At 32.5% G+C, this 62,592-nt stretch overlaps 6 protein-coding genes and 1 long non-coding RNA gene across 8 annotated transcripts; 6 read left to right on the top strand and 1 right to left on the bottom strand.

Annotated features, from left to right (window-relative positions):
- The first annotated feature begins 18,742 nt into the window (after positions 1-18,742).
- On the top strand, positions 18,743-19,303 carry LOC106384582 (secreted RxLR effector protein 161-like). Its single transcript, XM_013824524.2, has one exon. The coding sequence runs from the start codon at positions 18,743-18,745 to the stop codon at positions 19,301-19,303; it is 561 nt and encodes a 186-aa protein (XP_013679978.2).
- A 648-nt stretch (positions 19,304-19,951) lies between these two features.
- On the top strand, positions 19,952-20,792 carry LOC111202625. 2 transcript variants are annotated; one of them, XR_002655520.2, is made up of 3 exons: positions 19,952-20,011; positions 20,084-20,448; positions 20,608-20,792. It is a non-coding gene; the product is annotated as an uncharacterized LOC111202625 (long non-coding RNA). The 2 variants fall into 2 exon arrangements; XR_007319974.1 differs by having other exon boundaries at positions 19,956-20,448.
- Positions 20,793-23,857: 3,065 nt separating this feature from the next.
- Positions 23,858-25,753, top strand: LOC106378314 (ABC transporter G family member 31-like). Its single transcript, XM_048747232.1, has 3 exons — positions 23,858-24,702; positions 24,851-25,120; positions 25,419-25,753. The coding sequence occupies exons 1-2, from the start codon at positions 24,365-24,367 to the stop codon at positions 24,858-24,860; spliced, it is 348 nt and encodes a 115-aa protein (XP_048603189.1). The 5' UTR covers positions 23,858-24,364; the 3' UTR covers positions 24,861-25,120; positions 25,419-25,753.
- Positions 23,861-24,353, top strand: LOC106384583. The gene has a single exon (XM_048747233.1). The coding sequence runs from the start codon at positions 23,861-23,863 to the stop codon at positions 24,170-24,172; it is 312 nt and encodes a 103-aa protein (XP_048603190.1). The 3' UTR covers positions 24,173-24,353.
- A 4,479-nt stretch (positions 25,754-30,232) lies between the features above and the next one.
- On the top strand, positions 30,233-32,185 carry LOC106378312 (the record flags this gene model as incomplete). The annotated part of the gene is made up of 2 exons (XM_048749000.1): positions 30,233-31,221; positions 31,939-32,185. A coding segment is annotated over one exon (459 nt), but the record flags the coding sequence as incomplete, so codon positions are not given.
- A 1,879-nt stretch (positions 32,186-34,064) lies between these two features.
- On the top strand, positions 34,065-36,416 carry LOC106379590 (probable polyamine oxidase 4). The gene is made up of 6 exons (XM_048748999.1): positions 34,065-34,104; positions 34,280-34,466; positions 34,565-34,678; positions 34,916-35,003; positions 36,191-36,228; positions 36,311-36,416. The coding sequence occupies exons 1-6, from the start codon at positions 34,065-34,067 to the stop codon at positions 36,414-36,416; spliced, it is 573 nt and encodes a 190-aa protein (XP_048604956.1).
- A 17,351-nt stretch (positions 36,417-53,767) lies between these two features.
- LOC106378309 (G-type lectin S-receptor-like serine/threonine-protein kinase SRK) lies at positions 53,768-56,356 on the bottom strand. Its single transcript, XM_048748998.1, has 7 exons — positions 55,588-56,356; positions 55,349-55,501; positions 55,070-55,206; positions 54,759-54,969; positions 54,440-54,668; positions 54,204-54,348; positions 53,768-54,100 (listed from the first exon to the last, which is right to left on the bottom strand). Exons 1-7 carry the CDS (start codon positions 56,354-56,356, stop codon positions 53,768-53,770), a joined length of 1,977 nt encoding a protein of 658 aa, XP_048604955.1.
- Positions 56,357-62,592: the final 6,236 nt, after the last annotated feature.

Genomic DNA, 62,592 nt, shown 5'->3' with positions numbered 1-62,592 from the left:
TTTCTGTGGGTAGGAAATCATCAATTGGAACGTCGTTTTCGATTCTTATTCATCGAAGGTGATTTGTGACTCCGTTTTCCACTCCTCTTTTATCTTCTATTTCGATGTCAAATTCTTGTAGGAGTAGGATCCATCTTAGAACTCTCGGTTTTGCGTCTTTCTTTTGCATCAAATATTTTAATGCAGCATTGTCCGTGTGGACGACTACTTTTGAACCAACTAAATAAGGAAACAAAATTTCGAATGCGAAAACAACTACTAGTTGTTCTTTTTCTGTCGTCGCATAATTCCTTTTCGCATCTTCCAGAGTTCTCTCTCTCTCTCTCTCTCTCTCTCTCTCTCTCTCTCTCTCTCTCTCTCTCTCTCTCTTTCATCTTTTCTTCTCATCTTTGGGGGCTGTATTGAAACAAGAGTTTTAAGAAACTTTGAGATTTTGTTTTAAGAAACAAGAGTTTAAATCTCCGGTTGAACTAGTGATTTTAAAAAGAAAATCCAAATCAACTGTTATTCAACATGGAATTTAGCAAAAGTTATTGAAAGTCACTTGAAATCCCTAGTTATTCAATAAACAATTTGTAAAAACTATATAAAATGCACTGTTACTCAATAGTGTACAATATTTAGGAATAAACTTTTGTTATAGCGATTTTAGGAGAGTTTACATTCAGTTTTAGTTAAAAACAGTTCCCATAAAATAACATCTCTACAGTTGGTATTTGAAGAGACATGAAAAAAAAAAAAATTAAACATATCATGTCGGACAAGAATTGAGATACGTCTTCTTGCTCAGAGGGTAAAACGTCGGTGTAGACGACTTCCATCTCCGAGGAAACCCATCTCTGAGTCGTAGGTAAAGGCTGTCATTGTAAAATTTTATGCATCACTTGGTCGACGATATGTCTCTGTGAGCACTAAGCAGAAGATCAAATGTAAGTTACGTCAGTGCAACACTGCTTGAAGGAGTTTGATGGAGTTCATTCTCCTGATTCTTCCTCTCTGATAAGATCTTTGGTCTGATTCAACTTCAAGACAAGGAAAATCTAAAGCTCGTATGCCACAACGAGATTGCGGTAGAAGGTGAGACTCTCAGTCTTAGGGGTGAGCACTTTACCCGATATCCGAACCCGTATCCCAACCTGATCCGAAAAACCCGAACCGGAGTAGCAAAATACCCAAACAGGTATTGAGTTAGGAGAGATTGGATATCCGAACCCGAAAGGGTAATATCTGAACCCGAATGGATATCTGAAGATAACCGAAAATATGAATACATGACCCAGTATTTCTAGTTTATTTCTCTAATTTTATTCATAATATTTATATTGGTTCTCCACATGGCTCAAAATCAGATAATATACATATAATTATGGATAAAATCATTTGCTACTCATTTAAAATACATATCAAGCTCTTATTTCTTTCGTTAACAAAAGTTGCATCCAATTTTTTTTTAAAACAACTAAATTAGTGTCTTTTAATTTTTAATTTTTTATCTTCAAACTTATTAATAGTTTAATCTATTAAAAATTATAAAACCATTTAAGTTAAAAGTATATATTTGAAATATAAAAAACTTAAACAACGAAGAATTTAATTTTTTTTCTTTAAAATCTAAATATCCGAACCCGACCCGAAATAACCGAACCCGAACTGAAAATATCCGAACCCGACCCGAAATGTAGAAATACCCGAATGGGTTCTATACATCTATACCGAAATACCCGATCTGAACCCGAACGCCCACCCCTACTCAGTCTCATCCCAATTTCAAAAATATATAAAAATAAGATGATCACTGTTTTTAATGAGAGAGGTCAAAGTTATGATCGCTCAGGAAATGTTATGATCGCTCAGGAAATGTTCCATGCATTGCGAACAAAGCCAAGTGGGCGGAATAAAAGGATGGCCATCAAGACAGACATGAGCAAAGCATATGATAGGATGGAGTGGTCCTTTATTGAAGCTGTCCTGCGTAAGATGGGATTCTCAGAGACTTGGATCAGCTGGGTCATGCGATGCATTACATCGGTGAAATATAAAGTTCTCATGAATGGAGAGCCAAGAGGGAATATTACTCCAGGTAGAGGATTACGCCAAGGAGATCCTTTGTCTCCTTTCATTTTTATTCTATGCACGGAAGCGCTCGCTAGCCTTCTTAATCATGCAGAGATACAAGGGAAGATAACAGGGATGCGTGTTACACGCACGTGTCCGTCGGTATCCCACCTTCTCTTTGCTGATGATAGCCTTTTCTTCTGTAAGGCGGAGCCCCGTGAATGTGAAGAAGTAATGAAAGTAGTCAGAAGATATGGCAAAGCATCTGGTCAATGTATCAACTTTGATAAATCGTCCTTACTCTTCGGTAAGCGGATTAATGCAACCACTAGACAAGAGATCAAAGATGCACTTGGGATACAGAATGAAGGTGGAATGGGAACATACTTGGGCATCCCCGAAGACATAAGCGGATCTAAATGCAAACTTTTTGCATTCCTGAAAGATAAGCTGATGCATAGAGTGAATGGATGGACAGGTAGATGGCTCTCAAAAGGTGGAAAGGAAGTGTTGATTAAACTTATCCTGCTTGCTCTCCCGACATACGTCATGTCGACTTTCCTGCTCCCATTGGAGATATGCGAAAATTTAGCCAATGCCATCGCCCAATTCTGGTGGAGCTCGAATCCACCAAAGAGAGGTATATACTGGGCAAAATGGGAAAAAGTGTGTCTACCAAGAGAGGAGGGTGGAATTGGCTTCCGAATGATTCATGAGTTCAATCTGGCGCTTCTGGCTAAACAACTATGGAGACTAGTACAGTTCCCTGATTCTCTTTTCGCTCGAGTTTTACGGGGAAGATATTATAGATTGAGTTCTCCCTTGAGAGCAAACGCTGTGACCAGCCCATCCTATGTGTGGACTAGCATTTCTGCTGCAAGAAAATTGCTATTACTGGGCATTAGACAGAAGATTCATTCAGGCTATGAAGTTAAGGTATGGGAGGATCCATGGATCCCATCGACCCCCGCGAGGCCAGCTGTCCCCATAGCGCCTGTGATGCATCCTAATATGAGAGTAAGCGATCTTATTGATCAGGGAGTAAAGGAATGGGATGTGGGACTATTGGAGAATTATGTTCATCCTGAGGATATACCATTCATAAGGAGCTTGGCAATAAGTTCAACTCATCGTCGTGATACCTTCTGCTGGGACTTTACAAGAAATGGCCAATACACGGTCAAATCTGGATATTGGGTGGCTCAGAATTTATTAAAGGTAGCGGAGGAAAAGGATGTTTTAGAGCCAAGTATTACAAAGCTCCAAGCCTTTGCGTGGAAATTGAAGGCTCCTACGAAGATATGTCATCTTATATGGCAGTTGTTAACTGGTCATGTGGCAGTAACGAGGAACTTAGTTAGACGTAATATGAGGTGCGATAATTATTGCCCAAGATGTGGAGAAGTGGAGGAGACCGTTACACATGCAATTTTTGAATGCCCACCAGCTCTTCAAGTGTGGTCTCTATCATCTACTCCGACAGGCCCAAATATTTTTCCGCTTTCGAGCGTCTACGCAAATATGGATTATCTATTCTGGAGGAAGAATAGTATCATTGGGCCAGAGCAAGATAGGGACTCATATCCCTGGATAATATGGTACATTTGGAAAGCTAGGAATGAAAAGCTCTTCAGGGGAATAGATAGAGATCCATTGGATCTAGTTAGACATGCAGAGAGTGAATGTCACGCTTGGTTTGATGCTAATGAAGTGGTACAACTTGTGGCACACGATAATATAAATGAGGAACCCCAAGTCGTACGCTTGGGAAATATTTGCTTGTTAGATGGATCTTGGACATCTTCTGCTAACTTTAGTGGAAGCGGATGGGCATGGATGGATAGTTCAGGGAACACTCAACTTATGGGAACAAGGAACCTTCCCCGACGCGAATCAGCCTTACACTCGGAATTAGAAGCACTGCGGTGGGCGATGGAGAGTATGCTACAATATTCGAACTGCCAAAGCCTTGGGACAGACTGTAAGGAACTAATTGCAATGGTAAAGGACCCTCAGGCGTGGCCAAACTTTTCGACAGAATTGGAAAGGATAAGGACGTTACAGATATGCTTCCCAACATTCAAAATCTCTCACGTTCCACGGACGCACAATCGGACTGCTGATTTTTTGGCTAAGAATGCTAGATCTTTTCATAGGGAGTTACATTTTGTTGGTTGTTCTATTCCGGTTTGGTTACCCAGACCACCTCAAGTTTGAGTAATAGAATGGTCTTTTGACGTCAAAAAAAAAAAAAAAAATGAGAGAGGTCAAAGATACATATTTCTGTTCGATTCATTCATCAGAATTTATTAAAAATTCAGAGCTTTGATGAATATACAGACTAAAGCACTAGAACCTGCGCATTCACAAAACATCTGAACGAATCAGTCTATACGTCACCTTTGGAGATTTGTATCTATTTGAAAAAAATGATCTGAGATCAATCGATGCAAATGGTTTCTGCGAACTGATGTTTGAGGTAACTTCTTGTTCTTTACAGAAGCTAAAACGTGGCACTACTTTACAGAAGCAGCAAGAAAACCTTGGTAAAAGTAAGATTTGCTCATTTTGTTTGAGCAGAACATTTGCTGCAGCTCGTAACCATCTTTTTGTTTCCTTACCCTTTCGAACAAGTATATTGTTGGGTCTGGCCATCCCAAAAGGCCCACATGATAGTTGTCCTAACACATAACCATATGGGAGAGGCTCGGCTCATCGACTCGCGAGTAACTGATCGGCTCGACTTGAGACTGCTTTTAGCCGACCAAACGAGCGACTGAAAGCAGTCGACTCGACGACTCGAAGCAGCGGCCCGACAGTTCGGCCCAATTGACAAAAAAAAGGTCCATTAGGTCAAGATGAACTAGGTTAACGAGCAACCACCTATAAAAGGAGAGAGAGAGGCAGCGAGAAAGGGATCCGCAAATCACTACACACTTACTTTCGGCTAGAAACTAGGGTTTTACATCTTTACTCTCGCAGACTTCTACCTTCCGGCGAACTAGCTTTCGCCGGCTCGTTTCTACCGTTTCTTTCCTCTTTCGTAACACAATCAAATGATTCCTTGATCTAATAAAACGTCTTTGTCTCGACCCACCGACGAGAACTCGTCCCCTTTCTTTACTAGTTTATCGACAGATCTCGGTTCAAACATATATTATCAAAACTTCAATCCTAACTTGTTTTTTTTGCGTGATCAGGTGAACACAGCATTCTTTGCAGAGTCAGTCCCTGTAGAGCCAGCTCCTTCGATGCTACTTTTAATGGAAGGTAATGCTGTTCTGAAATTGTCTTGCTGTATTCAGGGAGCTTGCTCGGGATTATAATACTGGTGAGAAATACCATATTATCTTTTCAAATCCCCTAAACAATTGTAAAATTTTCAGAAAATATCTTACCAAAGTTTTTGTTTTTAAGGCAAAATTGCTAAAACGGAACAAAAATTCAATATGGTTGTCCTTTTGGAATAATACCATCATTAAGTTGTCTCTTTATCATAGTTTTTTTCGTAATCCCAAAACTAACCCTTGATTAATCAAATGAAGCAAATAAATACATTTTAAAAAGTATTTAAATATTAAAAAACAAATTAAAAACATATTTATATATATATATATATACATATAATTTTAATTAAGGGCTTATTTGTGTAATAACCATATTTGAAAGATAAATAAGGTGAATAACAATGATTCTGACATAATGTAATGTCAGATATTTATACCACAAACTATCCGGTTATATCCCTTTTGCTTAACAGGTTTCCAGTTGCAAGTGAGAAAGTAAGTGACCTCGTTCTTTTTGTGTCGTGTTTATAATCACATATCGAAACATCCACGTCACATGTTCACTAACCACATATATATATATACACCGAATGTATTCTATATCGCTGAAATAGTATAAAATTATAAATCCATTTATAACCCTAAATACTAAACATTATCCCAACCCCTATATACTAAACCCTAAATCTCAATCACTATGCAACACCTAAGTACTAAACATTATCCGACCCCAACATCTAAAAACTAAATCTTAAATCTCAATCGTTAAACAAACTCAAATAAAAATTATAACTACATTCACAACATCTAAATACTAAACATTATCCCAACTCCAAAATACTAAATCCTAAACTCTTATCACTAAAACCTAAACTCAAATATAAACCCAAAACCCAAATAGAATGAACAAAAAAAATAACATAGTACATATTGGTGAAATTATGAAATGTCTATGATTGAATAACAGAAGTTAATGTTGACCCCAACCATACCCCCTCACATTCTAAATACTAAACTCTAAACTCTGATCACTAAACTCTAATAACTAAACTCTTAATAAAATTTAAATTCTAAATCCAAATATAAACCCTAAACCCAAATAGAATATAATGGAACAAAAAAAAACATAGTACATATTGGTAAAATTATGAAATGTATATGATTGCATTGAAGAAGTTAAAACTGACCCTAACCATACCCCTTTACCTTCTAAATACTAAACCCTAAACTCTAATCTCTAAACCATAACCCAAATATAAACTCTAAACCCAAATATCAAAATCTTAGAGTACATAATATTATGTAATATTAAATTTTATTATGTAATATTAAATTATACAATATAGATCATAGTACGATTTTTAGAGGTTCACAAACATGTAACGATAGTGAGAACTTAAGAAAATTACAAACTATATTTATAAAAAAAAATAGAGCACTTTTTAGTAACCGTCAAATGGAATGAAACATAATAAAATAGTACAGTAACAAAATATATCACATAACAAAATATGAAAATACATATTGTTTTACATTTTTACAAAAAAAAAAAAAAAAAAAAAAAAATTCTATCTGCATAAACGAATACATTGGTTTCGATTGTATAGATAGAGGTGATCGCCACTGCACATGTCTTGTCTCTCGCCACAAGAGTCTTCGAAACTCTATTATTCACCACAATTCTTCACCATCAACAGAGACAATTTCATCAACAATCCCACAAATCTGAAAAGAAACATATTCACCGGCCTATTGTAGTTACTCCTCGTCATCAGAGCTACAAAACAACTTGTATTAGATTACGATTATCAATTATGTGGTGATCATAACTCACATTAGCTTTAAACTGAAAACTATTTCCATAACATATAATATACTAACACAACAGTTAATATACTATGCGGACAAACATTTGTACTACATTTATATACAGTACAATTTTCCACCACAATAACATTTATATGCTATGCAGATAGTCATCTATATTACTTTATTTACCTATATATATAGAATATTATATTTACAAATTTACACAAACAAAGAAATAGAGGTTCACATAGTTATTTTCATGGAGTCTATTCCATATATATATACGCAGTCAACTATACCACCTTGCAAATGGAATATAAGTATCATTTTCTTATAAACAGGAACACCTAAATTCCCAATTATTTTACTTTACAATATCAGACTCCAACATACAACAATGGCAGGATGCAAATTCAGAGAATTTAAGAGTAGCAAAGCAACTTACATAATAGGGAATGTGAATTTGTTTTGCCGTTACGGTGTCGTCTTACTCGCATTTTATGTCACCTACTGAGCCTTCGAAGATGGTCTTCTTCTCCATAAAAATTCTCCAAGAATACACTCAGTGGCATCTTAGTCGCTCAAATCTGAAAATGAATCTATTGACCTTTTTGTATTCTACCAATCAAAATTTACTTTGTTAGACATGTGAGAATAATCAATGCCACGTTCTTCTTTTACAGTCACTAACTATTAATTAAGATTACTTTTGTCTTCCAGGTTTAACCGGTGGAATGAAAGGGTATTATGGCAATATTATAGAAAAGACACACGATATACCGGTATATTAAGGAAATTGGCTATAAAATGAATTATAGTTTTTTTGGTGTTATACAATCCAATTTCCATTTAATTAAACATTTAGAATACATTAATAAAAGTAATATATTTAACATTTTTATATTAATATAAAAATTAATATAAACAATTGAATTCAGAATGATTATATAAATAAATATATTAATAAAAAGAAATTAATATATAAATAAAATTTAACTAACATAAAGAGCACAAAAAATTAATATTTATACTTTTTATAAATTCTACATTTAAATTTCCAAAATATTTACTAAGAGTTTTTAGTCGATATTTAACAATTTTTAGTGTAAAATAACTATTTTATAAGTTATTTAAATATCTTAAAATTTTATCAAATATTTTAAATGTTTAATCATATTTGAAAAATAATTTTTTACTTTAAACTGTTATAATAAGCATACTTATATACTAATATTTTTACGATACTTATATACTTAAATTCAACTATTACTTTTAATATATAATTTTAATTAAAAATAAAATATTCTCATGCATAGCATGGACAATAACATTTATATATTACTGTGATATACACAATTGAATTTCAAATAATTCTATAAATAAATATATTAATAAAAATAAAAATAAATATACATATACATATATAATTTTTAGTCGATATATGTTGGTAAATATATCAAAAAACTTTGAATATATATATATATGTGTGTGTGTGTGTGTGTTTGTAAACATATCAAAAAAACAAAAAAATATGTTTGTAACGTTTTAGGCAAGCACAGAGATTAAAAATATTTTTACAATATTTTTGTGACCAAAATTACACGTTTTAGGAAGTTAGAATATTTCAAATATTTTTAAAATATTTTCTTAACTGAAATTTCTTAAATTTTTGCAAAAATCATGTTTTCTTATCCGTAGAAAGCACTTTTTACACAGCGTAGATAAAAAAATCCCATAAGCAGATTATACCTCATGTAGCATCATAGTAATGTCTAGATTTCACATTCCGGGAGTTGTAGAATACATAATAAAAGTAGAATCTGCATTCGACAGAAAAGTAGCTATCTTTACAATTAGTAGAATTCATATTCCCCATATTTAGAATTTTAAGTAATAGTAGATTGTTCGTTCTAAAAAAAAAGTAGACGAATTTGTTTAATCTAGAATTCACTTTCTACAAACTCATTTTTCGTAGAAGATGAATTCTACTTTTAGTATAACGTAATTTTAAAATTTAATTTATCAAGTTTTTAAACCAAAAAAATATCAGTTTGTGTATATAGGTGTTTTATCAATTGTTTCTATTTTTACAATTTTTTCATTCATAAAACTATTTATTTCATTAACCTTTAGAATTGGAAAGGGTAAAAAAGAGAAAAAAAGTGGACAAAATTTTTTTATATCAAAAGAACAACTATAGTGAAATTTTGTTTTTTTTTGGCAATTTTTCCTTTTAATCTCTTATATATTAAAGAATAAGCATTGTAATAAATGCGTTCACACTAAACCGATCACATGTCACGTGTAGAAGCATTGTAATAAATGCGTTTATAATAAAATGAACACATATCACATGTAGAGAGGTTTTCAGTCAAACTCTACATAAATATGTTCACACTATGTACTTTACTTTTTTTAATATAAAACTCACATGCATGGTTCTTCTTTACGCTATTTTTACTGTTTACGAATTGAGCTGGACAAATTATTTATAAATTTTTATTCGATTCGCTATCCGTTTTGATTCGAACCAAAAATCCGGATATTCGTTACTCTACGAAGCAAATCCTGTATATATTAAAAGAGAAACATTGTAATAAATGTATTCACACTATAATAGACACGTGACAGCTTCACAATGATTTGGTAATAAGTATGCTAACGCGTTCACACTATATTCATAAATGTGTTCACACTATGTACATTGCATTTTTGTAAATATAAAACTCACATACATGGTTCCAATAAAACTCTGGATTTTTCGGTTCGAATAAAAATAGATGACGAATCAAAAGCCAAACTATATATATATTATTTTTATTGTTTGCGGATAAAGTTGATCAAAATATTCATAAATTTTGATTCGATTCGTTATCCGTTTTGATTTGAACCAAAAAAATCTGGATATCTGTAACTCAACGAAACAAATCAAATACTAAAATACGAAATCCAAAAAAGAAGCAAATCACAAATACCAATATTTTTAGGAACATATATCTAATTCGATCTGTTATATGTATATATATATATATATATATATACATATATGTAAAGAATTATATATATATATGTTATATATATTATACTTTATATCAGTTTTACAATATTTTTATGAATTAAATTTATTATAGTAGGCACTAGAATTTAAAAGGTTAAATAATGTTTTATTTTTGTAATAAAATGTTATTATTAAAATTTTCAATTATTTTTAAAATTTTATTTTATTTACGGATCAAATCGGATACTCTTTAAAATTCTAAAACATTTCGGATATCCGAGTCACCGAATATCTAGGTGGCTAAAGATCGAATCGACACGAATGCTTCAAAATACTCAGATATTCGATATGTGTTCACCCCTATTTACGGATACAATTTTATCTTCTTTATATGAAAAAATGACTAATGTCGAGGCCTTTTTTTATTTTAAATTAATTTAATTTTATCTTTCATGTATTATTTTGAACAAAAATGTCATTTAATATTAATTAACAATATCTTTATATATTTGTCAACTATTTTTATATAGTTTTTACATACACATACATATGCACTTTGATGTGAACGCTTTGTAACTAAGTATTCACCAAAACAGAATAATCTAATTTTTTTGAAAGTTAAAATAATTTTCTTAATGCTTCTTTCACTACCGACCAAATTGTAGTGAAATGATTTGTTTTAATAATTTTCTTTTATTTTTCTTAAACTATTATCTGTTTAGAAACTATAATATGAAACTATTGGTTCGATATGACGAATATCTAAAATTCATAACATGAAAATAAACAAATAATATTAATTTTTAGTTTTTACCGGAAAAAAAAACAAAAAATCAAATATTTTTAACCGAATAAACAAAAATGAATATTAATTTAAAATAATAGTTATATTTTAGAAGATTAAAAACAAAAAAAAAAACTTAAAACCGAACCAATATCAAGATTAAACAGATTTAATGTCTTTTTATTAAAAATAACGAAACTAATAATCACAAATAACGCAAGGCGCAGATTATTACCTAGTCAAATACTAAAATGCAATATCTGTAAAAAAAAAAAGTTAATCACAAATATCATTATTTATAAGAACGAATATTCAATTTGATCTGTTATATGCATATATATACACATATTTAAAGAATTATATATAAGTTATATATTACAGTTTATATAAATTTTACAATATTTTTGTTTTTAAATAATTTCATTTTAATAATTTTATTTTTCATATATTATTTTGAAAAAAATATCATTTAATATTAATTAAAAATATATTTATATATATTTAGGAAAATTGCCAAAAATACAATTTTCAAAGTACCATTTTTCATGTTTACATTAACCAGTTTTACCCTCATTTTTAATGAAGGGTAAAAGACATTTATAACCTTTTAATTAACTTTGACAAAAAAAACATATGGTTAACTAATCTAAACTTAAAACATAACTCTAAGCCCTAAACCATGAAACATCAATTCTAAACCCTAAACCCTAAACCTTCAAATTTAAACCCTAAAACATCAACTTTAAACCCTAAACGTAAACTCTAAACACTAAATCTAAACTTAAAATATCAACTTTAAACCCTAAATCATCAACTCTAAACCCTAAACCATGAAACATCAACTCTAAACCCTAAACACCGAAACATCAACTCTAAACCCTAAACCTTCAAATCTAAACCCTAAAACATCAACTCTAAACCCTAAATGTAAACCCTAAACCCTAAAACCCTAAAACTTCAAATCTAAACCCTAAAACATCAACTCTAGGGTTTTAGGGTTTAGGGTTTAGGATTTAGGGTTTAGAATTTAGGGTTTAGAGTTTAGGGTTTAGAGTTGAAGATTTAGAGTTTAGGGTTTAGAGTTGATGGTTTAGGATTTAGAGTTTAGGGTTTAGAGTTGATGGTTTGGGGTTTAGGGTTTAGGGTTTTGTGTTGATGGTTTAGGGTTTAGAGTTGATGTTTTAGGGTTTAGAGTTGAATTTTAGGGTTTAGGGTTTAGAGTTGATATTTTAGGGTTTAGAGTTGAAGGTTTAGGGTTTAGACTTGATGTTTCGTGGTTTAGGGTTTAGAGTTGATGTTTCTGGGTTTAGGGTTCGTATTTAAAAAAAAAAGTGTTTAGGATTGATGGTTGAGGGTTTAGGGTTCATATTTCAAAAAAAAAAAGTTTATGATTGATGGTTTAGGGTTTAAGGTTTGAATTTCGAAATAGTATAATTCTAAAAAAAATTTTAAAAAAATATTTTTTATTTTTTTATATTTTTATTTATTTGAATATTTATTTATTATATATATAAAGAACAAGAGACATAAAAGTCTTTTGCCACTTAATGAAGAAGATATTTTTGAAAATGTTCATTTAATGGTAAAAATGAAAAGTAGTAGCATGAAAGTGGTAAACATGTAATTTTCTCATATATTTATCAACCATCTTTATATAGTTTTACATACACATACAGATGCAAATTGACGTGAGCACCTTATAATTGAGTATTTACCACAACTGAAATATCTAATTTTTTGGAAGTTAAAATATTCTTTTTTTTAATGCTTCTTTCACTATCGACCAAATTGTAGTTAAATTATTTGTCTTAATATATAGGGAAATTGCCAAAAATATCATTTTCAAAGTACCACTTTTCATGTTTACACTAATCATTTTTACCTTCAATTTTAATGAAGGATAAAAGACAATTATAACCTTTTTGATTAACTTTGACAAAAAAAACATATGGTTAACTAATCTAAACCATGAAACATCAACTCTAATCTCTAAATCCTAAGCCATGAAATATCAACTCTAAACCCTAAACTCCGAAACATCAATTCTAAACTCTAAACCCTAAATCTTCAAATCTAAACCCTAAAACATCAACTCTAAACCCGTAAACCCTAAACTTAAAACATCAACTTTAAAACCAAAATTATCAACTCTACACCCTAAATCATGAAACATCAACTCTAAACCCTAAACCCCAAAACATCAACTCTAAACCCTAAACTCTAAACCATCAAATCTAAACCCTAAAACATCAACTCTAAGCCCTAAACATAAACCTTAAACATAAACCCTTAACCTTAAACCCGATATTTTTCTGAAATTCAAACCCTAAACCCTAAAACCATAAACCTTCAAATCTAAACCCTAAAACATCAACTCTAATCCCTAAATGTAAACCCTAAACCCTGAAACCCTAAACCTTCAACTCTAAACCCTAAAACATCACCTCTAGGGTTTTAGGGTTTAGGATTTAAGGTTTATGGTTTAGAGTTGAAGGTTTAGGGTTTAGAGTTGATGTTTCAGGGTTTAGGGTTAATTTTTTAGGGTTTAAAGTTTACTTTTTAGGGTTTAGGGTTTAGAGTTGATAGTTTAGGGTTTAGAGTTGAAGTTTAGGGTTTAGGGTTTATAGTTGATGTTTTAAGGTTTATAGTTGAAGGTTTATGGTTTAGAGTTGATGTTTCAGGGTTTAGGGTTAATTTTTAAGGGTTTAGGGTTTAGAGTTTACATTTTAGGGTTTAGGGTTTAGAGTTGATGTTTCGGGGTTTAGGGTTAATTTTTTAGAGTTTAGGGTTTAGAGTTTACTTTTTAAGGTTTAGGGTTTAGTGTTGATATTTTAGAGTGTTGATGGTTTAAGGTTTAGAGTTGAAGGTTAGGGTTTATAGTTGATGTTTTAGGGTTTAGAGTTGAAGGTTTAGGGTTTAGGGTTTAGAGTTGGTTTAGGGTTTGTATTTCAAAAAAATAGAGTTTATGATAGGTGGTTTAGGGTTTAGAGTTGAGTTGTAGGGTTCAGGGTTTGAATTTCGAAATAGTATAATTCGAAAAAAAATTTAAAAATTATTTTTTATTTTTTTGATTTTTATTTATTTAAATTTTTATTTATTATATATATAAAGTATAATGGCATATTTTTGAAAATGTCTCTTTAGTGGTGGTAAAAATGAAAAATAGTAGCATGAAAGTGGTAAACATGTAATTTTTCCTAATATATATTTAGGGAAATTGCAAAAATACTATTTTCAAAGTAACACTTTTCATCTTCAATGAAGGGTAAAAGACATTTATAACTTTTTGATTAACTTTGACAAAAAGAAAACATATTGTTAACTAATTTAACTTAAAACATCAACCCTAAACCCTAAACCCTAAACCCTAAACGTAAACCCTAGACCCTAAATCTAAACTTAAAACATCAACTTTAAACCCTAAATCATCAACTCTAAACTCTAAACCATGAAACATCAACTCTAAACCCTAAATCCCGAAACATCAACTCTAAACTCTATTGTTGATGGTTTACGGTTTAGAGTTGAAGTTTATGGTTTATGGTTTAGAGCTGATGTTTTAGGGTTTATAGTCGAAGGTTTAGGGTTTAGGGTTTAGAATTGATATTTTGGGGTTTAGGGTTTAGAGTTGACGTTTCAGGGTTTAGGGTTCAGTATTTCAAAAAAAGGTTTAGGATTGATGGTTTAGGGTTCGTATTTCAATAAAAAAAGGTTTAGGATTGATTGTTTAAGGTTTAGAGTTGAGTTTTAGGGTTTAGGGTTTGAATTTCGAAATTGTATAATTCGAAAAAAAATATTTTTTATTTTTTTAGATTTTTATTTATTTAAATATTTATTTATTATATATATAAAGAACAAGATTATACGAGTTTTTTGCCACTTAATGAAAAAATTATTAATGAAAATGTCCTTTTAGTAGTGGTAAAAATGAAAATTTGTAGTATGAAAGTAGTAAAAATGTAATTTCCCATATATATATATATTAACTATTGTCCGTTTAGAAATTATAATATGAAAACATTGGTTCGACATCACGACTATCTAAGATTCATAACATAACATGAAAACAACAAATACTAGTAATTTTTTATTATTACAGGGAAAAAAACAAAAAAACATCAAACATTTTAACCGAACAAACCAAATAAATATTTATTTAAAATTATAGTTATATTTTTTGGAGATTAAAAACAAAAAAAACATAAAACCGAACCGATATCCAAATTAAACAGATTAATGTATCTTTATTAAAAATAACGAAACTATTATGCGTGTATTATTACCTAGTCCCTTAGACTATTTTTACGAACTGATTTTGCCATATTTCTTTTCTACGATCAATTTTACAAAACAAATATGACGTGACTACTGAAATTGATGACATATCTTATAGCTTAATATGACATGGACAATTGCATTTAATGTTAATTTATATTTTTGGTAAACTTTTTAAAATAAGGTAATAACTCATATATTACATTTAATGTCAATTTATATTTTTGGAAATTTTTTTAGAATATGGGAATAATTCATAAATCATCATTAAAATAAATATATTCAAATATGGCATTATAAATTTCGAAATATAATTTAATTATATATTTTTAAATTATACAATTTTATTAGTAAAATTTTCAAAAATGTATATAATTTTTTTAAGAAAATTATAAAAATTTAATAGTAAACTCATTATTTTTTTATATATCTACAAATTTTATAAATATTGTTTAATTTTAATTTTTGGTAATTATGCAACTTTTGCATATTTATTTAATATATTTAATTAAAATAAATAGATAGAAAAATCTATCTAAGATTATAATTTCAAATATATACATGAATATTCTTAAATATAATTTTTATGTTTAATTAAATCAAATTTTTATTAAAATATTGATATGAAAAATAAAATTTACAATATTAATAAAATTTTGTTTCAAAATATAATTTATATTTATCTGTTAAAAAAATATTTTAAATTTTTTTAGTGTACATAGTGCCAAGATAGTTTTAAAGTTATACTAGAAGAATCACTCAGACAACTCCAAAACTCATCTAATTCTCACCGAAATTAAAACACTCTAAAATCCAATACCCGCCAGATCTCCTTTCCCGTGCCTCTCTCTCTCTCTCTCTCTCTCTCTCTCTCTCTCTCTCTGACACCGGATCTTTCTATCTCTTGCCAGATCTCTCCCACGCTCCCTCCTCTCTCTTGCTTGCCTTCAGGTCTCCTCTGTTGGATAATTCCAAGCTTGTGGAAACTTAACATATTATTAGATGTTTAATATGTTAAGATAAACACAATAAGGAAACCTAGAAATAGGAAAAGGAAGTTTCTATTTAGGTTAGGTTTGTGTTTTCCATATCCCACATGTTAAAGGGAATTGTCTTTCATATAAATATAGGTCTAATGGAGATGTGTTCCATATGATCTGAGAGAAACATATTGAGAGCTTTAGTTTTGAGTAGTTTCTAAAGCTAATAAGAAAAGTTGTTCTTATAACTCTTTGTGTTTCTAAGAGATCTGAATTGGTATCAGAGCCTTAGGTTGGAGACTCGATCTAAGCTTAAGTTGTAGCTTAAGATCCTGGTGCTTGTGAACAAGAGATCGCGACGGCAAGATGGCTGACATGACTAGGGCTCCACGCACGAAGGACTTTGGATCTACATCCATCCAATGTCCGATGTTGTCACCGACAAACTACACAGTTTGGTCGATGAGGATGAAGGTTCTACTACGTGTTCATGAAGTGTGGGACACAATCGAACCCGGTTCAGATGATCAAAAGAAGAACGATGTTACGATAGCTCTTTTGTTTCAATCTGTTCCAGAGACTTTGATTCTCCAGGTGGGAGAACAAACCGCATCAAAAGAGATCTGGAATGCCATCAAGTCGCGACACCTAGGAGCTGATCGTGTAAGGGAGGCGAGACTTCAGACGTTGATGACGGAGTTTGATAGGTTGAAGATGGATGATGCAGATACGGTCGATGACTTCACGGGGAAGATATCGGGCCTATCATCCAAAGCAACCTCGTTAGGAGAAAACATAGAAGAATCCAAGATGGTCAAGAAGTTCTTGAAGGGTCTTCCAAGACACAAGTATATCCAGATCGTAGCATCACTTGAGCAAGTCCTAGATCTCAACTCGACGGGGTTTGAAGACATAGTTGGAAGGCTTAAGGCGTACGAGGAGCGTGTAGGAGAAGAAACTCAGAAAGAAGACCAAGGGAAACTGATGTTTTCGAACAATGAAGAGCATAGTCAGAGGGGCTATGAGAATTCCCGTGGTAGAGGAAGAGGACGGAACGGTAGAGGCAGAGGTCGAGGTAGGTCACACAACCAAAACCGTGCGTCACACACCGAAGATAACAACTCAAAGAAGAATCGTTCAAAGCTGATATGTTGGAGATGTGACAAGCCTGGTCACTACGCAACTGTCTGTCCCGAAAAGACAGAGAAGAATCAAGAAACCAACCTAAACGAGACAGAAGAGGCTGATGCACTCTATGTACACGAGGTGGTGTTTTTGAACGAAGATAAGGTGATTCCGAAGAATCTTGATATCGACAAAGGCAGTGCAAGTGTCTGGTATTTGGATAATGGAGCGAGCAATCACATGACAGGGAACAAGGAGTTCTTTTCGAGTTTGAATCTCAACACCAAAGGGAAGGTGAAGTTTGGTGATGGATCGTGTGTTGACATTGTAGGAAAGGGTGTGGTTACCTTTGTGTGCAAGACTGGAGAGAAGAAGGCACTCAAGGACATATACTACATACCCGATCTGAAGCACAATATATTGAGTCTTGGGCAAGCAACAGAAAACGGATGTGAGGTTAACATGAAAGATGTCTACTTAACGCTCACAGATTCGCATGGAAGGTTGCTAGTTCGTGTGACAAGATCTCCAAACCGTCTCTACAAGACCCCTATGGAGATAAGCTACCCGGAGTGTTTACATGTCAGGGACGTAGATGCTACATGGAGGTGGCATGCTCGACAAGGACATATATGCTATGGAGTGATGAACAACATGGTAAGGAAGGAGATGGTCGTAGGAATGCAGTGTAACACACGAAGAAGGCGTGTGTGACACATGTCTCGCAGGGAAGCAAACGAGACACTCATTCCCGAGTGTAACACACGAAGAAGACGTGTGTGACACATGTCTCGCAGGGAAGCAAACCAGAGACTCACTCCTGACTAAGGCCATGGTTCGTACATCAAAGCCATTAAGATTATTGCTTGGAGATTTGAGTGAACAAACCGCACCACCAACGACAGCAGATAATCATGAGGCATTCTATCGGTTCAAAAGATCTCACACCGATAGAGGAGGAGAGCTTGCCTCAGCTATGTTCAATCTAGGTTGCACCGATAGAGGAGGAGAGGTTGCCTCAGATGTGTTCAATCTAGGATGCACCGATAGAGGAGGAGAGATTGCCTCAGATGAGTTCAACTTATCTTGTGAAGAAGATTGGGTTGAAGCTATGGAAGACGAGTTGGAGTCTATCACAAGAAACAAGATATGAGAGCTTGTAGATAGACCAACTGGTTCTGAGAAGAAAGGAGAAGAGGATCGAGTTTGTGTGTTACACAAGACGTTGCATGTGTTACGCCAGGCACCCAGAGCATGGAGTGTGAAACTTGATCAGGTTCTCAAGGATATGAGATTTGAGAAGTGCACGAAGGAACCATCAGTGTACTGCAAGACTGAAGGAGAAGACGTCTTGATCATTGCCATCTACGTTGATGATCTATTTGTGACAGGAACTTCACTTAAGGTGATTAGGCAATTCAAGGAGGAGATGTCTAAGAAGTTCGAGATGTCAGATCTAGGTAAGCTAACGTACTACCTTGGCATAGAGGTGATTCAAGGAGCAGACGGAATCAGAATAAAACAAGAGAGGTATGCTCAAGGAATCCTGTGTGACACAAAGATGGAAGCGTGTAACGCAACTCAAATTCCAATGGAGGCGAATTTGAAGATCTCAAAAGCTGAAGATGAGCGAGAGATAGATGCTACCGAGTTCAGAAGAATCATAGGATGTTTGAGGTATCTGCTTCACACAAGACCCGACCTGTGTTACGCAGTAGGTGTTCTTAGCCGATACATGCACAATCCGAGAGACTCTCACGGACAAGCCATCAAACACATATTGCGGTATGTGAAAGGAACAACAAACTACGGTCTGTTCTTCAAGAGAGATGGGTCAAGGAGTGTCGTTGGTTATAGTGACAGTAGTCACAACATTGATCTCGGTGACGGGAGGAGCGCGTCAGGACATGCATTCTACTACGGTTCATCACTGATTACTTGGACGTCGCAGAAGCAGCAGACGGTTGCATTGTCATCATGCGAAGCATAATGCATGGCAGCAACAGAAGCAGCGAAGCAAGCTATATGGATCAAGGAATTGTTGAGTGAGATACTAAGCAAAGAAGGCGAGAGAGTCAAGCTTAGGATCGACAACAAATCAGCCATTGCTCTAACCAAGAATCCAGTTTTCCATGGAAGGAGTAAGCATGTACTCAAGAAGTATCACTTCATTCGTGAGTGTGTGGAGAACGGGCAGATCGAAGTGGAGCATGTGCCGGGTGTTGAGCAGAAGGCCGACATCCTTACCAAGCCATTAGCAAGGATTATGTTCAAGCAAATGAGGAGCTTAATCGGAGTTCAAGAAATTGTTCTCCCTAATTCAAGTTGGAATTAAGGGGGTGAATGTTGGATAATTCCAAGCTTGTGGAAACTTAACATATTATTAGATGTTTAATATGTTAAGATAAACACAATAAGGAAACCTAAAAATAGGAAAAGGAAGTTTCTATTTAGGTTAGGTTTGTGTTTTCCATATCCCACATGTTAAAGGGAATTGTCTTTCATATAAATATAGGTCTAATGGAGAGGTGTTCCATATGATCTGAGAGAAACATATTGAGAGCTTTAGTTTTGAGTAGTTTCTAAAGCTAATAAGAAAAGTTGTTCTTATAACTCTTTGTGTTTCTAAGAGATCTGATCCTCTCCCATACCGGATTCTCTCTCGCGTGCCTCTCTCTCTCGCCCGACCTCTCTCACGGTTACCTCTCTCTTTCTATGTCTGTGTGTGTGTGTGAGTTTTGATTCAGATTTTTTTTTGTGCTTGGTGAAGGAGGATGTAGACGAAGCTTGATGGAGGAGGCTCCTCGCCGTGACTTCTCCGACGACAAGCACGGTCTCACGTCTCCAGATCTATGCTGCCTTTTGCCCGAGCTTGCTCCCCCTAAATTCACCATCCAGAGCGATGACAAGCATGGATGTAGTATTGCTCTCTTCTCATTACCTGATGTTGGTGTTACTTGCTTTTTGATGTTAGGTCTTCTAAAGTGTGCGGTATTGGACTTTTGAACAATAAAGCACAACATGTGTTTCACCCTTTTGAGAGAGATAAATTCAGATGTCGCTATGATTACTATTGGGGTCATGGTTCTTCTTAGACTGGCTCGTTTGCTTTTTGAAGAAATTGAACATGCTAAGGTATATAGCTCATTCGTTGTTGTTTCTGTTTCTGTTCCTTGTTTCATGTGTATTGACTAGGCTTATGATTTACACTTAATCGGAGCTTTAGTTTCATGATCTTAATCATACGATATGAGGTTTTGAGTTGTTGCTGAGACTGAGTCTTTCATGTTGCAGAGTGGTTGAAAGATGGTTCTATATTTGTTATCGAAGCAGTTACTGCCATTTGTGAGGCCAAGATGTAATATAGAATAAGAGTATGGTTCTATGACCAGCAAGTAAGAGTATGGTTCTACGTTTCCCAATGCTAATAATGTAATTTGCACTTTATGAAATAATAAATTTCAATAGTCTTTTTCTCATCTTTGGATCTCCTGTATGCAAAAATATAAGTTTGAAATTGTAAACAATTTCTTCTCATCAACTTACAACATTTATCTAAGGGAGAAAACTTAGTCAAATTTACAAAAGATCAAACACTACATAAGTTCAAACATATAACACTTTTACTAGAAGTCTTTTGAGAAGTTTTCTAGGAAGACTTTTCGGAAGACTTGAATTTCAAGCGGAAAATTAAAATTTAAGCGTAAAACTCAAATTTTAAATGAAAATGAAAATTTTAAATTTCATGAAAAATAAAAAGTGTATATTATGATCTAAGAAGACACATTACACCATATGACCCAAGTTTCAAACTATGAAAACCCTTCACTCAGATCTGAAAGTCAAAACGAAGTCATGGTTCTTCCTTTTTTTTTTTTTGCTGAGGTTTTTAAAGTAAGGATTGTGATAAATAATAGAGTATTTATAGCGCCGTAGTTGGAAAAGGAATATTGTAATATCGTCTTTATAATATATTTCGAAAAAGAAGTTAAATATTATATGATAATAATTTAATGTAAAATTCAGTTAATAAAGCATACAATTATATTAAATTTTTAATTAGAAAATGATCATAAATGTTTGAAAATAATTATAAAATTTCATAACTTTCGTTTATAACAATAAAATTTTGAATTGATTATTTGGAACTTTTGAAATGATGATAAAAAATATTCCGATAATAAATAAATAAGAGTACATGTAGTCAAACTAAAATGGAATAAAACACATAATTGTGGACAATAAAATCTCAAACTGTTTTTTTTTTTGTTTTCTTCGATCCTGTCAAACAATAAAAAATATGTCAACATATATTGTGAAAATCATTATATATATATATATATATATATATATATATTGAATATATTTACCAACATTGTTTTGAACGTTGTAACTGCTTCAATTAATGGATTAAACATTATCTCTGAGCATCCGAGAATGTTTGTAATATGTTTATATCCCCCTATATATTGTATACAAAATGAACTATTGAATCATACTGTTAAAATATATATAATAAATACTGGAATAAAATATGATCTAAATTTATCTAACCGCGAGAATTTCAATCTTCCAGAACCGTAGCATGCAGATGACTATGTCATCCACATAAGATGTCCAGAATGTATTCACATGTTCTGTCATTTTTTCATATGCAACACAACGACTCGATTGAGGCTAAAGTAAAGATTGCAAAAAAAAAAAAATATATAGGAATCATATATTTGAATAAGCGATATAAAAAAATAACAATTAAAATGTACACTTACTTGATATCAGTCAGTGAAAACAATATTAAACTGATATGTTTGAGATATTCAGTTCTAACGGTTTGGTTAAATCCCAATGTAGATTTCCAACAAATTTACGAGCACCTAATATGTCTAAAGTTGAAGAAAAATAACTATACAATTTTATTAATTTGTAACATAATAGACTTAACTAAAAAAATGAAAAGGCTAGAGTTCTAAACGAATGAAATTTCGGGATGAATTAATCCCCTTTTTAACTCATTGTATTTTACGAATGAGAATATTTGGGGTGTCTCTTCTGGAAATATAAATTCAACACAAATAGTAACACCAAAAAGAATATGATTCTTATGACAAGTTACTCTAGTAATGCCAGTATAATGGACTACTTCGAAATTAGATAGTCTAACCCAGGAATGCTTATTAAGCATACAATAGAATTTATGCATTAAAGAAGAGTTGATTGAATCATTTGCGCCTATATGAACAAATGATTACCAAATTAGTATAATATATAATATAAATTATAGGATACTCCCATAAGCTATTTGAAGGATACTCACATTTGCATCCATCAGTATTATTTCACAATCGTAACCGAACATTCCATTCCACACTGTCCATTTTTGTACTAATTAGACTCTTACTGAAACATTTTGAAAGATCGAGAGTCCAACCCTTCGAGGAAAATTATAGGTGCTATGATAACTTTGTAATCAATCGATGGAATAATACCCTAACATTAATACATGAAAAATTAGGGCAAATATCAAATGAAATCTAAATAATGTAAATAATATCTTAACAACTCGATTTCCTATATTTGATCAAAAGTCTCCACAAGAAATTCGGAAATCTTATTAATTATAAATATACAGATACTTGTATTTAGTATAACTTACGATTTAGTATCATTTTCAAATATATAACAACAAAAAAGGGAAATGTAATATACATGAATCAAAATTATGAGGAAATGTCTTTAATATACACATTAGTGTGTTAAACATAATGTAGTGATATAATATGAAAATATATAATAAAATATACACAACATTTATTAATTGGTAATACATTTTTCAAAAGAAAAATGTGACGAAAAGTTTTAAATATCCATTTTATGCGTTGTATTTACCGTAATATATCATGTATTAAAATCAGTCAATTTGAAAAGTTTTCTTCGGAAATATGTTATTGTTTATGAAACAATTAATCTATCTAACTTTCATTGATTTGACAACTTGATGATTTATTGCATACGTCAATAGATATAAAAGAAATTTGGAAAAAAGAGACATCTAGAACTTTGATTTGTCCCAATAGAATTTTTAGAAAATTATTTAGGGAAATATGATTTACATTTCTGTTAATACCCTAATCATCTATATATATACTATACTAAAAAGGAGATATAAGCTCCTCCTAGAGTGTCCACGTAAGCATAAAAAATCAACCAATCATGTTATAACGTTTTGCCACGTCATAACTGATTTTGGATATTGGGCTTCGAATAACTTCTGATCTGTCAAGATAATCTTAGTGACCCAGCAATCCCACCTATGGAAAGCATCCTAGCCTTCACCTCACCGACGCTAGATCCTTCTTCCTCATTTTCTCCAAACCCTAATTTTTTCGTAGATTGTTCGTGAAACCCTTTCCTCTTCCTCTTCTTCGATTCCATTTCACGATCTGATCTACGATCTGAGCACCGGGACGAGGAAGGTCGGAAAGTTGTCGATAAACTCGAGCTAAAGACTCGAAACCCTGACACGATCAATCAAGTCAAGAAGAAGCTGATGGAGAAAGGCGTCCAAAGGATGGAGAGGCACCCTTCCGACGGGACTAAGATCAGGTGTCTGCCGCCGAAGTCAGGTCACGGCGGGAAGTACACGTGGGAGGGGGCAGCTCGGATGGAGGATTACAAGATGCAGCCGGATCCGTCGGTGATGGACGAAGGCGATCTTAATTACGATGAGGAGAATATCGGGGGTGGTGGTGGTGATGACATGGCGGTGGAGGTTGGGAAAGGTGAGGTTGAGGTGGCGAAGGAGGCGCCGGGAGGTGTGGCTAGGGCGGAGGTTGATCCTCGCTTGATCAGTCTTCCTTGAGTTGCTAGGACAAGGGAGAAAGTGTTGGGGCGAATTTGAGAAGGGAGTGAAACTTTGGGGGTTTGATTTTTAATTTGAGTTTGTGACATTTTAACATCATACCCCAAACTAAACAGAAAAATATCTCTCAGAGATCGCAGAAGAAGAAAACAAAATCATGATCGACCTCGGAGAAGAAGAAGAGAATAATCAATGGCGGATGCTTCCAATGGGAGTGAGTATTTCGACCTCGACGTCGAGACGGGAAGAAAATCGTTCGCGCGGCCGTTGAATGCTGAGACAGTGGAGCAGGATGAAGAAGATCTGAGATGGGCTGCGATCGGACGGTTACTGTCGCAGAGACAAGGGAGCCATTTAGCGACTCTGCGTCGGTCGCAAACTTCTGGTTACGCAGACGGGAACGTCGTGCAGACGATTGACGTAAGGAAGCTTGATCGTTCGGATCGTGAGATGGTTGTTCGTCAAGCTCTTGCCACTAGCGATCAGGATAATTACAAGCTTCTCTCCGCTATCAAGAAACGGCTCAATAGGTATCTTTTTGATTCTATGTTTCTATGTTTGGGTTTTCTTTTTTTTCTCTGTATCTTTTCTATGTTCATCTTTTCTCATGAGTATATTTTCCACACGTAACCATTTTACGTGATTGTTTTTTTATTTTGTATCGATTTTGTGTTGCAGCGTGTTTTAAGCAGTTTGAGAATGATGAAGACTAGAAAACACAAGCTAACCATATGAGTCATATAGCTGACTCACACAAGAATGGAAGTTGGAACCATGAAAAATGATGGGTTTGAGGACTGTTTTGCTTTCACTCTAATATTTTTGTCTTTCATCAAACATACTTTTATATGTTCTAGGTTTTCTACCTTATCATGTACAAAGTTGTTTTGACTTTATTTGTTCCAGGTTCACTCATTAAAATGGATTTAGTCCTCCTTCACATCTTGGGTAATTTTTTGTACTAACATATAATTGCTTATGTTTCCTTTTTAGTTTTCCATCCATTTGTGTTGGTTGGTTGACTGAAAGTTGTTAACAAATTTGATAGGAATGTGTTGAGATATATTATCTTATGCATAAGCTATTTTCATTAGATAGCTACAATGATACAGTTCTTTGATGTTGAGATGTACCCATTTGATGTTGCTTGCTTTTTCTTTAGCCAATTTGAACACTGATGTGAAATAGCTGATGTTTTTGCTATTATCCTGTCTGTAATCAGAATCACGTGTTGTTGTTGTTGCAGTTGTTATACTGCTGGATCTGCTCCAAGTGCTCCCGTCGCTGAGAATCAATCCTCTCCTCGAAGACATTATGGCTGATGAAATGCCAGCATTCCCAAGATAACTTTTTTATCTCCAGGTGGCTTTATATAAATGATTGCAAACAAGTAAATAATTTAATTTATAAGCTGTAATAGTTAATTAGAAATAGGTTTGTTACTTCATTGTCACTGGATAAATTTGATAGGCAAAAAGAAGTGTCCACCCCCACAGCCCCACTAACTAAAATTTAAATTCGTATAAATGAAAAAAACAACCATGGAAAATATGTATTCATGGTAAAGTTAATTATTTTCTACCTCTGAGGCGCATTTTTTTTTCGTTTTGTATTTCTTTCCAAAAAAAAATTTATATGGTTTACACCTTGCTTGCGTATATTCAAGGTTTGCTATTTGATCATTGGGTGCTAAACGCAACATAACTTCTCCAAAAATATGTGTTGGAATTTTTTGTACTAACATATAATTGCTTATGTTTCCTTTTTAGTTTTCCATCCATTTGTGTTGGTTGGTTGACTGAAAGCTGTTAACAAATTTGATAGGAATGTGTTGAGATATATTATCTTATGCATAAGCTATTTTCATTAGATAGCTACAATGATACAGTTCTTTGATGTTGCTTGCTTTTTATTTAGCCAATTTGAACACTGATGTGAAATAGCTGATGTTTTTGCTATTATCCTGTCTGTAATCAGAATCACGTGTTGTTGTTGTTGCAGTTGTTATACTGCTGGATCTGCTCCAAGTGCTCCCGTCGCTGAGAATCAATCCTCTCCTCGAAGACATTATGGCTGATGAAATGCCAGCATTCCCAAGATAACTTTTTTTTATCTCCCGGTGGCTTTATATAAATGATTGCAAACAAGTAAATAATTTAATTTATAAGCTGTAATAGTTAATTGGAAATAGGTTTGTTACTTCATTGTCACTGGATAAATTTGATAGGCAAAAAGAAGTGTCCAACCCCACAGCCCCACTAACTAAAATGTAAATTCGTATAAATGAAAAAAACAACCATGGAAAATATGTATTCATGGTAAAGTTAATTATTTTCTACCTCTGAGGCGCATTTTCTTTTCGTTTTGTATTTCTTTCCAAAAAAAAAATTATATGGTTTACGCCTTGCTTGCGTATATTCAAGGTTTTCTATTTGATCATTGGGTGCTAAACGCAACATAACTTCTCCAAAAATATGTGTTGGAATTTTGACAAACATTAAATGGATTCATGAGCAATAGCAGAATAAACACATACTTCTAATAAAAAAAATAAAAGGTTCATCTTCTTACAGAAAAACGTATGATGATGAGCTTTGACATGTAGTACGTGCATTACTATTATAAATAGTGTGGATTGTGTTTTTGTATTTTTAACTGATATTTGAAATACATCATTAATTCAGTTAATCAGAGAACCGAGTTTTACATAGCCATAAACATTTTAAAATTAATTTCAATAGTATTTTTTGAAAATTTTGAACGTCATACAACTTATGTATATTATATCTTTAAAATTTAGAAATAAATTCTTCCACACATATGCTTAAACAAAGGTCCTCTCTTTACAAATCACTAGGATAAGACCCGCGCCTTGCGCGAAATTAAGTTATTATTTTTATTATATTTTGGAGAATGAAACAATAGTTTGGCTTCATTTGGATTAGGGGTGTTCAATCCAGATATCGGGTTGGTTTCGATTCGGTTCGTTTTTTTCGGTATTTTGGTTAGTAAAATATAACTACTATTCTAAATCCATATTTACTTTGACTTTAATCTTTCACATACTTTTGAAAGATTTCAACTGGACAACTAAATTGATCAGCCAATCTTGTTGCTTTAAATCATTAATATATATATATATATATATATTATTTAGTTTGAATATTTATTAAATAAAAATTCATATGCGTTATATTTTATGATCATTTGTAACTTATTATAACAAAAAAATAATCTATTGACCACAAAATTTTCAGAGTGAGAATCTTCAAATTTCTAATAATATATAGACGTTTTGAAAAATTCAAAATACAACATATAAGAAAAAATATAAATGTTTTTATTATATATTTAATGTGATTTTTTAAATATCTTTTAATAATATAAAATTAAAAAAAGAACTAAGATACCAAAATTGTTATCAAATATTTATTATTCATAATAATTAATTTTCATATATACGTTAATCATATTAGGTAATTTCGTAGCTTCTAATTAAGGAAAATGCAAAAACAATATTTGGTAGATTATTTATCAATTCGAATATTCGATAGTTAGTTTAATAAAAAATATAATGTAAGTTAAGATGGACCAACCTATTTTTTTAAGAATAGTATATTTTATATAGTCATTTATTAAATGAGAATTTATAATCATACACTTCTATGATCATTCATATCGTTTTATAACTGAATATTTAAATCATCGATAACAAAATTTTCAATGTGATATCTTTAATAAGTTTATAATTTATAAATGTTTTTGAAAATTCATTGAAAGTTTTAATATTAAAATATTTATGTAATCTTATGGTATATAGTTTAATATATATATATATATGTTTTATTATTAAATGATAGTTTTTACTCATATGGTTTTAAAATCATGTGTATCTTCTTATAATATTAAATAAAAGTTCATATTAATATAATTTTATGATCATTTGTAACTTATTATGACAAAAAAAATAATCTATTGATCACAAAATTTTAAGAGTGGTGATCTTCAAATTTCTAATAATTTATAGACGTTTTGAAAAGTTCAAAATATAACATATAAAAAAATATAAATGTTTTTTATTATATTTTTAATGTGATTTTTAATATCTTTTAATAATATAAAATTTTTTAAAAAGAACTAAGATACAAAAATTGTTATCAAATATTTATTATTCATAATAATTAATTTTCACATATATGTTAATCATATTAGGTAATTTCGTAGCTTTTATTTAAGGAAAGTGCAAAACATTTTTTGGTACGTTATTTATCAATTCGATAGTTAGTTTAATAAAAAGTGTAATATAAGTTAAGATGGACCAACCTATTTTTCTAAGAATAGTATATTTTATATAGTTATTTATTAAATAAGAATTTATAATCATACGGTTCTATGATCATTCATATCATTTTATAACAAAATAATTAAATCATCGATAACAAAATTTTCAATCTGAAATCTTTAATAAGTTTATAATTTATAAATGTTCTTGAAAATTCATTGAAACTTTTAATATTAAAATATTTATGTAATCCTATGGTATATAGTGTTTAATCTATATATATATATTTATTTTATTATTAAATGATATTTTTTACTCATATGGTTTTAAAATCATGTGTATCTTCCTATAATAAAAATGTTAAACCATTGATCATTAATTTTTAACATAATAATTTTAATAGTTTTACTCATTTATTGTCGTTTTTAAAAATTCAAAATATAACATATACGAAAAAATCTAAATTTTACTTTTATAGCTAATTTGATTGTTTAATTTATTTTAATAATATAAAATTAAACAAAAAATGATGGAGGAGATATAAATTGTTATCAAATCTTTATTATTAAAATCATTAATTGTCATATATATATTAGTCATTTATGGTAATTCCGTAGGTTTGATTTAAGGAAAGAAAATAACATATCATATCATTATATCATATAGTTTGACCAACTTATGTATCTAACAACATATAAAAATCGAATGTGGACCTACTTATTTTTCAATTGAATGTAATTGACTACCTAATTGAGTGCCACCTATGCATTGGGGCCTATTTTAATTAATACAAAATTGAGGTTACATCTTTTCAAATGTTCCTCAATTAATATATAGGGGATTTGGTACAACAAATTTAAGAATACAAACTTACTTTCCAGTACATTTAACATATTATACAATATATGAAAACAAAGTATTAAAATTATTTATATGTCTATAATTAATATGATTCTATATGGATTAAAACTATTATATATACATTTTTTACGTTTAGTGGTTGAAGAAGTGTTTATAATGCTTATGTTTTAGACATATAATCTAATTTTCAAACATAGAGAACATAGCCAATTTTATGTTCTTGAAAAACATCGTCAATCTCATGTTCTTGAATAAAGAATTCAATCAAAGAGAACATAGCCAATCTTCACCTACTTCTTCAATTATGTGAAAGTCTTAGGTCAGTAACCAAACTTAATTGTTCTAACCTGTCACTTCGGTAAAATAAAACATATTATTTTTCAAACAGAAACAGTTTATTTTTTGTTTTATAACCTTTGGTAGCTTCCATCAAGATTATTTGAGTATTTCAAATAGGAAAAACTCTGCATGAAGTTTTTAGCAAATGGAGCTGATGTATATATCAATTGTAATGATATTTAATTAGCGACATGTAACTGAAAATAAGCAAAAATATATTTTTTACAATTATACATTATAAAAAAAATTATATGATCATTTAAGTTTAGTTAAAATATATGAAAAAACCCGGGCGTAGCCCGGGAAAAATCTCTAGTCTATACTATACTAAAAGGGAGATATAAGCTCCTCCTATAGTGTCCACGTAAGCATAAAAAATCAACCAATTATGTTATAACGTTTCGCCACGTCATAACTGATTTTGGATATTGGGCTTCGAATAACTTCTGATCTGTCAAGATAATCTTAGTGGCCCAGCAATCCCACCTATGGAAAGCATCCTAACCTTCACCTCACCGACGCTAGATCCTTCTTCCTCATTTTCTCCAAACCCTAATTTTTCCGTAGATTGTTCGTGAAACCCTTTCCTCTTCCTCTTCTTCGATTCCATTTCACGATCTGATCTACGATCTGAGCACCGGGACGAGGAAGGTCGGAAAGCTGTCGATAAACTCGAGCTAAAGACTCGAAACCCTGACACGATCAATCAAGTCAAGAAGAAGCTGATGGAGAAAGGCGTCCAAAGGATGGAGAGGCACCCTTCCGACGGGACTAAGATCAGGTGTCCGCCGCCGAAGTCAGGTCACGGCGGGAAGTACACGTGGGAGGGGGCAGCTCGGATGGAGGATTACGAGATGCAGCCGGATCCGTCGACGATGGACGAAGGCGATCTTAATTACGATGAGGAGAAGATCGGGGGTGGTGGTGGTGATGACATGGCGGTGGAGGTTGGGAAAGGTGAGGTTGAGGTGGCGAAGGAGGCGCCGGGAGGTGTGGCTAGGGCGGAGGTTGATCCTCGCTTGATCAGTCTTCCTTGAGTTGCTAGGACAAGGGAGAAAGTGTTGGGGCGAATTTGAGAAGGGAGTGAAACTTTGGGGGTTTGATTTTTAATTTGAGTTTGTGACATTTTAACATCATACCCCAAAATAAACAGAAAAATATCTCTCATAGATCGCAGAAGAAGAAAACAAAATCATGATCGACCTCGGAGAAGAAGAAGAGAATAATCAATGGCGGATGCTTCCAATGGGAGTGAGTATTTCGACATCGACGTCGAGACGGGAAGAAAATCGTCCGCGCGGCCGTTGAATGCTGAGACAGTGGAGCAGGATGAAGAAGATCTGAGATTGGCTGCGATCGGACGGTTACCGTCGCAGAGACAAGGGAGCCATTTAGCGACTCTGCGTCGGTCGCAAACTTCTGGTTACGCAGACGGGAATGTCGTGCAAACGATTGACGTAAGGAAGCTTGATCGTCCGGATCGTGAGATGGTTGTTCGTTAAGCTCTTGCCACTAGCGATCAGGATAATTACAAGCTTCTCTCCGCTATCAAGAAACGGCTCAATAGGTATCTTTTTGATTCTATGTTTCTATGTTTAAGTTTTCTTTTTTTTTCTCTGTATCTTTTCTATGTTCATCTTTTCTCATGAGTATATTTTCCACACGTAACCATTTTACGTGATTGTTTTTTTATTTTGTATCGATTTTGTGTTGCAGCGTGTTTTAAACAGTTTGAGAATGATGAAGACTAGAAAACACAAGCTAACCATATGAGTCATATAGCTGACTCACACAAGAATGGAAGTTGGAACCATGAAAAATGATGGGTTTGAGGACTGTTTTGCTTTCACTCTAATATTTTTGTCTTTCATCAAACATACTTTTATATGTTCTAGGTGTTCTACTTTATCATGTACAAAGTTGTTTTGACTTTATTTGTTCCAGGTTCACTCATTAAAATGGATTTAGTCTTCCTACACATCTTGGGTAATTTTTTGTACTAACATATAATTGCTTATGTTTCCTTTTTAGTTTTCCATTCATTTGTGTTGGTTGGTTGACTGAAAGCTGTTAACAAATTTGATAGGAATGTGTTGAGATATATTATCTTATGCATAAGCTATTTTCATTAAATAGCTACAATGATACAGTTCTTTGATGTTGAGATGTACTCATTTGATGTTGCTTGCTTTTTGTTTAGCCAATTTGAACACTGATGTGAAATAGCTGATGTTTTTGCTATTATCCTGTCTGTAATCAGAATCACGTGTTGTTGTTGTTGCAGTTGTTATACTGCTGGATCTGCTCAAAGTGCTCCCGTCGCTGAGAATCAATCCTCTCCTCGAAGACATTATGGCTGATGAAATGCCAGCATTCCCAAGATAACTTTTTTTTATCTCCCGGTGGCTTTATATAAATGATTGCAAACAAGTAAATAATTTAATTTATAAGCTGTAATAGTTAATTGGAAATATGTTTGTTACTTCATTGTCACTGGATAAATTTGATAGGCAAAAAGAAGTGTCCACCTCCACAGCCCCACTAACTAAAATGTAAATTCGTATAAATGAAAAAAACAACCATGGAAAATATGTATTCATGGTAAAGTTAATTATTTTCTACCTTTGAGGCGCATTTTCTTTTCGTTTTGTATTTCTTTCCAAAAAAAAAAATTATATGGTTTACACCTTGCTTGCGTATATTCAAGGTTTGCTATTTGATCATTAGGTGCTAAACGCAACATAACTTCTCCAAAAATATGTGTTGGAATTTTGACAAACATTAAATGGATTCATGAGCAATAGCAGAATAAACACATACTTCTAATAAAAAAATAAAAGGTTCATCTTCTTAAAGAAAAACGTATGATGATGAGCTTTGACATGTAGTACAAGCATTACTATTATAAATAGTGTGGATTGTGTTTTTGTATTTTTAACTGATATTTGAAATACATCATTAATTCAGTTAATCAGAGAACCGAGTTTTACAGAGCCATAAACATTTTAAAATTAATTTCAATAGTATTTTTTGAAAATTTTGAAAGTCCTACAACTTATATATATTATATCTTTAAAATTTAGAAATAAATTCTTGCACACATATGCTTAAACAAAGGTCCTCTCTTTACAAATCATTTGGTACAACAAATTTAACAATACAAACTTACTTTCCAATACATTTAACATATTATACAATATATGAAAACAAAGTATTAAAATTATTTATATGTCTATAATTAATATGATTCTATATGGATTAAAACTATTATATATACATTTTTTACGTTTAGTGGTTGAAGAAGTGTTTATAATGCTTATGTTTTAGATATATAATCTAATTTTCAAACATAGAGAACATAGCCAATTTTATGTTCTTGAAAAACATCGTCAATCTCATGTTCTTGAATAAAGAATTCCATCAAAGAGAACATAGCCGATCTTCACCGACTTCTTCAATTATGTGAAAGTCTTAGGTCAGTAACCAAACTTAATTGTTCTAACCTGTCACTTCGGTAAAACAAAACATATTATTTTTCAAACAGAAACAGTTTATTTTTTGTTCTATAACCTTTGGTAGCTTCCATCAAGATTATTTGAGTATTTCAAATAGGAAAAGACTATGCATGAAGTTTTTAGCAAATGGAGCTGGTGTATATATCAATTGTAATGATATTTAATTAGCGACAAGTAACTGAAAATAAGCAAAAATATATTTTTTACAATTATACATTATAAAAACAATTATATGATCATTTAAGTTTAGTTAAAATATATGAAAAAAATCCGGGCGTAGCCCGGGGAAAATATCTAGTATATATAATGAGAGATTTTTCTCTCTTCCGAGAGCATCCACGTATGCAAATAATAAAGATTGTGGGTCCCATTTATTTTCCGGTTTTGTTTGGTCGACTGGGTTATGAGTTTGGTTTGATAGATTAGTGAAACTCGCGTTTTGTGCTTCACCAGGGCTTAACCTTGCCGTGTCCGCTATTCACAATCTCATCTCTTTGTCTTCCCAGTCGTTATCTCTTGACCTTCCATGTGGTTAAATGTATTTTTTTCTAATTCTGCCATATTTGTTATTCACATTGAATCCAGTATTCACGTTAACGCCTCCGTTTCCTTCATCAGAAATCTATAAAAAAAAGGAAAAAAAAAAAATGCAGCGATCACAAAATTGCAAGATCTGTGGGAATGAAGCCATACACTCTTGCCGTCTTTCGACCCCTAGTCTCAAAGTTCTATTCGTTTTTGGGTCGTCGCTATTGAATAATTCGATCTCGCGTTTTTACAATGAGTTGATACGATAAGCTTCGTTCCGATCTCTGCAGATTTTCAAATTTCCTCTTTTATTAGATCCTTTAGTTGATTTTTTTCACGAATTTTGGAAATCTGTTCTGTTACTTCAATGGATAAGAAGATTTCGTTTACCGATGATCTTTCTGATGGTAATTGAGATTATGCATTCCGGTTTTAGATTAAAATCAAATCTGTGTGTTAGGGTTGTATGCGGTGTGTATATGTTTTTGCTTTCCAAGTCTGATGATCTTCCTGATACAAGATTTTTTTTTCTTTAATTTGGAAAGAGATTTGATGAATGATTCATTGTAACATGTCTTGCAGGAACGATCTCAGCGCTTCTCCAGAAGCAGAACAATGTGGTGCAGTCTTCCGGGATCGTGATTGGTAGTGGTATATCAGGTCTCGCTGCTGCTAGGAACCTCTATGAAGCTTCTACTAACGTGACTGTTCTCGAATCACGCGATAGGATTGGTGGTCGATCCACACTGATTACTCCTTTGGTTGTCCTGTTGATATGGGAGCTTCTTGGTGAAGTTTTTTTTAATCTATATGTGATCTATACATTTTGAACAGCCTTGTGTTCTAAAGCCTTTCTCAAACGTCTAGGTTACATGGAGTCTCCAATGACAACCCCTTGGCTCCTATTATACGCCGTCTAGGGGTCACTCTATACCGAACTAGCGGGGAACACTCCATCTTGTTTGATCATGATCTCGAAAGGTACCCTTTTACTGCCTGTACGTCCTATTATAGTACATACACAGGCCCGGATTTAAAATTTCGGGGCTATAAACATTTCTTGAAGAAGTTCAATAATTTTTTTTTTTAATTTGGGGGCCTATCCCTATATAAAAATCCTTCAAATTTTTTGAGGGTCAAGGCCAATATTTTAATGAATTAGTTTTTTGTCATAGAAATCAAATCTTATAAGTATAATCTGGCTTTTTCCTATCTCAGTTATGGACTCTATGACATGCACAGGAATAAAATTCCGCCGCAGTTTGTCACTCAAGTTGGAGATGCATTCAAGAGAATTCTCCAAGAGGTAAAAGCTTTGTATTTTTGCTTGAGTTAAATATTAGAATTAGCATATCCTTTCTATACTGCATGTTTACTTATGTTAGGTGTATCATGTACATAACACGTGAATCCAAACTCTGCTTGCATTTCTTTACAATTTCTTCTATTATTATGCATATCCTATTTCATACTTTCCAGTTTTTCCATGTTTTTTCAAAGCCGTTTACTGCTACGGACCTCATCCGACGAAAACAGTTTATAAGTTTTAATTGTTAAAAGGGTTGACTTAAAATTTAGTATTGTGGTTACAAAATACGATCATGTGTTATGTACATGATACACCTAACATAAGTAAACATGCAGTATAGAAATATACATCCCCTTTGCATGCGCTATCTTCATTAGCATTTCCGTTTAAATAGAATTTCCAACTATGAATTTACACATCTCTACCCTTCTTCTTATACATCTCTTCTGATAATCACTACATGCATACTAACCAAACACTTTTCACATACAGCGACATCTATCTTTTAACATTTCCGCGCTTGCGCGGAGCTCCGCGCCCTAGTACCCTTTAATTAACCAATAAATCTGAATTACAAATAATTGTTTTTGTAATTGATTTAATATTAAAAAGACAAAGTTAATAAACAGAAAAAAAAATCGAGAGAGGTACAACTCCAGTTTTTACCCTAATTTTTTTTTTCACGTTACACGTCTTTCAGCCAAAGCTTCTCAACTCCATCAATGGCGATCTATAGTTTTTGGAGAATCTCCGTTCTTCATCGATGTTTATCCACTTTTTAGACTCTAATCTCGGTTTCTTCATCCTCTTCTTCGTTCTCACACGAATCAACGAAATCGAAGTGTTCTGCCTCTACTGGTATCGTCGGACGGTTCATTTACCTCTATGTATCATCAATTTCATCTAACGTTTATTTACACTCGGTATGCGTTTCTTCATATAGATTCTCCTAATCGTAGATTTTTTTAAACCAATTTGTCATCTCTTTCAAACTAAAATTAGTTGTATGGGTTGTTTAATCAAATTGTTTTTGATTTTTTTTTTTTTATTTGTATTTGTAGAGTATCAATTTAGTATTTCTTTTCAAAGGGGGAAAATTGGGGTAATCAATGCAAGAGATTGATAATACCAAGGAACTAAAACATGTCTGATTCGGGTTATTGGCTATTTTCACGATCTCTTAGGGAAAGATTCCACTGATAGGCTGTGGTGGTGTTAGAAGGTAAACATCTCAACTTGTTTTTAGATTGTGAGGAAAACAAACACACACAGAAAATGATGCAGATGAGTTTTTGTGTTTTCAGTGGTAAGGATGCTTACAAGAAGATAAGAACCGGGGCTACTCTTGTTCAGCTGTACATTGGGTTTGCGTATGGTGGACCTGCTCTCATCCCACAATCAAGAAGATAAGAGCCAGGGACCTACTCTTGTTCAACTGTGATTAAGCTTGGTGATTTCGGGATTGCGAGTACCAAATCCCATACAGACTTCATGACTTGTTACACTTTGGTACAGAGCTCCAGAGTTGCTCCTTAATTGCTCGGAGTAAACATCATCAATTGATATCTGGTCTGTTGGTTGTATTCTCGGTGAAACAATGACAAGAGCTCTTGGTTCTGGTTAAGAACTCTGTTTCTCTTACAGTGAGTCTTGAGGATTTAAGCTTGGGGTTCTTAAGGAGTGACAACGCAAGGAGATACGTTAGACAGCTTCTGCAGTACCCCCTTAGACAAAGTCAAGTTCAATCCTCTAGACTCACAGCAAGAGAGAGAGAGAGAGAGAGAGAGAGATTTCTTAAAAAATAAACTCATCACAATGCTTGTTTTATCTTGCTCTGTTTTCCTTATAGAATCTCTGATAAGTTATGATTATGGGGCTGTTTGTTTCACCATTTGTCATCTCCATCCAAATGATTCATTTGTATGATCTATTCAAATGATCCATTCAGATTTTTGTGATTGTTTGTTTGTCCATCCACATAGTTCATCTAGATGAATCATCTAAATGGATCTCATGTTTGTTTCTTTATTTTCATTTCCATTCAAATGAGTTTAGTAAAGAAATTACCAAAATATCCTTGTGTTGATTTAATCATATGTTTAATATTAATTTTAACTATATTACATTTAATTATTTAGTTTAATATATTTACATTAGAATTATTTCAAAATTAACGAGTTTTCTTTTTGCGGTTTGGGCGGGAAAACAAGTTTTTTGGTTTTAGCGAGAAAACATCTTTTTTATGTTTTGGCGGAAAATAATATTTTTCGGTTCTGGCGGGAAAACGATATTTTTCGGTTTTGGCGGGAAAATACAAATTTTTGGTTTTGGCGAGAAAACAAGTTTTTGCGGTTTTGGCGGGAAAACACGTTTTTGGGGAGAAAACACGTTTTTGCGGTTTTGGAGGAAACCACGTTTTTGCGATTTTGGCGGGAAAACGCATTTTTGCGATTTTGGAGGGAAAACGCGTTTTTGCGGTTTTGGCGGGAAAACGCGTTTTTGCGGTTTTGGCGGGAAAACGCATTTTTTGTGTTTTTGGAGGAAAACACATTTTTGCGATTTTGGCGGGAAAACATGCTTTTGCGGTTTAGGCGGGAAAACGCGTTTTTACGGTTTTGGTAAGAAAACGCGTTTTTGCGGTTTTGGCGGGAAAACGAGTTTTTGCGGTTTTGGCGGGAAAACGAGTTTTTGCGGGAAAACGAGTTTTTGCGGTTTTGGCGGGAAACGAGTTTTGCGGTTTTGGTGGGAAAACACGTTTTGGCGGGAATACATTTTTACGATTTTCGCAGGAAAACGAGATTTTTCGGCTTTGACGGGAAAATACAAATTTTCGGTTTTGGCGGGAAAACACATTTTTTAGTTTTGGCGGGAAAACACATATTTTGGTTTTGGCGGAAAACACGTTTTTGCAATTTTGGCGGGAAAATTTGGTTTGCGACTTTGGCGGGAAAACGTATTTTTTGTGTTTTGACGGGAAAATGTATTTTGGGGTGTTGGCGTGAAAACATTTTTTTTGTGATTTTGGCATGAAAACATGTTTTCGGTTTTTGCGGAAAAACACGTTTTTGCAATTTTGACGGGAAAACATTTTTTTGCAATTTTAGCGGGAAAATGCATTTTGGGGTTTTTGCGTGAAAAAATAGTTTTTAGCACGGGAAAAAGTGTTTTTGTAGTTTTGTTAGTTTTCGTTTGTGACAAAAATGATATTATGTTTAGGTTTGTAATTTGTGAATTACATTAGGGGTATAATAGACATTATACCATTTTGAATGAACCATCTCCATTCAAATGATCCAAATTGGTTCAGCTGAATGGACTTTAAAATTAAGCCTAAATTTCCAAAAGTCATCCGGATGATCCATCTGAATGAGTTGCACTTTTAGTGCCTAAACAAACGAAACTCTCATCTTCATCCAAATGGCTCATCCAGATGGAGAAACAAACAGGCCCTATGTCTGTAATATGAAAGAACACCATGAGTAACTGAAAAAAAAAATAACAACCTTTGAGCTGTGTGTGCATAACCAAGTCTTTTTTATTTTCTTCTTTTTAGAGTTGCATACTGACTTTAATTTTCTAGACTTTTAAGTAAGATGAGTATTCAAATTATAGATTGATGAGAAACCTTGGACCTTTGTACTGAAGAATCTGACGTCTAAACAAACAAATTAACGGAAAAACAGATAGGTAGGTAGATAGATAGACCGTGTGTTTAGACGAATCAATGAAAAAAACAAAGGGAGAGAGGACTTTGTGATTGCTTGCAAGTTTGCAACCACTAAACCAAATAGAAACGAATGAATTCTTAATGATGAGGCTGGGGTCTAAATGTGCCTAACCAAGACAGCTGGAGTGTTTGCTAGAAGAGGATACAAAATTGAGTCTCTCGCTGTGGGATTGAACGAAGACAAAGCTGCGTTTACTATTTTTGTTCTTAGGACAGATAGTCTTGCAACAAGTAGTAGAATAACTTAACAAACTCGTCAATTTATAGTCATATTTAACATTCGGGTGGTTGAATGCCTTGGGCAATTGTCATGGTTGCTGGGTTCGATTGAGAAATCTGGTTACTTCTACCTTTTTCTAATTTTATTTAATTAGATACATCAAATATTATGTCATCCCCTAGACTATATTTGTGAAGTGATTTTGCCACGTGTCATTTCTACAATCAATTTCACAAAACAAATATGACATGGCTACTGAAATTGATGACATGTCTTATAGTTTAATATGACACGGACAATTGTATTTAATGTTAATTTATATTTTTGGTAAACTTTTTAAAATATGGTAATAACTCATATATTACATTTAATGTAAATTTATATTTTTGAAATTTTTTTTAGAATATGAGAATAACTCATAAATCATCATTAAAATAAATATATTCAAATATGGCATTATAAATTTCGAAATATAATTTAATTATATATTTTTAAATTATACAATTTTATTACTAAATTTTTCAAAAATGTATACAATCCCCTAGACTATATTTGCGAAGTGATTTTGCCACATGTCCTTTGTACAATCAATTTCACAAAACAAATATGACATGGCTATTGAAATTGATGACATGTCTTATAACTTAATATAACATGTACAATTGCATTTAATGTTAATTTATATTTTTGATAAAAATTTTAAAATATGGTAATAACTCATATATTACATTTAATGTCAATTTATATTTTTGGAAATTTTTTAGAATATGGGAATAACTCATAAATCATCATTAAAATAAATATATTCAAATATGGCATTATAAATTTCGAAATATAATTTCATTATATATTTTTAAATCATAAAATTTTATTACTAAAATTTTCAAAAGTGTATACAATTTTTAGAAAATTATAGAAATTTAATCGTAAAATCATTATTTTCTTATATATCTACAAATTTTATAAATATTGTTTAATTTTAATTTTTGGTAATTATGCAACTTTTACAAATTTAGTTAATATATTTAATTAAAATAAATAGATAGAAAAATCTATCTAAGGTTATAATTTCTAATATATACATGCATATTCTTAAATATAATTTTTATGTTTAATTAAATCAAATTTATATTAAAATATTGATACGAAAAAGAAAATTTACAATATTAATAAAATTTTATTTTAAAATATAATTTATATTTATCTGTTAAAAATATTTTAAATTTTTTTGCTACACATGGTGCACGAACACACCTAGTAATCTATATATATTATTATAATATAGTTGAGTTTTTTGCTCACTACTCAGCGCGCCACGTCAGTGTTTTATGGGCCCCACTTTTAAAAAGTGTAAAAAAGTGTCAAGCTCATGGCTCGAACCCGGGTTATTGAGATATAAACACCAATATTTATACCACTAAACTAAATGATACTTTGTAGATTGATGGTCGAACCTAAAATATATATTTATGAAGGTCGGAAGCCCTTGCTTCTTTGGCTTCCTCTGAGGGTCAGGCCTACAAGTGTATTATGGGTTTCATTTTTAAATGGGATTCATCACGTTATATGAAAAAAAACTCAAGTTTGCAACAATTATAGTTTTCCCATTTTGTAAATTGTTGTCGTTTAACATGAGTTTGAATTCTTTTCATCATTGTCTCAAACAAGTCTGAGTTACAGAGTTGCGTCGTGTGTCTGTTCGTAATCTATTTTTTCACCGGTGAACTCTTCATGTCCCCATATTAAATCGCTTGATCATAAATGTTCCTGATTTATAACCCCTTTGTAAACCCTATATATGATTCTCATCTTTGATGAACCCAATCTGCATCTCCAAAAAAACTAATTGATTCCTCTTAGCTTTAACCATCTTCAAGAAAATGTTTCTCTCTGTCTCTCCAGTTCCTCAAACTGGCGTCCCGACGTCCGTCACTCAACCTTCGAGTCTCTCTGTCTTGGTCGTAGTAGTCAGAGCATAGCCTCTGGCTTTCTCCGCTTCTGGGATTCCCTGAACTTCAAGAAAGACAGAGAGCTTGTGGGAATCACGGTTCTCTTCCTTGATGAAAAGGTAAGTTAATCTTCGATCTATCACACTTATTTAACATAATTGTTTTAATTGATTTTCTGATTCTTTGTTCAATAAAATTATTTGCAGATTCCGTGATTCATGGGTTTACTTCCGTCGGACGTACTAATCATTACATGCCATCTTTGAAAGTAGATTTCATTGAAAGTCAATCGTTTTGAGGTTAGGTGCTCAAGCATGTACAAGATAATTGATCATTCATTCCTCATTCGTTTCATCTCACTAACCATTATTGATGAAGTTATCACAGGTGCTCCTGAGATCAATCTCCAGTCAAGATTAGACTGTTCGATAATCTCCAAGTGATTGCGAACACAAACCTAAAACTCTCAGGTATATTATCATATTGTATCTGAGTTTATATTATGCTTCGATATCATAACTGATATTTATACTCGCAGATGTGGTTGGGCAAATCTGTTATGTCCAGGGCTCTGACCTCACCAAAGAAACAGTCAACACATAATTCATTTTATATTACTGTCTATATTTTCCTAACATCAAGAATCAAAAATATTTTCTACCCAAGATTTGTGGTTGTCTATTTATCTCTCTTACTTATCAATTTAGTTTTAAACAAATCTTTGTTTTACAGCTTTAAAAGAAACCACAATAACCCAAACAACCAAAACACCAAAAACTATAATCTCAAAAAAGACGAATCATTAATAATCACCTCTCTTTTTGTCTAATCTTACAAATAAAGTTCAAAACAAATATACCAAACCAATCAACTCAACTAAACATCAACGACACATACATTGAGCCAGCTAAACAAATACAAACTACACGGCCAGCTATTTAATAATTTACAAACTTACTTTCGCATATGCTTACGAAGAAGAAGAAGACGACAACCAAGATCAGTGAAATTATCTAAACAAAAAACAGCCTAAGTTACAAACTCTGATAAATACAACTAACAATGATTTTTGTTTACATATTACCCATCAAATAAAAGAGAAACAAACACAACCACACCAGGAGATACAAGAGACAATCCCAACAGACACAAAGGCAGCAACAACATCTCCACATGCTCACTCCTCTTGTCTTATGAAAATAGCTTACATGCTCAATGTCAACAGACCAATGCTATTGTCTTTTTATGAGAAATACATATATTCGTTTAAAACTCATTAAGGCCCAAATACTAATTGTCACTCATTTTATAGTTATTTCTACAAGTCTTCATGTATTTGTTTTAAAGGTCCGGTAAAAGCAACAAATTTAAAAATAAAAAAACATATAACCAACATAATAAGAATAAAAAAATTATTACTTAATACACACAACTTACACAACTAAACTGGAGAAAAAATAACTAGAAACAAAAGCTACTCTCAACAACCTTAACATAAATTATGTAATCTTAACAATACAAGTAACAAATTAAAAAGACAAACAAACAATAAGTCTCAGTGACACAGCAAGCAACACCACGAACTATATCAATCACATTACTAACACAGTGTAGTCCTTCATGAGTGAAAACAGTGCATACACAGTTCATCATCACAACTCTAACCCTATAACAATAAAAAACTTGAAAAACAATGATTAACCCAAAACGCAAAATTCACAGCTACAATGACGCAAAAAAATATTGAGATGAAACAAGAATTCTTTCCACAACCCCGCGCTTGCACGGAGGCAATGCCCCTAGTTCTGGATAAATTTACTGTGTCTTTAGGAAAGATATCAGGCAATATATAGAAGATTCCATATCTTTGTAATTTTTTAAATAGGAAAACTGAAAAACCAGAATATATAACCAACGTAGTATATGGAACACTAAATAATGAGGTAGACAATCTATTATACCAGACGCATGGTATTGTGTAACAGTTATAACTGGTTATGTAATATAAAAAAATTAGGTGGTAACCCGCGCCCTGCGCGGAGTGATGAACTAAAAGAGATTATAACTTTAAAACTATATAGACTAATTTATTGGTGTATTTTAATTATATTTTATGGAAGTACATCTAAAAGAGTAAGTAAAGATTTATATAAATTTATTATGAATTTAAGATAAAACAAAAAAAAGCAAGAGCATTATTGTTTTCATAATATAAATTATGAATATAAAATAAAATGAAACATATGCAACAGAATAATAAAATATGAAAGAAACAAATAAAAATTTGATAAAACCACGACTACTGTTAGAAGTGTCTTTAGAACTCTTGGTTTGCAATTCTATAGAAAGCCATAACAAAGTATCAACTTACCAAACTAAACACATATATTTACCAAATTCAGTAAACGAAACGATATACCCCTTTCTGAAAACATCAATTTCTGGAACATCATTAGGTTCGAAAATAATTTTTGAAACCCATCAATGTTAATCACATTCTTCAATCGACCTTATCATGATAAAAAACAATGTAAGCAAAATCAGATACGAAGTTCATGATTTTTTTTTCTATGTAGAAAAATATTAGGTTTTGATGTGGATGAATTTCAGTCGAATGTTATATATAGGGATCACTTATAGGTTTTTGCTTATGAAAGATTAGAGAGAAAAGAGTATGATCTCGCCTAAATCAAATCGAATTAATCTCTAACTTTTAGCTGCCAATTTTAAAATTATGGAAAGTAATATAATTAAGAAATCAACATATAGGAAACAAAATTAACTTTGTAAATTAACTTGATCGAATATAACCAGATTGACGTGTTGTGATGGATTGAGTCCTTAATTTCAGAATCTTGGTGCTTAATCTAAGGAATTGAATATAATTTGTATATGACTTTAATTTAATAAATAATTGTAGCACAAATTGTTCTAATTTCCATATGAATACTGGTCTGAGTCAAAACTTTCCTATAATCATTTTTCGAATACAAATTTGTGAATATATAACGGAAAGTAATGCCATATATATTGTTATACATTCAATGATTTGAAATATTGGGCAAATATTATTAAATTGCATTGAAAAATTGCCATACATATAGTAACTAAATTTGTTTGGGCACCACCTAGTCGTGGGGATGAAGATACATAATTTTTTTCAATTTTAATTTTAATAGTTTATATCTTACAATTATATAAAACTCAAGTATTGTATATTATATATAATATTTAAACTTTATGCATACATAGTACATACAAGATTAAAAAAGGATTAGATTATGTATTATATTATATGTAAAATTTAAACTATACGCTTACGTAGTACATATACCATTAAAAAAGAAGTTAGATTATGCATTATATTTATGTAGTAAACTATAGTTTATTAGAAATATAGCAACTTTCTACAACGTTGATCAATATATGGTCCTATTTTTTCAAACTACGAAATGTGTTATCATTCCATATAAAAACTCACATTACTCCATATAAAACTCATACACCAATATTATATTTGTAAAATGTAAATCATCCAATAAGAAATATAAGAAATAAAAACTTGTTTACAATGCGATATTGATTACAATACAGTTGATTACTATTGTTAGGTTGCAAAAAAAAAAAAAATACAGCCAAGAAAGAATGAGAAGGTATAAGCATGAAAGCAATAAATACATTTTTAAAAATCGCATGAAAATAAGAGATATATGTATAATCCATCAAAACCAATTATATTATGCATAAGTATGAAACTTAAATGTCCAATGACACTATATGTAATTAGTCTAGGAAAGCAAGGGTTATTCACTAAATGCTATGAAAAGAGCTCTCATGATGATACATAAGTAATGACAATCTTGATAATAACAAATGAGGCAAAGGTTTATTATTTAGAATGCTCCTCAAATAATAGTAAGGGGATAAGTTAGAACATAGAGTTAACTATAGAACTCATATTCTAACTCCGGGTATACCAACGATTTCTGCTAATATAAGTAAATATATTATAGCAAGAGTAAAATATATAAGAAACTTTTGATTACGTATTATGCCATATATAGATCATTGTAATATACTTTGTATATGTTTTTTAAACTACGTAGAAAGCCTATTCTAAACCAAAGTAGAACATAAAATCAAATATGATTACACTATTTATTTTTAATAAAATAAAAGATATAAATAGCCATACTTATGTTTTCAATAGTTTTCATATTTTTTATATTTTTTATATTTTTAAAATTTAGTTTACTATTTTTCCACGACAAAAGGGTAAATCATGTTTAAAATGACCAAAAAAATCAAAAATCTTAAAGGAAAAAATAAAATTCAAAATTTTTTTTTCCAATTCCCCCTAGATGTAATCATTACAGTATATGCTTAAATAGGTAGTTGATTTTCTGACTTTTTTTGTCTTTGTAATTATTATTAGGGCTACTACAACTTAGATATAATTAATGTTACCAACGATAGCTATTGGAAAGGATATATTATACTCTCATTGTATAATATCTAAAAGTATGGAAACAACTGTATCAACCAAAAAAATTGTAACACGATAATTTATGGTTTTATTTGATGCAGCATAATGAAATTTAATAGTCTGATATTTGGCAAAGGAAACTTTAAAAGTTACATATAAACGTAGCTAATATTCTAAAACTACGTATGAATTACATAAAGAGCATATTTTATCAAAAGTTTCCATTGATAACAAGGTTAAACGGTGTAAAGTTCAAATAATTACTTTCGAATATGGATCGGTGGTTTCAACATTGGTGTTGCTGGTTAGAACGATATGAACTCTTGTCTTTGTTAACCTAAATTTTGGGACTCCTCCATTGATCATTCATTGTTAACAATAAAATTGAGTGTTCAACCCATTTAGAATATTTTAAAAATTATTAGTATTTATAAATGATTCAGTAATGTATTCATGAAGCAACTAACCTTTTCATATGATAGAAGGAATTTAATAACTTTTTTAAGTTGCCATCATCAGCATATTACCTTTTCAAAACCTTGACAATGATTCTCCAGTTGTTTCTCAACTGATGCAAATTGGTTATGAACGTATATTGTTCCATTACACTAAAAGGTAGAAAATGAATGCATGCATACTCATTGAGTCGAAAGCATCTATATATATTGCTATGAATATTTATACTCATATTAAATGCATGCAAATTGGTTATGAACGTATATTGTTTCAGTAAACGACCAAAAGTGGTAACTTTCAATTGGTTAAGATTCACATAAAACAAACAGAAAATGTTTCGAATGCAAAATATATTCTTAACTACAAGTTATAAATCATAAATCTTGTTAGACACTTTATAACTATACTATGGTAACCCCATAGAATTCGACTTTTACAAATACATAAAATATGAAATTATAAAAATCAAATCTGTAGGGGTACATGAATATCAACCAAGTATTCATATAAACGAATGTACGAGTAACCTCATCAAATGTAAACATAAATATTCATATCATTTTAAATAGTTCACAGCTTATAATATAAATACCTAACAGAAGACTTAGCTTTCGAGAAGAGATCTGATATTCTGTGTATCATAAGAACATCTCTATTTATAGAGTAAACCTTTGATTTATGTTCATTCCTTCTCTGTTATAAGAAGAATATAAAACATAGTAGTTTATGAAATTTTACAGTCCGCAGATAACTACACTGAGCCCATATATATAATGAAGTTCTCATTTTAAAAATAACATTGTCTCTTCGTATACTGTTGATATTTGAACAATTTAAAGGGTCAACAAACATTTCGTGACGGTTTAAATAGTTTATTGGTATGATTGATATTATTGATTCGATTCTGTCAATATCATATTATAAATTCAAATAAACAATAAATAAGGAAACTGTTATTAGATAATCAAAGCTTAATTGGCAATAAAAAGTATAAAATCAACAAACTGGAACTGCATAATAGAAATTTGAATAGTATTCAACATTGTAATGTTTTCCACATTTGTGACAAATTCCTTTCGAGTTCTTATCAGTAGCACCCGTCTTTTTTAACTGTGTGCTTGTGTTTCCTTTTAACTTCCCATGTTGAATGGAAAACGGTTAATTCCATGAGGTTCTTGTTTAGATCTTCAAACTTTACCCTGCTGAGTATATCATCCAAAAACGTTAACCTAACTTGAATACACCTCAAATAAGTCCTGAAATTCACCGAACTCACACGAAGTTTCTCGATCAAGTAGTTAACAATAAAATTATTGCAAAGATAAATACCCTCGGTAGTCAAATCACAACAGATAGTTTGAAATTGCTCAATTTGTTGAACAATATGTTTATAGTCCACCATTTGGAAGTGTAAATATTTAGCATTGGAAAAATGTTAATGTCTCATAACATATGCTTTGTGATTCTTCTCCAAAGATAACCACAACGCCTTTGAAGTTTATTCCTGAGAATAGAATGCTTAAAAGGAGTCGATTAGTTGGCCTAATATCACCCTTTTACACATGTAATCACCATGGATTCACGCCTCTTCACTTGCAAGTATGAAGACATCAGTGTTACGAAAAGGATTAACTGGTTTATCATCACAGAGGTACTTATCCAACTTCAAATAGGATAAATAAAGTTGCATCTCTCGTTGCCAAATCTGGAAACTCTTTCGGTCAAACTTTTCGGGAATTTTTGCATCTGAAATATGATTCAACTCATAACCCATCTGCAAGAGAAACATTTCAAAAAAAAGAAAGTATCATCATACAAATATTACAGAAACATAAGCGAGTAAACAAATGAATGAAAAAGTTTGAAACAAATTCAATAATATAGATAAAGAATAGTATACCGACAGACGTTTAAGTACTGATTTTATTTATGAAGAGAAGTCAATTCTATATATAGGAAAATTATCAGAGGTAAAATGTTCTATTAGAATATGCAATTAAAGAGGTTCAACATAATTTAACAATTATCCGATATATTAGAAGATTCAATACTTATTGCAAGATCTTCATTCATTTTATGTGTGACAGATATACGTCTTTAGAAAATCTAATTTTCTACGCGGTTACATAAACAATATCTTTTTTTAGGAAACTACTTTTATAGGTTGGGAAACTTGTTAAATTCCTACAGAAACTAAATATTTCATTTTACAGTGGGAATCATTTTTATAAATAAGAAATTATATCAATAACTACATTAAACGGTAAAATAAACCTATATGATTATACTGTTTGCTAGATAAGATAAGATAAGCTAGTTTTTAGTTGTGGGTATAGAAATATTAGCAATTTTAATATGAAACTACTTTTACTGGTTAATTACAAATTTGAATGTTGAGAGTGGTATCAAAGTTTTACTGGGTAACTCAATCAAAACCAAAACATCATAGGGTAACTTACATTGAACTAACCTTTACACTTAATAAATTGTATATGTAGCATTGTCGTAGTTTGAGTTGAGAAACATTTTACACAAATAATTATAAGATCAATGGAGTAAAGGTAATCAATAAAACGTCATGAATATTTGAATTAATATTGTCATAGGTCATGTACGAACGATTTTTGATAAATAAAAATAAGAGCAGAAAAAAAATTAGTACTGGAACAATACATGAAAATAATAAGTTGTCATCTATGAAATCCTAGTACACTATTTGTAAATAAGCAAAAATCTTATGCTTTCGCAATCTTCGGGTAAGTTTTCAGAAAGGTTGTGATATGTTCTCCATAAATTTTGAAAACATATGGCCCAGAAACTTTCTTGCTCACTTCCAAAATCGTTTTCTTCTAACTATTTTGGCAAATAACCAGTTGATGATCAGTTAGCTTAATATTTGCTTTATCCTCATCATATTTTACATTCTTTTGCGTTAGATAACGAAGACATTAATATAAAAATTTGATTATACAAATTTAAAAATAACAAATTAGGTAAATAAATATGTAAAATACGACAATCGATAGAATGTGATAGATCAATATTAAGGGAAAGTACATTCAAAGGCCAGAGTAAAAACTTCATTATCCATTGGCTTCTCACTCGTTTTGTATTAAGCGTAATTAAGCTTCATGTGCGTTTGTAAGGAATCATTGAGTATAGATCAAACATATCAAGATTAAACATATAGATATAAAACAAACGGTTGAATAATGATTATTCAACATTACCAAATAACTCACTTTATTATATATTGCATTCTCACTTGTTTAGTATTCAGAAAATGAAGATTCACATGCGTTAGGTATGAATGATTAGTACATGAATGAAGAACATAAAACAACCAAGAGTAGTTAGGAAAGGATCTCGATTAATTATATAGAAAGAAAACTATACAAATGCATATGTAGAGGGCAATTTAAAAAATGTACTATGTTGGAAGGGACCTCGATTCATTATATAGGAAATATGTAGAAGGTGAAACTTCCTCAAGAAGAATCTATATATATAAAGTTGGTTTTTCCCTTCTTATGACATGTAGAAGGGAGGTTTGTTGACATGTGTCATCATATTTGTTTTTGTATTTTAAATCCTTTTTCTTTTAGATTATTGCAATTTGTTCCATTAATTTCTAATTATGTACTATCTAATCCTTTTCACACTTATTAGTCCCTAAAATTCAAGAAATAAATAAAATAATATAAATATATTTTAAATATTTAATTTATTTACAATTAAAAAGAGCATAAACTTTCACCATTTTATTATTTTTACTAATTTTTATTATTTCATTTACAAATTATATATTTATTTCACTATTAATATCATAAGATAATCAAACTAAGAATAAGAAACTAGAGCACCAACGCAAATAACCAAGAAAACGGGTAAGAAGGAGAATAATTATCGAAAGGCCAAAGCCATCAAGAAGCATGAACATATATGCCTAAAGAATCGGAATCACAATCAGTAGCTAAAAGGTAAGAAACACCTCACAAACTAAACAAGAATATACAACACGGCCACGCAAGTGAAAAACCACAAAGCTCTGGATAGAAGGGACCAAAACTCCAAGAGACTAACTCCGCACGCCTATACCAAAGGAAACATTAAAAGAAAATAGATAACTTCAGAGAGGGAGAATGGAAGACAACCACCAAGATATCAGAGACAAAACTTGAGACCAGAAATAACCTTCCAAGCCCATATAACGTTGCACAAACAAAAACATTATCCAAACCTCAAGTGGCAAAAGTGGTGAAAGGAAGAGCCACCAGAGATGCGATGAAAGCTGCAAAGAGATGCGAGAATAGAGAGGGAAAGGGAGATGAAACGAAATCAGCAAACTATGAAGCCGTCCTCGAGCTATGAAAGAGAGCATATAAGTCAGAACACCAAAAACTAGATTTTGAAAACCAAGACGAGCAGAGAATGTTGACGGTAAGCCAACGTTGTGGAATACAACATCAAAAACGACTATACTCTGACCCAATCAAGAAGATGCAGTTCCTAACATCAGCTGAAATCTAAGGAAGAAGAGGAGCGGTCAATATTGACAGAAACAACCTACAATGCCGTAGAATCAGCCGAAAAAATGAAAACTCATAAACCCGATCTACAACAAATACCATATAATCTCACAGATGAAGAAGACAAGGAAGAACAAGAGAAAGATGTAAGTCTTTTCCGGTGATGGTGAGAAGCACCACATACCAGAAAGGTAACGAAATACATAGACGGTGATGGCTCAAGGTCAAAATATAGGGAGAGAACAAAAAACATCTTAAAAGTTATAATTTTCAAAATATGAAAAAAATATAATACAATTTTGACGGTTTTTTTAATCTTAGAATCAACAAAGTTATTGAAATTCAATATTCTCTTACGTTAGATGCTCATTTCATTATACACACAACAACACATTATTCGAAAAAACAAACCCAAAATATATTAACATATCATCTATTACTACATAACACACTAAAAACACCAAATAATGATCTTAACAAATAAAAACGACAACATAATTACACAGTCCAAAAATTCATGTTCTTATCAATAATAAAATACAATATTCCAAAAATTCATGTTCTTAGTAAAATGACATTGGTAAAATGTTAAATTTTTAGATATCATAGTTTTCTAAAACAGATTGAGACGAACAATATATTTGACAAAAAAAGCTATACATCTAACAAATCTTTTTGTGTTAAATAAATTTTGTAAATAGCTGCATCGTTCATGTGTAATTTCACCTAATCCTGTATTGGTTTACATTACATCTGTAACAAGATTTCACACGTTCTAATCTATTTTTCTATGTTTAATATGGTGCGACTACACCAAGTTATTGACAACTCGTTCGGTTCTTGATCAATCTGGTTTCACACACTATATCATTATCGGCAATAGCCAATAAGGATACTTCTCGTGATCTATTATTTTTAACATTAAACGTTTCTGTTCAAATTTTTAATCACTGAAAAGTGAGATCTATTCGTCATTTATTAATATTTTGTTCTTCCTTTAGTAAATCTTTTTTTGACCAATTTAGATTAAATTTAATTTTCGACATCGTTAATAGATTGGCCTTTTGAGTTTTGTGAAGGGATGAGTAGAATACAAAACCTTCTTCTTTTTCTTAAGATTTTATTGTTTACTAGAGATATTATAATTTACGATGGGATTGAGAATTATTGAACATCACAGCTCATTTCATATGTCATGTTAACTACTCCATAAGACAATATCATTAATCAAATTAACAAGTTCAGTTGACAAAACGAATAAAAAAAAATTCAAAAAACCTGGATCATTTTCTATTGGAATATAGACAAACAAAAAATTTTAGTCACATGCATGAGAACTTAAAAAAAAAAAAAATTGATAAGATAGAAATGATAAGATAGAAATTTAGTTTTACTAAGAAGAAAATCATTGATGTGAATCATTAACATCTTCGCTTGCTTTATACTGTCTTCTTTGTGAAAGGTAACGAGTTATTAAGGATCATTTCTTCTTTACGTGACCATATTATTTCACAATATGGCATGGACTATATTCGAATCTTTTTGGCACTCGGATTAACCCAAATTGATAGATCATTTTCCGTTTAATATTTGAGTAATTGACTGAGCAAGACAGATTCTAATCTTGCTCGCGTCACTTTTCAGGTTTTAATGTAAAACTTGTAGAGGGAGAGATACGGAAGGCATGACTAGGGCTGGCTCAAAGTTTCCTAAGGCCTCAGGGAAACATTGTTTTTTTAAAAGAATTTTCATAACATTTTTTTTCCCAAAAAGTTAGTACATTTATAAAATTATTTTATCTGATAATTTTAATACAAAAATAGTTGCAAAATATACAGCACAAAGTTTAGTTTAAAATGTACATATTTAATCTTTTTAATAAAAAATCTACTTTAAAATAAACTCATAATATTATGGATTATGGGGAGGTAATATTTAGCGCTCCTAACTCAGATCATTTTCTCTAGCTATAATATGGAAAACAATACATTAAAAAAATGTCTTAGTGGGAGGCGCTCTAGTTTTGGAAAACGTTCAATTTCTCTCTTTCTCTTTAACTCCGCCACACACTCTCTTCCTCGGTTTCCGATTCCGATTGATTTCGGATGACTGTAAGATGCAAACTGCTTTTTTTCTTTTCTCTTTGTTGTTATAGGCGATGATACAGAGAGAAGGGATTTTGAGCAGCATTTACTGATGTGCGGTTGCAGAGATTCAAAACACCATTCTAGCCCTGTCGTACCTGTTTCTTTTGACCATGCTGCATCTGTATTACATGTCACCGTGAGAGATGGTAGCGGGCCCTGCTCAAATGATGGTAAGAAACTTCTTTTTGGGAAACCAGAATCTTGCTGCGCTAATTTCTACTCCCTAGCTGCCGATAAGGCATTTGAGATAGTAAACTGAGCCGTTATATGCCGGTTTTCGAAGATCAGCTGATTTCTTACTGTCTAGATGAACAAAAATATCCAAGGAGGGAGAGCCAAAAACAGTCCAGTTGGTGATAGACAGGCCAGAGATAAAGATTCTTGTATGTTCTAGTTAATTAATAATTTTAAATTAAATTTAACGAAACTTTCAAATATATTATAGTAGTATTCTTGTAAGCATTCCTTATGTGCCGAATTTTCTTCTTTGAAATATTTAATCGGCTGGTTTTGGGAAACAATACCAAAACATAATTTCTAATTATAACCTAACCACATGGAACACAAAACCTAAACTCTAAACCTTAGACCATAAACAACATACAATTTATATTGTCAAAAAAACATAAACATGTTTACATTTAACATAAACATGTAAGTTTTAAAATGGAATCAAATATAATGTAGTTTTGAATAACCAACTCTAAACTCTAAACCCTAAACACTAAACAACATAAAATGTATATTGTCTATAAACATAAGCCCGTTTAAATTTAACAGAAACATATATGTTTTACAATGAATTCACGTATTACATAGTTTTGTGTAACCAACTATATATAATAAGGTCTTAAAGAATAAAGAATATGATTCATGACCATTCAATTGTTAGGGACCAAACCAGGATTACAGGATACTAACCGAGAGATGTTTGATTAGTATAACCAGGGAATAAATTAAAGAGAAACCATGGTTGATTTAAAGCGGTAATTATAAAAGGTTTAGAGAAGGTAATCCCGCAAAATTAAAAACGGATTAGATGGAGTTAATGACTAATGTCATGTCACCATTGTAAAATAGCTGAGTCACCATTATAAAATAGTGAGCCAATCAAATTATAACGTTTTCACTTAAAACTGTTTTCAAATAATATATAGGGGATGATACTATAAATACGATACGATCAGCAGCAAAGTTTTGTTATTTTTTTGGAGGTCCTCCAAATACAGTAGTAAGTGATTAAGAATTTACCGAGCATCAATCTCTGAAAACGTGTAGCCGTTAACTGTATTAGAAGTAGATGTGGAAGATTCTCCCTTCACGTTTGAAGAGGAAGGAATCCCTCGTTTGCCTTCATCAATTGGATAATAGCCAGGGTGTTTTGGCTTTTGAATCTCAATGGTCTCCTGTTGGAGTTGAGCCACGACCAGGGAGATTTTTGGTCTGTCCCTAGCAAAATATTGAGAACACAGGAGTCCCACTTCAATGCATCTCAACACTTGCCAAGAGTCTACACAGTCTTGTCTGATCTTCTCATCGATGATTTCACTCCAGTTTCCTTCATTGTATTTGTTCCACGCCTTTTCAGCAAAAACAAAGAAAACACAATTGATCGTTTCTGTTTCTTCATATTTTTCTATTTCTCAAAGACGCAAAACATATCAACTCTAAGAAAAAGCTTACGTAGCCGAGAAGATAGCCAATGGAAGAGGAGAATGATCTGTTCCTTTTCCCGTTAACAATTTCAAGAACAATAACTCCAAAGCTGAAGACGTCAGACGCAGATGAGAATATGCCATGTAACAGGGATTCTAGCGATACGTAGCCACTGCATAATAACGAATCAAGAACCTAGGTAATCACTATACTAAAAAATAATAATACTATTTCAGAAAAATATAAAGATTTTGATAACATACTGCGTTCCAGCCGTATGCTGTGTGAAAACTTCCTTCTCGCTCCTTGCACACATTCGGGCCAACCCGAAATCGGATATCTTCGGGGTCATATCTCTGTCAAGTAAGATAATATCAGGTTTCAAGTACCGGTGTAGAATCAGATCATATCCCCCTTCTTCGATGTATGCTAGGCCTTGAGCTACACCCTTGATAATATGAAATCTCGTTTCCCAATTTAGCTCACCACCACCTACAAAACCGAACAGAATGTATATCATCAATCTTTTTTTTTTCTGAACACTTATATATATATTCCCGATCAAAAATTAAAACAGCTAACCAAATAGATGACGTTCTAGGCTGCCGTTGACTAGATACTCGTATATCAATAGCTTCTCTTCCTTGTAAACGCTCCAACCATACAGGCGGACGATGTTAAGGTGTCTAAGGCGTGAAATAGACCTCACCTCGGTACGAAACTCATCCAACCCTTGTTTCGAGATTTCTGAAAGTTTCTTTACAGCGATTTCTTCGCCGCTGGCTAACACACCCTAAATTAAGCACACAAAATTAAGAACCCTACAATGGTGTCAACTACATTAATGCAGAGGCAGAGAATGTGAAATGCTAGGACTAAAAAAATTGTGTTACCTTGTACACATACCCAAACCCACCATGTCCGATCTCTTGAGAGAAGTTGTCTGTGGCATTCAGTATCATCGCAAAATCCATTGGGGCAGATATTTGATCCTCTATTGCGTTTTCTCTTTCCCTTGGCGTCATTATTTCTTCAACAAAAAAATTTAGAGAAGATGAGTTATAAAGATGTACGTATGCATGCAAACAAAACATACAGAGTAGTATGCAGATATGATCTTTCTTTTGCTCAAAAACAAAATTGAATTCCTCTTTCTTTCTTTAATTACTTACCAATTGATGCAGCAGCGGTGGTGGCTCTTTCTTTTTCCCTATCTTCTCTCTTCTTTTTCCTCTTACAGTAGCAAAATAATGCAAAAAGAGCCAAAACCACCGAGAAGCAAACACAAGTACCTACGATCAATCCTGTTTCGCTTTTCTTTTTCCCTGGGGAAAAAAAAGGAAAGAAAGAAAGAGTTATAAAAAGCAAATAGATTCCAAAGAGTTGAGAAGTTAGTTAATAAATTAATTACCACGACCTGCAGCCGTTCGCACATAAAGGTCTAGACCCTCATCGGAGTAACTGCGGATATCAACCAAATCTCCGCTCCATGTTATACAGCTCCGGTTGCCAGTTTCTAGGCTTCTGCTTATAGAATACGCAGTACAGCTGCAATCCCCAAGGCAAATTTCACCGCATTGTTCTGGCTTGGTGATGGACGGGTAAGATTTGGCCTTGTAGGTGTCGGGAAGATTCATTTTCGGAAGAAGTGAGAAATGGTCTCCGTTGCAGGTCCCACGCTTTTTCCGCACACACTCTTTTCTTGTCACGTTCAGGCCACTGTACTCAAAACCTGGGATGCATTCACACACTAAAGATGAAACGCCACGGCTACAATAAGCGTTCGGAGTACATTGGTTATACATATCGCAGACTTCAAGGAATGAGCTCCACGGCTGGTCCCACTTTTTTCTGGTCTGATTCCAGGCGTAGCGTCTCACTGATCCGTCATGGCATAATTGCACTCTTGTGTAGGATCTGTTGTCTGTAGTAATTGACAAACACGAGACCTGCTGCGCCTTCCAAGTTAATCTAAACAAGGGAGGAGCTCCGATGAACTTGGTTCCGTTCCAAGGACCGCTCCTGTAGATAGGGAAGGCGTTACGCCAAGTGGTAAGAACCGGATATTCTTCATTTTTGAATCTTAAAACAGAATCTCCTGGTTGTGGATCATCAACTCCTCTCCAGGAAGTCAGATACTTGTTCATGTGTACCTTTTGGTAATGCCATAGTAGCTTCATCTCAGGAAGTATGGTATCAGTCGGTTCATCGAAACTCTGCCAAAAAAAGTCTTCAGGAGTGTCCTTGTTTGGATCTTTGAGAACGAGATTACCGTTTTCCAGGAGTTGAGCAACTGTCGTTGTTGAAGAAGAAGAAGAAGAATTCTCTCTTCTTTCATTTCTAGTCGACGACCACACATCTAATTTAGACTTGTACCGGATAACCTAACTGACCTTCATAGATCTCTAAGGTCCCGTTAGAACTGTATAAAGGAGCTTCTCTATTTCCCACCCAAACGTATGTTCTTTCGGGTACATTTTTGTACCAAATTCCTAAAAACCAGCCTTCAGTTGCTGCAAATCTAAAGAACCCAGCCTCAAATGTTTCTCTAGCAGACACAAGTGTGCCTCCCTTAACCTAAACCCATCTATCTCCACTCCTTAAGATGTCCCCGGAATTACCGTATTCAAACAACAAGATTGAAAGTACAGATACTGACAAAATGTGGCTGAATGACATTTATCCTTCTTCTTCTTCTTCTCCAGTTTCAACGGGATTATAAGAGAATCTAGCTTTCTGACTGCAAAGATAGACTGGAAAAAAGGTGTCTTACTAATTAAAGCATTGATATTTGTAACGAAACACCCACTTCTCTCTTCGCAATTCGTGCACCAAAGCTACTATTAACCATGACGTGTAGATTGGTGGAATAGTCTGCATCTAAAGTGTTTACTTAGTCAAACGTTTGGTAAATCATGTTTATAATTTCGGAACCATTCTCTCATCTCTCATCTCTCATCTCTCATCTCAACGGTTGCTTGCTGATGAATAAATGCTGCTTTCCTCTTTTCTTCTTCCTCTACCAAATTGTTTTTTCATATCTAACAATACGATACGAAGTCGCGCTTCCTCAATGCAAATACAGAAATACCCTTTGATTTTTGTTGACAAACTCATCAAGTTACCCACACAACAAAAGCCTCTCTCTCCTTTTCTTTTTAATTCTTTTGGTTGACAAATGCCTCTACTTTTTTTTTCTATCTAAAACAAATATATATATATATATATATTAAATCACATGGGCTTTTGCAAAACAAGTTAAATCAAATACTTATTCAGATTCAGAATCAGAAATTTAGTAAATTTGTCAACAAATTATACCCAAAAAACAACTCAATAATAAAGTATGGGAACGACGGTGGTGAAAAAGAGACTGTGTCGAAAATGGTGATAGTGGCGAAGAATACAACGATACTAGTCATGATGTTATAACGGAGGTGACTGAGGCGAAACAAGAAATGAAGATGGAGTAGATTGAACTATAAACAAAGAGGAAAAATTTTGTGGTACTCTGATATTAAAAGTAAAGATATATACAAAATATTATAGCCAAGTAAATATAATGGTTATAGACTTAATTTTATCGGTTGTTAATTTTATCGGTTGTTATGCATATGTAATCCAATTTTTCTATATTCCTATCCCGCTCTAGACTTAATCCGAGATCTCAACCCAAATATAATAAAGTTCAAATCAAGTATCATCAAGTCCCACAAAAGAACAATAGGTCCACTAAGGTCAAGGTCTATCCTAAGCTGAGAGAGTCCCACACATCGAGCTCAACGAATCAAAGCAAAACGTAATCAGTGGCGGACCTACACCCTAAGGAGGGGTGCCCCATCCTTCTATTCTATTAAAGCAGAATCCTATTGTTCTTTTTACCTTACCCTGCCATTTCTTTACTAACATTGTATGTTTCATTAAGGACAATCAAGTAATATTAATAACACATCTATATTGGGCTATTTTTTCCGGATCCAGCTCACTGTCCACATCAGATATCTCTTGGGCCATTTGGACCGATTAAGAAATCAGATCCAATTCTCACATTTTTTTTCCTTTAGGCCATTGAGTCCAAGTTCAAAGAATTTTTTTTCAACCATTCTTAATTATTATTTTTTTTCTTTTCTTAATATAATTTAAGCATTCATAAAAAAAATTGATTTTTTTCATTGAAAAGTATAAATATGTATTAAAAGTATATAATTTTTTTTATTAAAAATATTAACCACATAATAAAATTAATTTATCAGAGTTATACGAACTTAATTTATTAAAAAAATAAAGTTTAATTTCTTAAACATAAATAGTCATTTAAAATGAAACACGATAAAGAAAGATAAAATTTTTAAATCTTTTATAAAATAAAACACAAATATATGAAATATGGCATTTACTAAATATTTGTCAATTGAAAAAAAAAAGGAAAATGAACCCATGCTTTGAAAGCGCGGATCAAAATCTAGTAACTATATTAAGGTAAAAGCTCCTAGCTCTTTTGGCTTAAAAGGCTCAAAGTGCCCCATGTAACTCAAGTTCAAACTCTTCAACTTACATTTGTTTTTCAGATTGTTTTAACACTTTGCTTTTTTTAATAAGAAATTACAGTATTGATCACGTAAAATATAGATGTTTTCATAGCACTTTATTACTATATTTTAGTATCTTTTCATAAAATAAAATTTCTCTTTTTTTTTTATATCTAATAAAAATGATTTCATTTTCTTCATTTTCTTTAATATTATTTTTACCTTTTCTAAAACTAAATTATTTTTCTTTTCTATCTAATAAAATAATATTTTTTACGAGGACAATATTCCTTGTTAATTCGTCGTAAAAAGGATGTTACGACGAATTAACATCGAAAACCGTTTCGTTGTTAAACGTCCGTCGTAACGGAGATTTCGTTGTAAAGACATGGTAACATTTACGAGGAAGGTTTTCCTCGTAAAACGGAAGGAAACAATTCGTTGTAAACGAGACGTAATACTTCATTGTAAAGTACTCGTATTATTTCGATGTAAACTCCATGTAATATTTACGAAGATTTTACAACGCTGCCCATGTAAGCTCCACGTAAACCTTACGACGATGTTACGAGGATTTCTTTGTAAAATCCATGTAAAGTTTACAACAAATTTACATCGTTTCTTACCATTTAATATTAAATTAAAATATAAAATGAAATATGAAAATCAAAACATATATTTAAAAAATATTTAAAATTCATAACATAATATTTAAATTCATAATACAAAAGGAAACAAACAAAAAAGCTACTACATATTATCGAAGTAGTCGGTGGCGGTGCTCGGTTGAGAACGGTCTGGATCGGCATCTTCGGGATTCCGTATTGGCATTCCGAGAGCTGCTCGCCTCTCATTTAATGCTCTCTGCAAAGTTGGGTTTCCCACCGCCATCACGTCCAGCGGATCTTCAAGAGAGTCTAAACGATCTTGCTGGCTATCCATCCGACCTCTCATTTGAGAGTTCTCTTCATCCCGTCTCGAAGCGTATGACGAAGTTGGTAAGGCAACTTCGTTAACAAAACCTATGTCCACTATCCGTCCCTTCTTTCTAGGAGCCACCTATAAAAACATATTAATATAGTTAAAATTTATTAAATAGTTAAATTTATTTAAATAAAATTATAAAGTTTTACCTCTTCGAAGATCCTGTCGACCTCTTCGGTCGTCAGTTTGACGGGTAATCCATCGGGAGATTGCTGGGTTAATTGTGTCTCCCGCTCTTCAACCCGAGAAGCCAATGCGTTGAAGAGTTTCTCGGATGCCGGATCCACAAAAATCCCGTCTGATGTGGCGTGAGTCATTCTGAATAGATTAGACAGAGATGGTAAAACTCCTGTCTTCTCATACTACAAAAAAATTAAATAAAATTAAATATTAAAATTAAAATTAATTAAATAATTCAAAATAAATATTAGAAACAAACTTATAGCTTCTAGACAGATTCCAGCGTGAGGCTTTTGTCCGGTTCTGTGAACCATGAGCAAATGACCATCTTTGTCCTTCGTTCTTCGGGAAGCAGAGCACGAGTTCGCCTTACGGATCGAAGAGGGTAGCTTCCAAAAGGCGATGAGATCATCCCATACATCCTTCGTGAGCTTGGTGGGCTTTCCCTCATAACCATAGATCTTCCACTTGTCCTTCCAATCAGAGACAGTGTTGCAAAGGTGGGCCTTTGCCTTTTCAATGAATTCCATCTTCACCCTCTCGGTGATTCCCAAGGACCAGTGTCACCTTTGCTGAAACAAACAAATTTAAAAAAAAATTAAAATAAATATTTAATTAGATATAAATATTTAATTAGATGTTTTAAAAAAAAATTACCGCAAAACATTTAAACCAAGTCATCTTAACGTGGTCTGGAGTCTTGCTCCAATTCGGGTAGGCTCCGTCGTAGTAGCCCTTGATCGTCTCCGACACGCTCCGGCCTACACGGTTGTTGGCCCCAAACCTAAAAAGAGAACCTAATTGTTAGAAAAAAAATTTAAAATTTAATGTACTAAAAATAATTAGTTACCAATAAGTTCTCGGTGGTCTATCGGGATCCAGAACATCCAAGCCCTCTTGTCCACACTGGGCGAGCAAATCCTCCACTGTATATCTCGCGTATAGAGCAGATGGAGGCACACACAAATCTGGATGAACTGCACCTGCAGGGACATGCTGAGGTGCAGCGGCTGGAGGAGGAGGAGGTGGAGGCATATATATGAGGTGGAGGCATATGAGGTGCAAGAGGAGGAGGACTCCAAGAAACTCTATGGGATGTCTGAGAGTCCGGAACTGCCTCAGAAGATGATGGACTGGAAGAAGATGTCCCGATACCATCATGAAACATCTGAGAGCAAGTAGGTGCTGCTGGCTTTCTTCTAGGACCTATCTAAATTTTATAAAAAATTACAGTTAGTTTAATCAATAATGACATAATTAAAAAATATTATTCCGATACCTAACTAATCACCTAAACTAATTACTTATTCTAACCACTTAAACTAATTACCTATACTAACCACTTAAGCTAATTACCTATACTAACCACCTAAAACTAAACAATGTTTAAAAAAAAAACTAGAGAGAGGTAGAGGTTACCTTAAGAGGAGTGGAGAGGGATTTGGGAGGAATGAACGAGCAAAGCTTGTTCTGAGGCGCCACCTATATATAAGAAAAGGCATTCCTCATAAAGCCATCGTAAAGTTACGACGAAGTTACCAGATCCGCGTTTTTTTCATTTACAACAAAATTACCAGGCCCGCGTTTTTTTCATTTACGACGAATTTACCAGGCCCGTGTTTTTAAGGTTACGACGAATTTACGTGGACCATATTTACAACGAGTTTACGTTGACCAGGTTACGACGAATTTACCAGGCCCGTGTTTTTGTTTACGACGACTTTACGAGGACCATGTTTACGACGGATTTACAAGGCCCGTATTTTTGTTTACGATGACTTTACGAGTCTTAACCCTAAACCCCGAAACCAGAAAACCTAAACCCCAAAGTTACTTATCTTATACCATCATCTCTTCTTCTTTACATCTTCTTCCTCTTTATCCAACTTAAACCCTAAACTCCAAACTATTATTATTATTTTTAAACATATTATATAAACACAACTTTTTGATACACATATATTAAAATGAGAAATGAAAAAGAAAAACAACATTTGTTACATAGATTACATCATTCTGAATCATTTTCGTTCTCATCAAGATCAGTACAATGATCATCGTCGCTTCCATAGAACTCATCTTCACGTGCTTCATCTGTCACATCTTCGGGAAGATCTTCATATTGTTGGTTTTTCGGATCGATCAGAAGGATTTCATTAAGTTGTTGATCAGGTACATCAACTTCATTGATAGCGTCTTCTTCTTGCAAAGGTGGTTCTTCTCCAATAACAATTTGTCCACGAGGTGTAATTTATATAACAGCTAACCAGTTTATCCCAGAACTGCGAAGACGAGGGTATGGAAGGAAGCTAACTTGCTCGGCTTGAGAAGCTAGGATGAAAGGCTCGAACTTGTTGTATCTTCTCCCAGAATTGACATCCACAACACCAAATTTGTTAACCCTAACACATGGGTTCACAACGGGATCGAACCATTCACATTTGAAGAGGACGCATTTTAGCTTCAATAACCCCGGAAATTCGACTTCAATAATCTCCTGCAAGATCCCATAAAAGTTTGTTTCGCCTTTCACACATATTCCGTAGTTACCTGTTGCCCAATGTCTCCCATACTCGTATGTGTGAAAGGTAAAACCTCGTGTGAAATACATAGGTGATGTGGTGACCTTTGCTACTGGACCTTGGACCAAATCGTGAAACCATACAGGGTAATATGGATCGTCATACTCAACCTACAAAAAGCATCACCATTAAAATTATCTT

This window comes from Brassica napus, chromosome C2 (assembly GCF_020379485.1).
Source record: "Brassica napus cultivar Da-Ae chromosome C2, Da-Ae, whole genome shotgun sequence".
Taxonomy (NCBI): Eukaryota; Viridiplantae; Streptophyta; class Magnoliopsida; order Brassicales; family Brassicaceae; genus Brassica; species Brassica napus.
Note: the sequence above shows the minus strand (reverse complement) of the source record. Positions and strands in the feature narration are given on the sequence as shown.

Coding starts and splice junctions, on each gene's coding strand:
- LOC106379590 (XM_048748999.1), top strand. CDS start 34,065: ATGGATAAGAAGATTTCGTTTACCGATGATCTTTCTGATG. Junction 34,467..34,564: donor ATTACTCCTTTGGTTGTCCT/GTTGATATGGGA, acceptor TCAAACGTCTAG/GTTACATGGAGTCTCCAATG. Junction 34,679..34,915: donor TTTGATCATGATCTCGAAAG/GTACCCTTTTAC, acceptor TTCCTATCTCAG/TTATGGACTCTATGACATGC.
- LOC106378314 (XM_048747232.1), top strand. CDS start 24,365: ATGGCGGATGCTTCCAATGGGAGTGAGTATTTCGACCTCGACGTCGAG.
- LOC106378309 (XM_048748998.1), bottom strand. CDS start 56,356: ATGAAGCTACTATGGCATTACCAAAAGGTACACATGAACAAGTATCTG. Junction 55,207..55,348: donor CACCGCTGCTGCATCAATTG/GTAAGTAATTAA, acceptor TTTTTGTTGAAG/AAATAATGACGCCAAGGGAA. Junction 54,970..55,069: donor GGTTTGGGTATGTGTACAAG/GTAACACAATTT, acceptor TGCTTAATTTAG/GGTGTGTTAGCCAGCGGCGA.
- LOC106384582 (XM_013824524.2), top strand. CDS start 18,743: ATGTCTAAGAAGTTCGAGATGTCAGATCTAGGTAAGCTAACGTACTAC.
- LOC106384583 (XM_048747233.1), top strand. CDS start 23,861: ATGGAGAAAGGCGTCCAAAGGATGGAGAGGCACCCTTCCGACGGGACT.